This window comes from Ostrinia nubilalis, chromosome Z (genome assembly GCF_963855985.1).
Source record: "Ostrinia nubilalis chromosome Z, ilOstNubi1.1, whole genome shotgun sequence".
NCBI classification, from domain to species: Eukaryota; Metazoa; Arthropoda; class Insecta; order Lepidoptera; family Crambidae; genus Ostrinia; species Ostrinia nubilalis.
This window is the reverse complement of record NC_087119.1, coordinates 8585338-8657426: the sequence shown is the minus strand read 5'-3', so window position 1 is coordinate 8657426 and position 72089 is coordinate 8585338. Positions and strand designations below refer to the sequence as shown.

Sequence of the window (72089 nt, the reverse complement as noted above, 5' to 3'; positions counted from 1 at the left end):
GTAAATCATTTGACAATACACACTTACCTCCTACACTTCTCCACGTTTACTTTAACATCCACTTTAGTGGATTTCCAGTACTTCGTCTTAAAACTTATTTTCTCAATATTGTTATAAAGGTAAATAACACTCAGTCTAGGAACTCTACAAGTGATCATTCATTCTACAGTTCCCTGAAAACTTTTATAAAGGCTAACAACTTCAGTTTCAATGAAATAGGTACCTAGGCAATATTTTATTACAACGCTTATTATCATAATAACTGACAAAGAAGTTAAACTGCACTCTCCGAAATATGAGTTGCATAAACAGAAACGATTTTCCACATTTTATTGTATTTGTATACTTGAATAAATTTGCTTCAGTAAGCACACGTACGGTGAGGGATAATAAGCGCCTCGCGACAGGCACACATCTCAAGTACCAGTCATTCGCATCGTTGCACTACGAGCTCCTATTAGAGAGTGCTTTGAGAAAAATTGTTTTGCAACTTATTTTAATGTCATCTGCAACGTGGAATATTAAATTTCCTTTATATACGTAATGGCAAATTTGTAACGCCACTTCAGCTCAGTTTTACGAGAGCAGAAGTTTTAAAAAGCCACGGCTTTTTAATTTGTCAGTACGAATCAGCTCTACAAAAATTACACTGCGGTTTACTGTAAAGTTGTTCTCTCAGAGGTTTCCCACTCGACAACTTAGGTGTATAGTTGCCTAGATACTAAGCACTTTAAGTAATGTCTCTGCTAAATATTATATCCAATTTGTTGGATACGCCTGATCCACAAAGGAGATTAGTTTCTAAGTACCCTTGACCCAACTCGAGATTTAAGAGCGCCTTTGTTACATTGTCTGTTGTCCTAATACAGTTTCGGTCTAGACCTGAACTTCAGACACACGATGACGTTAGCGTGGCGTGGCTTTTCCATGCAAATTGACAGCTGTGTGTAGTAACGAGGGTCAGTCAATGCGAGACAACCTGAAATCATTTACAAAGCAAAGGCAATGACAGTGATAACTTTGAGATATAAGTTCGCGGTAATAATTACTGGTTTTAAAATTATGCTTGTTCATTACATTTTATTAATAGTCATAACTAGCTAGCTTATCTATACATTTATCTTCAAAATAACTATCAGGGGGTGATTAGTGATCGATACTAATGCCAAAAATGCAATCAGTAAAATTTTTGTCTGTCTGTCTGTCTGTCTGTCCGTCTGTATGTTCCTCATAGAAACAAAAACTACTCGACGGATTTTAACGAAACTTGGTACAATTATTCTTCATACTCCTGGGCAGGTTATAGTATACTTAGGAATTCCCACGGGAACGGGAATGAGCGGGAAAATCCTTTTGTATGAAAAATCTAAACGCTTAAGTTAGACGCTTGAAATTTGGCATGCAGGTATCTTTGGCATGCAGGTACCTTAGTAAACTTAAAGCTTAGTTACAACAGGGTATTGCAAAATTCCCACGTCAACGGGAGTTAGCGGGAAAAAACATTTGTATGAAAAAATCTAAACCGCGTAATATAGATGAAGAGGGTAAAACGGGATCCACGCGTACGAAGTCGCGGGCGGCCGCTAGTGATGAAATAAGAATTAAAAAAATATTTTCATAAAAAGCTTTAGGCTGGGTTGCACCATTTTACTTTGACTGTAACAAACGTCATAAATCTGTCAAACTCCATACAAAATCCACCGGTTATCGTTATAGTTACGGTTAAAGTTTGGTGGTGCAACTCAGCCTTAGAAAGCAGAGAGAACAGACAGAGTTGTTGATAAAATAATGATATCGGTTTAACATTTAAATCAGGTAAAAACTATGTAATTCACAATAATCCCCAGATCAAAAGCTAAATTCGCGCCATTATTTCGACGGATAGCGGTTATTATCATATTTAAATTTCATATGAACAGCCCCGAAATAATTATTCTCCGTTGCTAAATTATTTTGGCATTACTTCGGGCGTCCACTTAAAGAGCTGTGGGAGCTTTGCAGCATGGCATTGGTATTTTATGAATGTGGCAACTCGATATGAAGCCTTAAAATTGTGCATTTGACACGTGGTGCCCGCGACACGCCATATGCGCAATGGCGCGTATGACAAGTGTCCTGTTACCTCCTTGAAACCGATCTAGTGAAATAATGCAGCCTTAGTGCTTAAGAAATGTCGTCACATTTCTTGTCCCATAATACCTAATTATAGCTATAAAAAAGCCTTATAGTAGGGAATTTAGTGCAATGATTTGTATGGAGACCCCTCCACTTTGGTATAGAAGGCTCATTTTTACACCAGTTGTTCTTTGGGTGCTCCTGAGTAGATTTCCGTCGGTAGACATCGGGAGCCCCCCCTGTGGTAGCAGGGGAAGGGGGGGCAAGTTTCCTTCTGCCGCGCTTCACTTTAAGGCCCATATCTTCAAAACTATGGGTATTAGGGCAAGTGTGGTGTCATTTTCGGATAATTAAAGGATGGCGAATTCATTTCTAGAACAAACTTTTTGCCTTTTCGTACAAAAAAATAGAAATATTGGGTAAAATTCACAAAAACCAAAAAGTATTTTTTTAAATAAACGTCGTTTACTTTTAAACCATTGGAGATAATCTAATAAAAAAATATGTCCTGAAAGCTACATTTATCAGGATTATGGGCATTTCTACGGGGACGACCGATCGACCTACTGGGGCGAAAAAAGTACTTTTAAAATTGAAGTACGGACTTGAAAAAATTCACACGTATTTATAGGACTCTTGACTTGATGGAGAGCATATTTAAAAGACCGCCAGGTTTTACATTTCGCCTTGAAAAAATCCGAAAGTTCAAAAACGGGCGAAATTTGGCCTAAAATAGAGTGTCCGGTTTCCAGAATTTACTCGTTTTTGCTTCATAACTTTTGAAATAATAACTTCCCCATTATGATACCTACATTCACAGAACAAGGGATAGTTAATAAAGCCATATAAATGAGTTTCTTTATTGTAAGTCTTTGGGTTTTAATACAGTAGGTAACACATTTAAATTTTGTCCGACGTGTGTGTCTCAATTCCGTGATTTTTACTTTTGTGCTCCTATATCACTAACTACACACAGTAAGAACACCCACGACTGATTCCCATAAACTAGCAGTTGCACTCGAGTGGTCAAGTAGTATAAAAGTGGGATCTGTCGTTTTGAGGAGCATTTTTCAGAGGTTTGAAATCACTCAGAATTTTTGGTCACTGGTCATTTCTCAAACCGGTGTGCGACATTAATAATGTTCATGAAGTATTTAATAAGATTACTGCTAAATTAATTAAGTATTTAACTGATATCTGCCATTACGTTTGGTAGAAATTGTTGTAATTTATAATATTTTCGAGTAATTTGATGAAATGACATTTTTCCTCAATTCCGTGGATCTCAATTCCGCGGAATATGGGGCATCGAATTGAGAAAACACGTACACCGAATTGATATTAAATGAAAATAGATACTTTTATTGTGCTATAAATTGTTTGAGTATCTTAAAATAATAATGAAATCAATAGAGCATAATAATAGGGTGAACTACCAACCAATCATTGGACCGTACCAGTCATTGGACAGAAGACAATAAAACTTATTTTTTTGAGGTTTCATTAAAAATAATACACTGCTGTTGCTCCCTTATCAAAATAATTCTTCCAGGTTCTTCCCTCGACCTTCACCAGATCGTCGGTCTACCTAGTGGGGGGGCCTGCTCACTGGTCCGTGGTTTCCACTCGACAGCTTTTCAGTCCCAACAGCCATTATCTGTACGAGCTATGTGCCCCGCCCACTGCTACTTGATTTATGCAATTCTGCGGGCTATGCCGGTCACTTTGGTTCTTTTGCCGATATTTTCATTTCTGATTCTTATTAGGCTCATAGTAACGGACCACGTTTCACATCCATACACCATCACTGGCAACACACACTGGTCGAAGACTTTTGTCTTAAGACACTGCGGTATTTCAGACGTAATAGCGAAGCTTCCCGATCGATGCTTAGCTATGTTAAATTCAGCGATAGACCTCTTTCTCAAAGATGGACCTAACTATCTGGACTCTTGTCCCAGGTATACACAATTGTCAAAAACTTCGAGTGTAGTCTCCAACCTTCAGAGGAGTGGGTGCAACACGGACATTTGACATGATTTTTGTCTTGTCCATGTTCATTTTGTGATGAGACCCAGGTGATCAGACCCACCCACTTGTTGAGAGGCTCTGCGGAGGCCATCGAGCATTGTGCTTAGATCTTCCAAGGTTTCAGCCATGACTCCGATATCGTCCGCGATATCGCGACTCCTTGGTCTTCTGTATAATCTGCCGAAGCGTACCTGTGTGTGTACCATAATACTAAAGCCTTTTCGGAAACAAGCTTGTTCGGAAGACTGGAAGTCGTCGAATCTGCGAGCGAGATGATTCGTAAGGACTCTCGAAAACAGCTTGTAAACACGCCTCATAAGTGAGATGAGTCTATAATGCTATCACTACACTTCTGTGCCATACCGAAGGCGTTTTTTCTTTGAGAATGACGGAATTGAACTGCTTCTGTAGAGCCTTTAGTACCGGCGAAGCTCAGCCATGATGCCGTAACACCCGGTGCCTTGTTGTATTTCAGCTATTTGAGAGCCATTTTAATCGTGTACAAACTGACGTTCGATATAATCTTCGGTTATAGTGTCAGGTCAATCTAGCTCTTGGGTCTTGCAATATTTGTTTTATGTTTAAGGTTAAGAATAAATAAACAATGAGACCCTGTGTTATGTATTTATTTGTTTTATTTAAATAAATTAAAATAATATATAAATATTAAGTATTAATTATAGTTCTTTATTAAAAAATTAAACATATTGATTAGGATTTTTGTTATATTCCATTGGTATTTCAGACACAAACCTAAAATGAACATTCTAACTAATAGACCAGCAGTCAGATATCAAAACGTTTTAAGTATTTATGATATTAATTATTGAAATACATTAGGTATTTCTTCATGATGTCATCAATTCTAAGTTTGTGGAGCGATTTTTATATTTGGAGATTCATTTCTCAATTCCGTGATTCATTTTCTCAATTCGGTGCTCTCTCAATTCGGTGCTTAACTTTTCTCATAAACCACTTCACAATATTTAGTGACAATGCTATTTTTACATTCAGAATGGAGTAAATTTATTTTTTTTGTATTGAAACTACTTAAAAAACTAAATATAAATTTTAACACCGAATTGAGAAAAAATACACCGTGCAGTAGAAATGCCCTTATAAATATATACCATTGTATGGTACTGCTACCACAGGGGGGGCTCCCGATGTCTACCGACGGAAATCTACTCAGGAGCACCCAAAGAACAACTGGTGCAAAAATGAGCCTTCTATACCAAAGTGGAGGGGTTCTTGCACTAAATTCCCTACTATACAGTGACCTTACTTGTTGGTTGTAGGTTTCCTATTATTTTGTGTCAGTTTCGCAAATTATGGCAATGAAATCAAAAGCCTAACTAGAAATCGTTAACTAACTCAGCTATAGGTCAGAAATGTAAAACTTGATTTGCTATTCTGTAGACACTCTCTCAAACTAATTTTAGGACTTGCTGTTTCAGCCACTCATCCAAGACATAGTTGGGTGATTCGATATTCTGACGCATACCTACAAATCTAGGCTAACGCAGGGAACATAGTTATTAGAAGTTTTATTGATAGTGAGAAAACTAAGATTTTTATATTAGTGATTATGATAAAAGTCCCCAATGATTTGAGACTTTGAATTGATAAGTAGGTACTAGAGAGTTAAAGTACCTACTTGTATAAAACAAAAGTGTATACCTACACAATTGTCTGCTGGTTCCGGCAATTCTCCGAAATGGGAACCGGATTTGACGAGTCTTTCACTGACAGATAGCAATGTTTTAAGGAGCACTTATGCTTCTTTTATTTTCCAAAAGCAATTGGGTTCCATAAAAATGAAAACTCATGAAACAAACTGCAGACAGCCGCGGCCGAAGCCAATAAATAAATGGAGATAAACCTGTGATTTTCTGAAGCAACTTAAGTGAATAACTCAATAAAATGTCGGCGTAAACCAGCAATAACAAATCGCATCAACGTCTGCCGCCTTGCGGAGAATGGGGGTAAGTAGTTATTGAAAGAGGAGCCTCCCTGGCCGGGTGAGATAGACTAGCAGAATCCAGAGACTCTATGTAGATCCAATTTGTTACATCCTGCTCTGAACAGTTTACAGTACAATAATATATGCATAACACGCCCGCAGGCATGCACAATACCACAGCTTGATTACAAATACAATAACATTACCACATCAGCTAGTTAGTTACCTACTCAGTAAATTGTGTTTCGTCCTAAACTAGACAATTCAGGCACACATGTTAGTAGCATGTAGCACCGCCTACTAAATATCTCTGTTTTGCTCAAGGTCAGCTGGTAGAGAATGACGTATGGCATTAAGCTCGCCTTTTTGTACAGAACATTGTTGTGTGTGCAATAAAGTCTTTAAATAAAAATAAAATGTTAACTGCAATAGCTCATTTGGAATATAACTTTGAAGTCCTAATATTCCTGTTAAGTAAATGCAAGTAGTAACTAACTCTTATTTTTTCGGACCTAGCTATAGCTAAAGTTTGTCACTAAAAGCATTTATGGTCTGCGCGATTGAAACACACTTTATTTAATTACATTTAACCTGACTAAGAAAATGTGGCAAATGTCATACAAATGTAAATAAGTATTAATAAGTTTTAGCATCACCAACATGAGCAATGATTGATGTCTCGTACTCCAGGTTTACCTATTACATAGGTATTCGCATCACATCCGACACACCGCCCATGAATGTGGGGGATTTAAGTTTCAAGCTATCTGAGAGTGTTGGCGGTTTTAAACTTTCGCGGATAGACGTACCTAAACTACTTATTTCTTTTAAAATTGAACGTTACCAATAGTTGAGCTTTTCATGACATTCACAAAAACACAAAATCGCACTCAATATTCTATTTCAGTCCAGCAACATTTTATGCTGTTTCGCTGTTTGTATCTTCAAAAAGGTGTGTGAAAAGGGTAAGAATGTATTTATTTATTTCCAAAAAATGTCACAAAAGTACATAGTAAATTTTAAATAGCGGTTTCTACACTAAGTTATCGCAGTGGGCAGAAACAATAACCATATGGATATGTCAGCGGAAAACAACAAGAACCGCATACCTTAAATATCCTAGGAACTTCACAAGGTTTCGCAGGACTCTAAACTTAAGACAAACTGCACTGGAAGGAAGGTGAATGTAAAATGTTGGATGTTGCTCTTTCAACAGTCCAAAAGTCAAATGATATAAAGCCTTTGTATGTGCTTAAGGCGGGTGTGAGATATGAGGACGTTTTCTTATAACCATTTAGGGTGCCTCGCAGTTTTTGTCTCCGTTACATTGTTTTCACGTGCACTATGGAGATGAGTTCGCGTCTCCGCTACATGGCACCGTCACGCGAATATAGAGCTGAAAGTGTATTAGAAGTGACATGTGATTGAATAGTACTCGGAACATAAACAGAAGCGAGATATAAAATTATGTCGATTCATATTTTGGATACTAAAATCTCAGAAATCTTACTTTAACAAACGTCAAAAATCTGCCAAATTGTTATGTTATTACAACCCTTGGGTTACTTAGTTACTTACGGTGAAAGTAAATCAAGACATGACAAGTGCGAAAATTGATGTAGGTAGGTAAGCAACTCTTATAAAACTTATCCTCAGTTGATAACTTCGAGCTAATTTTACAATGGATCTCATCCCTATACCGTTATAGTAAGGTTCAAATTCTAGCGACCATTTTGTAGGATGTTCAAATTCCTGGATGAATCCTAATTTTGTAGTTGGTGTGTAGTTAAATGATGCAATGTCCAATCAAATGTGTGATTTTTCGAAGTGCAGTTAGAAGAGTTTTGTTTGCAAAATACACGTAATTTATGCAGCTCACAATCTAAGTTTACTTATCTCTTATTTTGAAGCTTTGATTTGATGGTAGAGCCAGTGAAATGTTTTTGGTGGCTACGTAAGTAGGTAATTTTCCTATATTAAAGATAATAAAGATAGTTAAAGGAGTTAATTATTAATCTCAAAATAATTATAATGTACCTAATTGAATACCTAATTAATTTTTTGCAGTTAAGCATACAAAATGTTTTATTTCAACACTCATAAAACGTGGTACGAGTGCCTACATTAACAGGAAAATATCTCATGGAATAAAACATTGAACATTAATTAAAGCAAACTAACTAAAAAAGTTAACTTTTGTTTTTTGCAATTCACAAAAAGCACACAACTTGTGAAAATGTGTTTAAATGTAGGTTTACACCCTGATCTTGCCGTTGATCGACAATGGCAATAAAAATATGATAAATTTAAATTTTACTGTACTTGAGACCACCTAAAACGTTTTTAATTACGTAGACCCATTAACCGTAGGTACATGCAAGCATATTTGCATGATGCATTCCAGTTATTTTAAACGGCAGTCTATCTTGTGATATTATGTTAATAAGTAATTATGCCATTTTCAGAATACTTAATTGTTAAAATTATTATAGGCCTAGTAAGGAATTTCTCGCATACGGTTATATTTCGGTTAGGTAGGTACTTGCTTAGTATTCAAGTTCTTCAATCGAGTTGGTGTTTGGGTCACTTCTAGATCACATTCTGGTGTCAGTCTTATGGAGTACGTTAAATGCGTCTGACATTTACTATTGAACTTTAATATGTATTTAATATTAATTATACTTACAAAGATAAAGAATGTAGAAAGATAAAGAAGTCTTTTATTAAAATTAATGAATTTCGTTAATTTGCCTTTTGTCATGTTTTTGGAGTATTTTTTAAGTAGAGCTCTACCTTTGTTTCGTTCAAACGTGCATATTATTAATCAATTATTAATATGGAAATCTCTCAGAATCTGACTCTGTAATTAATTCGTAAAGCAAAAACCATCGAAAATCGCAATTAATTAAAGGTTGAATATTATGCTACTTACACATTGAAGTACCTTGCATTATGCGCAAGCATTTAATTAATACAACCTATCATAGCCACCAAGAATCGCTCTACAATCCCTAAATAACCACAGAATTCTCGATATAGTATTTCAGCTACAATACTCGCATCGGCACTTCGACTAAGTGCGGCGAAGTGCGTCACTAAACGATGGTGACCCTGCTAATATAACTTCGATAGTAGTGTATATCACTCGAAAAATACAGGGTGTCCTGAGCTTTCTACAGATGCGCAAGTCTGCCCTAATCTTCGAAAACTCACGCGGCGCATCGTCGCGCCTTCTTCATCAAGCCTTTGAGAGAGCCTCGCCACCAATCAGTTTGGATTCGTTGTTTTATAGACAACTAGCTTTCCGCCCGCGGCTTCGCGCGCGTGGACTACATTATCTACATATTTTACGGAACCATATTTTTTTCCAAAATAAAATTTAGCCTATGTTTCTCGTGGATAATGTAGTTTTCGAATGGTGAAAGAATTTTTGAAAACGGTCCAGTAGTTTTTGAGCCTATTCATTACAACCAAACAAACAATTTTTCCTCAAAAGTTTTCCTCTTTATAATATTAGTGTAGACGAGTAGTAAAGGAATGAGCGGTTTTGATACACATTTTTATACAAGTAGATAATTTTGAAAAATGTTAGGCATGAATTTCTTTCAATTATGAATAACGAGAGTCAGAAGTAGGTAGATGTCGTGATGCTTGCTCGTCGTAGATTCTCACGATGCGACGTGTCGTAGCATGATGAGCCCTAATTTCGTACTTAAATACTTAGTACCCAATTCAACAAAACCTTTGTCCGAATATTACTAATTAGGTACTTAGCGCTTCAGTGCAATACAGATGCTCTGCGCCAGGTTCGATATGAACCCATTTGTCAATTAGTCTCATTAGAGTTTCACCCAAATAGAGGATCCTAACACAAGCAGCTTAATTTTGACGTTTCCAGGTATTTTGGGCACGCCTAACGGGCGATCGGTGTTATGTAACCTATTTCGCGGTTGCATGAAATTCAATGCGTTTATCGTTTATTTCCACTAATGAAATGTTAGTTTTGGAAATCCTCACTTAAAAAAATATGTCAAAATCACGAACTAATTTTCAAGTAGGCTTTGAATCAAATTAAACTTTAACCCCATTGGTGCTTCTGTTCTCATGCACCTTAATTCGGCTCTGTCGCAAAATTCGTAACAATAAACCTTTATAAAGGTCAAGCAGTTTTCGAGATTTTGCAAGTTATTAAGATTTATTATGCGTAAGTACTTACTTAGATAAAATATGTAGATACGAGATGAGCATAAGTTATTGTTTTCTTTTTCTTTTTGTGAATTATTTTTATAACCATCTACTATTCAATTAAAACTCTGCTTTATTTAAACATTGTTATTTACCGTACCAAGTAACTTTTTCCAAATACCTAGTGACAGATTTTCACGAAAAATCACAAAGCTTGAGTTTACAGCCACTTTCTATGTAAGTTAAAAGTTAACTGTGATGCTGCTTGAGGCAAATGCCCTAAGTTTAACCCCTTTTGAGTAAGTTTCATACTTCAGCATCTTTTTTAATAATACGAGGTTCCGTTTATAGATGAAAATCAGCATCTTTATTTATTATTTGCATATAACATATTTAGGTACAACCATGCACATAGAAAGCATTTATTCTGAGAATAAAGTTGTTGTATGTCTACATATGTGTCAAATTATGTACCTTTAATTATATTTCACTAATAAATATATGTAGGTACAAGACGGCGGCACAGACACTTAAGTCGTACTAATATTCACAGTCATTTTTCGCAGTGTCCTCAAGCGAAGTGTGGGTACAATAATAACACTGCACAACAGCATTTCTGATGATTGGGTTATGTTACATGATATTAGTATAATTTTTAATGACGATTTCAAATCTGTGATTGAAATATATCTGTATCAGCTCTGGTTAAAAAAATATGACACTTGGGTCTTTTTGTAAAAAAACACTCTTTTTTTAGAGATGATCCTATTTTATGAAGTTGTTAAGTTGAAAAAACTTCCTTTTATTTGACTTCCTTGCTGATGCTAAAGGCAGACAGCTCTTCTGAATGATTCAACAGCAGTCAGCCATCATGTGTGCATTCCAGTGGCCCTGATAGCGTCCCTCTATCGTACGAAGGCCCTGGTGGATTTGCTCGCCATGTTCTTCACTTAGATCCTTAAGAGTTGTGATAAAATTGTTCAGGTGATTGCGAAGAGAGTGTAATTCGATGTTTATGTTACGGCTAAAGATAGGTGTGAATATAAACTTAAGATTAGCCGGCTAAACTTAAGTTTATCTTCGACGAGGTGTTAATGTTAGTTTCTTCTATCTTTAGCCGGCTAATCTTAAGTGTAACCGCAGACCCTTGGCTAAAAATGTAGAAGGAAATGGAAAAAGAAACAATGTATATGTACTATTTTGACACGAAAACTTTACTAAAAAATAATCACTTTCATTACACATACTTTTATGTACCTATGTAGGTATTCAAAATTACAATTATTACAATAACAAAATATTATTTACCTACTTAAAAACAATATAGTCTACCTAATCATTGAAATAAAATAATGAACCATTTGGTCATTACAGAATCTTCTTTAGGTATTTAAAATTACAAAATAAAACTTCTTCAGTGTTAATTACTTAAAACAATATCTAAATGGCCGGCCTGGCGCGCCCATCGAATACATTTTTAGCCGTTTCGTTTTGGCTAATGTGCACATTAGCTGGCTAAAGATGGAATATCACGACGCAAACTAACATGTTATCGAACTTTAGCTGCTTCTCGAAGATAAACTTAAGTTTAGCCGGCTAATCTTAAGTTTATGTTCATACCTATCTTTAGCCGTAACATTTATATTACGTCCAACCAAAAAAACATGTTTGTAAGTGACTCATACGTTGTTCGATGTGTAAGAATAGTAAGATTTTTTCGGATTTTCCAAAAAAAAAAATTAAAATGCCAAAATAACTCATTCCATGTCTTTTCGGAAGACTTGAAGATCCTAAATCTCTAAAACGATCGTTTAAACCATCTTGGCTACATGGTTTTGAAAATTTCGGGTCACATTCAAAGTCTCTACCACACTGACAGTTTTCGCTTCAAAATCCTCATGTGAAGTATCAACATGAGGTTCAGGTGACTTCTTAGGGTTGAAAAGACGTCTACATGCCAAACGTATGCAAGGAATTACTATTTAGTTCAATATTTTTTGGTTAATACCATTTTTGTTCAAAAATAAAAATAACAGTCGTCGCGATGGTTCAAGGGTTCCTTTCATATCATAGCGGTTTCGTACCTAAATCTACACATATTCTTATTTGTTTATAAACGTAAAAACTCAACGCATCTTTTCCATGCCTTTTGCGGAATTCAAGGCTTATCTTTCATTTCCACTGGGTCCCCAAACTAATTTTTTTAAGACAATTTTACGAACTTTGTCACATTTAAACGGATTATTTAAACATATCCTCTCCGCAAATGAAACAAAATTGATATAGATAATTCACACAAACACTTCTTAATGCTACCATATTAAATTATACAAAGAAAACATAGTATTTTTTGAACTGTCGGCGAATTAAGACTGAAATTTAGCAATTTTTGAGTGAAAGCTATAACACGTAAACAAGAGCTGCTACGAAAAAATGGACGGCAGATTCAGAATCAGCGACGTTAAATTAGTAAACATCATGTAATGAAAGTCAATCATCAGCCAAAAGTTGCAATTTTGTTGTGCAGTGTAATAATTAAGAACAGATGGCATACTTTATGCATTTTACTCTCATGTGCCGTCACTTAATGGCAGCCATTAATATGCCTCTTCCTTCTCCACGAGCAGGTTTCAGATCGGGTTGTCCTTGACCTCCAACGACACTTTTGAAATGCCTACGCAAAACAGTGCAATTTGCTTCTGAAGTATTTTACACCTTAAAATAATACCTTACCAGTAGTACTAAAATAAATAAAAGCTTTGTAAATTATCATCGGATATTTACAGTTAAGTACCTACTAGGGAATGCAGAATCGGTTCTGATTTGAGGAACCGGGTTTTTCGGGTCTGGTGGTTATAAGAACCGGGAGCCCCGGTTTTTTCGGTTCTTTCGGTTCAAAAAAAAACATTTTGATTATGATTTTTCTATGAAAATAACACTTCTTTGAATAGACTAGGAATAATCAACAAACATGATTTACAATATTTCTCTATTTTTACTAAATTTTACTCCCAAAAATAAAATAAAACACTTAAAAAATCAAATTCTAAAATCTTCTTAAAAAGTGAAATAATTAGTTTTCAATTGAGGTACAACAATCAGTCTTTTTCATCCAACTTAACGATATATATTTTTCTGGAAAACAGTAAATTATCAGTTATTTAAAAAATCAACTTCTAAAAAGTTAAACTAAAATCCGGTACGCGGCCTCCATTCCAGGACATTGGCCGTCAGTTCTGCGTACTGTGTGCCCTGCCCATTGCCACTTCAGCTTGCTAATCCGTCGGGCTATGTCAGCGACTTTAGTTCGTTTACGGATCTCCTCATTTCTGATTCGATCTTGTAAAGAAACACCGAGCATAGTCCTCTTCATAGCACGCTGTGCAACTTTGAGCTTCTGTAAAGGCCTATAGTGAGAGGCCACGTGTCCGAGCCATAAGTAACTGGTAACACACATTGGTTGTAGACTTTCGTCTTCAGGCACTGAGGTATTTTGGATGAAAAGATGTTGCGTAGTTTCCCGAACGCTGCCCAGCCGAGTTGGATTTGACGATTGACCCCCTTCTCGAAATTGGACCTACCTAGCTGGATCGTTTATCCGAGGTAGACATACTTGTCAACAATCTCGAGGATTGAGCTCCCAACCGAAACTGGGTAGGGCGCAACATGGACATTGGAAAGCTTTGTTTTGTCCATATTCATCCTCAGGCCTACCTGTTGGGAAACTCGATTAAGGTCTTCGAGCATTGTGCCAAGATCTTACAACGATTTTTCCATGACCACAATTATCGTCGGCAAACCGAAGGTGAGTGATGTACTCGCCATTAATGTCTATACCGAATCCTTTCCATTTCAGGAGTTTAAAAGCGTCTTCCAATGCAGCGGTGAACAGTTTCGGAGATATAACATCTCCCTGCCTAACGCCTCGCTGCAGAGGAATCGCCCTCGTCCTGTTCTCGGACCGACATGGTGGCGTTTTTGTACAAGCACTTTAGCACCTCATACCGATAGTCAATACGGCACCGCTGAAGAGACTGTACCTAAGCACTGCCCAAGCCTCGATCAAATCGAAGGTCCACGAACGCCAAGCATAGTGGCAAGTTATACTCCTCAGTCTTCTGTATAACCTGTCGCAGTGTAAGCGCACACAAAAAATTGGAAGAAAAATGCTTAAAATATTTACATATCTCACAAAAAAAAACAAAGTACAATAAGTAATCTTTATTAGTAGCTAATCTGATATCTTTAGGTTCTCTAAACGTTCGCAATTTTCTTGTTACGACTCATGCCTAATACTATAACAGATTTTTAGATAACTATGCAAAACCCGAAAGAGCCCCTTAAGCTGTCGAAAAAACCCGGGTTTTCCCGGTTCTTTCGGTTCCGGGACTACCCGGGTACAAACCCTAGTACCTACCTGCTTTATGAATTGACCGCCTGCCAGTCGTCGGTTTATGATCTAGATATTTCTTCTTGTGGCATTTCTCTAAGACGTTCTCAGTCATAATAATGATGGATGATTTTGTTAACACACTGATATAATAAAGGCGAAAGTGTGTGTGTATGTTTGTTACTTCTTCACGTCTAAACGGCTGGAGAGATTTTAATAATATTTGGTATGGAGTTATCGCGTACCGGAAAACGCAGCGTGGGACGTCCACCTACAAGGTGGACCGACGACATCGTAAAGGTAGCAGGGAAGCGCTGGACGCAAGCCGCTACCAATCGATCAACATGGAAAGCATTGGGGGAGGCCTATGTTCAGCAGTGGACGTCCTGTGGCTGAAATGATGATGATGATGATGATGGAGTTATCTGACACCACAGCTAGTTGTGATATTTGTATACGGATTAGGCCATCATTTCAGGCTAATGAAATCCACGCGGTTCCGAGAATACGTTACCTTCTATGAATATCCTTCAATTAAAGCCTAAGCAAGCGAGCCTATTATCTGTATCTACTAATTAGATCATTAGGCTAAAACCCTCATCCATAACCACAAACAATCGATCAACAATTAGTATATTTTCACAAAATGCAGAATCGCTGAGATTCAAGATTCAGTAATGAATTCATATCTAGATTTCAGCTGTATACCTACTTACCTGTAAACTTTGATGGAAAACTTATTTCCACGAAGCTTTAAAAAAACGTAATACACACTATCCATTTTTATATCACGCTACGTCTACTAATATTATTAAGTAAGTAAAAGCGGCAATATACGAGTAGGTATAACGAACAGTCAGGATGTCCTATCGTAGTGCCTTAAGTTTACCTACAGCTCTTTCCCTGATGCTAGGATTATAAATGGAAGGGAAACAAATGAAATCTGTAAATGGACGAAAATCTAGTCAACTCTAGTCACACCTAATGATGAATGTGCCTCGGTAACTTAGTGGTAAGAGCGCCCGATTGCAATGCAAGAGGTCAGAGGTCTCCTCATGCTCGTTTTGTTTTATATTCGGTAGGTGTTTCAAAAAACATAAGGTAACATTTCCAGAGAATTCAGCGCTACATGCAGCCAAACCTACGCAAAGACGCGGTCAGAAGCTAGTAAGTAAAAACCAAGGTGCTAAATCAAAGCCAGGCTGTATATTAGTGCAGAAACGAGGTTTCTACTTATAATAGTGCATGCATATTCAAGACAGACTGCGTTCCATGAAGCAGCGCATATCATTAGGCATTTAAAATGCAGCACCTCCAATCCACGCAGCTGTCATGGCGCCAGGTGCGCGCGCGCCGTGTAGATCCCGAACTGGTTCCAAGCACGGCACATGTTTTGTTTACTTTTGAATTAGTCTACGATCAATATTGTGGACATTGAAGAGTGTAAGGACTATTAAATAAAAGGAAGGCTTTACTTACCTAAAGAACAGGTTTGTTCGCGAATGTATTTGCGAGTTTCAGTTAAGATGTTATCATTTTTTAATGAATCAGGTGCTAAGTTGCTAACTAAGTATTGATTTTTATTTTTGAGCGATCTCAGTAGGTAGGTTCATTTGACTATACATTTCTGTTGATTAGATAGCATGCCAAAGTAATCAGCTAAATTCGAAAAATAGAGTAACTTACTTATCAGTATTTTGCATTAACTACCATGTCAAATATACAGGGTGTTAGATAAATGGGTATATGAGCTAACACTAGCCCATGTTAACATATGCATATAAATGGTATGGTGAAGTCAGAAAATTGATATTTTCATTTTAATTATTTTAATTTTCATACAAATCAAATTTTATAAAATTTATTTTGTATGAAAATAAAAAATTATAAAATGATGATATCAAATTTCTGACTTCACCATACCATTTATATGCCCATGTTAACATGGGCTAGTGTCGGCTCATATACCCATTTACCTAACACCCTGTATAATAGGCTTAGCATTTTTTGTGGTCAGTATTTAATTTTAAGTATGGTCCATCGATTACCGAGTTCAAGTTTTAAGTCCCGTAAACATAAAAATTAAAACGTTTAGGGATACCTGCGTTAGGCATTATCACTAAAATAAACTTATGTAGCGTAGGTACTCGTAAGTATGTAAGTAAAGCCTTAAAGAGGTGGCGTATATCGCCACATCGTGCCCGAAAACTGTTGATTTTTTTGAGCACGCCACAGCTGTCCGTAATTTGAAGGCAATAAGATTAGTGTGATAGGCGCCGCGTGCGCAGCGATACTTTCGGGAACACATTGTTATTACGACGGGCAGCTGCAAGACACACTCCTCTTTTTAAAGGACAGTTCCGAAGATGTATTTTGGGTTTAAGGTTCTGTTAAGACCAAAATCTCTCGATTTTGCCGTGTTAATAAGTAACTATTCATAACTACGAGTAAATGTATTTAAACCTCTCTTCTTCTACTTAACTAATAAAAAGCATATAGGCATACCTACGATTTTATATAGTAGCGTTTAACGAGCGTGTAAAGAGATTATAAAGAAACTGAAGTTTATAATTAAAAATTGTTAACCTGTTACCATCGGAGGCGGGTTTAGGACCTAATGTAAATCATAACCCAACATAAAACTACTTTAAGACTGCCTGGACCTTAAGTCCTACTTACCTAATTATCTTTTACAACGTTTACGAGTTAATGTTCTCATGCTTTGAATTAGGTATTAAAATTTTTCAATTATCTAAAAGCTTCTGATTTTCAAGAAGAACCCTAAAACATGTAATATCTGTTCCAAACGAAAGTTAACTGGAGTTTATTTTTTTGGCTACTACCTCGTAAATAATAATTTAAAACTTTAATGAGTGCTTCGTTCCAATCATTTGTCCTGCATGCAAAACATTCAGGTTTTATCCTTGAAAGCTAATTAAGGCTTTAAGTAGGTAAAACTAACAAGGTAGAGTGCTTGTTTTCGTTCTAGAGTTCTTTTAAAGGGCATGTATTGACAAAATAAGTAGTTAGTACATAAGAGTATTTCTCAAAAAAAATGTACGTAACGAAACGGTAGTAACGAAATAGTAAGGCCATAAGGCTTGTTATACATTGGCGAAATATTGTGAATGCTCTTCATTTATTCAATTCGAAATATTTGTAAGTATGCACCCAAATACGGGGTGATATTAAGGGGTTAGAAATAAAATAAGGGAGTAATCATTCATACTATTTTAATAAAATTATTTTTGTTCCATCATGTTTATCCATTTTGAGTCGTTCTCTGTAAGCTTTTTGCCTTTCGGCATTGGTTTTTGGCGGCATTCCTAAAAAACAAAAGAAGTAATCACATAAAAACGTAATCTAAATGATTTGATTATTTTTTGCTGGTGGCACTTCTGTAAAGCAGATAGTATCCAATCCTTTTGTTATTGACGCTCTATATTTTTTTTAAATAAATTAATTAGTGAATATTACTATGCTTAGTCAGGTAATAACAGTATACACTCAGCATTATGTTGTACTTTTTCGTAACGTAACGAAATTCGTAAAAAACGTAACGAAATATTAGGCAAAATGAGATCAGACACAAGTATTTTTTTGATAAAAGCTGTTACAGCAAATATAAAAGCTTACTAAATGTTCGTACCACACGTATTACAAAAAATGGTTAAATGAAGACTTATCGTTCTATATAAAATCACTGATTTTACTTCCTGTTACGAAAAAGTAATCCCACAAAACACACACGTTTTCACTAATTTTCGCGATAGATGTAATGGCGGAGACGTCAGGCCAACAGCCATTCAGAGTGCAGCTATTGTTGTCCGTGTAAAATAAATACGGAATTGTTCAGAAACCATGGGAAAGTAGAAATAAATCGTAACTAAAGAGTAAATAACGAAATAGTAAATGAGAGCGACTCATTTTGTTTTTTTGCTTTAAATTGCCAATTCATTATGACACCCCATAGAAAATCAATTTGATACAGAAACTGCGATTACTGTAGAACGATAATACAAAGAAATTTACAATAATTTAGTTACGTATCGCATTTTATGAAACAAAAATAGGTACATGAAAAAGCTAGGGTGGCAAACAGGTTTTTGTATGAAAGGTAAAAAAGGACTATTTTTAAAATATCTAAATATTTGGTAATAAGTAGGATTATAGCTATAATTCTTCGTTATCTTAAAGATTAATATTCATCCTTCAAAATTGTGTGTGTGTTTTTTTTGTGTGATGATTTATAAACATAAAACTTTTGAACTGTTTCAAAGCACACTTTTTTTTTTTCAAGATGTACAGTCACGGAATGAAAAGGTTCGTCAGTTTTCAAATTGATTCCTTCAACGAATCGCGAACACATATTACCTTTTGAAACTATGTTACAGAATAATCTCGAGTTAGAGAAAATAATCTTTAACTGTTCGTCAGTAAAGTTCAAAATTATTGATCAAAGTTGTTTGACGATTTATCTTGTCAAGAAGATTATTATGATTGATAAACTAAAACCTTCTTGTTGGTTCAACCTGCCATTATTATAGTCTATCCAATATAGCTTGATTAGAATGACAGCTGCCATCAAAAGTAACGACATAACTTTGTAGTAGCGATCAATGAGAGCTAAATATTGGCGGACAAGAAATAATTCACGTCTGACCTACAAACAATATTTTCGACGACAGTGCTTCCAATAAAAATGTTAATTTCGTGTTATATGCAGCGTTAAATTACACCAATAAGTAGTAATTCGAAATTACAAAAATCAAGCTAGAGTATTAACGACGTCTCTACAAGGTTATCTCGACTTACAAAAATGTTAGTGTTGGGACATATCGACAAATGTCATATTAAATTAAAACTATTTTTTTAACATATTTAACAAATTTTTTTTCTAACTAATTTTTTTACATATTTAAGTCAAGTTATACGTTTTTCTAAATGTTCACTATTAAAAACCAAAAAACATTTCATTCTTAAATAATCAAACATCGGAAATCAATCACCGGTAATTTTTTGGGTATTCATAGCACTGTTGCTCTAGAAGAGATACCCACCGCCCTCTAGCGAGAGGAAAAAACCACTGAAGAACACTGATGATAATGACTACGACTTAGGTTGTACACCCTTGACATGAATTTTAAATTTTACTGTCTTTAAATTTAAATCATAATTGTCATTTTTATGAATAAAGATATGAAGAAAAATTGGGTGCATTTTTTTATATCATTTTTTCGAAAACTTATCGATACATCTATGTGAACCGTACGAAACATACTCAGCACTAGTCACATTCGTTTGACAGCCGTCATTCTAATCAAGCTATATTGGATAGACTATATTATTTCTTTAAATAAAAAAAACTATTGTCAATTGGTCAATGTCATCATTGCATTGCACTGATGGGATAGAAAAATAAACAAGCAAAACCTTATTCGTTAGCAAACGTCATATTTATTTAAATGTTAGCAGCACTGTTTCTTGTACTGTTATGTTGGCAGGTTTGACTCTTACAGTACCTAGTGCAAGTGGTGCAAGCGAAAACCGACACTAAGGTGACGAACCTTTTCATTCTGCGACTGTACATTTTTTTTGAGAAATACTCATAATAAGTTAATCACTGGGTACACTTGTATTTCTTTTAATGATAAGAATTCAAGCACAGTTTTCATACTTTAGACTTTAGACGACTGTGTCCTACACAATTTGTTTCAAGCAGTTAGTCCAGGAAACGATTGTGAACACACGAGGCGCTTTGGTTTTAATAAATTAACAAATTAAATAGTAAACTAGCCGAAGTTTAAGAATGTCTACCTGAGCATAGGGGTGCGAGCCGGGGGCGGCGCGGACGCATGTGCCGGCGCATCTGTCTTTATCTCGAAGTCACCCACGATTACAAAGTAGCGCACGAGTCCAATCAGGGACAGGGTGCTCCTTTTTATTAAACTTCTAGCTTTAGGTAACTTCATTCTTCTACCCTATATTAATTTAGGTAACAAACGTGTTTTATTCTAGACGACGATTTTTTAATATTAAACATTTTTAATTTAGGTATGTACTTGTACCTACTTAGATATGGGTAATTTTATAATGATTGACGGTACTACGAGTTAGTTGGTAGGTACTCGATTGTTTTAAATTCATTTAATTTACTGTCGGTACTATCGGTTATATCTCTAGGCCTACGTTTTACAATCTACCTTTACTCTTTATACATCCGTGTGAACCTACTCTAACTTACTTAGTAATTTTTACCTCTATGCATGTTTTGATTGAAAAATATATTTTGTTTTTACTTACAGATGCTTTACCAAACCATTGCAAACAAAGAAGTGTGTAAAATGTTAATTAATAACTTGAATTCTTTTTACTACATATTGTTTGTTACACCAATCACATCAGGCTGTATACTGACATCGGCTGAGATCGCGGCGTCACCTGCACGCCACACCTGCCACCTCTGATTCGCCAAAAACGAACAGTCGGACAACGCACCTGCCGTATCGATACTCTGTTGTCAATACTTAATACCTATACAAATAAAATTGTTAGTATTTCCAAAGATTTTGTATCTCATTATTTTAACAAAATAATGAGATGTTCTAAATTCCCAAAAAACTTTTCACTTTATCAAGTCTTATTGAGCAGGAGAAATGTTGAATATCAGCTTTGTAAAACCATTTACCCTTTTCCTCGACAGACCGTTAATGTATGGTAATGTTATTTCATTGTAGGTAGGTCTTGGTACATCTGGCGTCGTTTCTTAATGACCTCAATCCTCTGGGTAAGTAAGAATAAATGACGTCTGTGAGTTTGTTAATAAATGTCGCTGAAAAATGTGATCCATCTTCGAAAAAAGCGATTAAAAATCAAAGGCTTTAATCTAGATTACCTATGTCTAGATTGATGTTGTATTCCAATGAAGTCTTGAAGTTGAATTAAAATACCGGTCTACTTAATTAGATACTTTAATTTCAAAGCAGCGCTCTTTTTTATAACACACGGCAGTTGTTGGACGCTCTATGCCATCTGGCGCCTAGAGCAACCCAACCAATTTTCTCGCTACGAAGACAGTGAGCTCGTGAGATAAAGTATGCACCTTTCGTAGATAGTGTGCTTATGGTAAGGTATAAGGTTAGATATTGGTTAAATACTGCCATTCTAGAGTAGAGTAAGGAGGTTGGTGTAGGTATCGGTATCGGTGCTATTTGATAGTCTTTTGCACATTTGGCTTTTAAACAAAGATCTTCTAAGCTGCGTAGCAATTTACGAGATGTATTTCTGTCAAACTCACGAAATCACTTTAAATTACCTACCCTACCTACCTACGATTAGATCAAGACCACAACAATGTTCGTCAGAGAAGTGACGTGTGAACAAATTGATATCAATTCTTCAAGGTTTAAACTGCAGTTTAGTGATGCACGGCCGGGGCTACGCAGTAGAGCCATTAAGGTAAACGGCTACTAGTTCGTGATAGTACGTAAGTTCGTAAGTTTTTTTTCTAGCTCAAATAATAAGCAAATGGAATATTATTTATTAAAATTGTTCATTAGTACAAAAACTCTATTATTTAAGCTCTCTAAAAAACCAAGTACCAACATTGTGGCTCCAAAAATGAGAGCAATACGAAGCTTCAAACTCTCAGAGAGCCAAAAACAGCCGTGCGGCGTGCAAAGGTTGCTCTCACCCTAAGGTTAGCGCTCCAACTTCTTAAGCTTATAGAAAGGCGAAGGAACGCCCATTTGAATAAAACTTGTAATAGTGGTTTCATGTGTTCCTTGACAATTGATTTGGCTTAGAAAAAAGTTATAAGAAAACGTAGAATTCCTTTAAAATTGCGATTAATTGACTCACGAAATAGCGTACATATTATTTTTCGGGTGTCCCCTATTTCGTGACACTACCGAATCAAGGGTATGATGGATAACATTTTGATGCTTGGTTTTTAAATAATTATTTATGATAATTTAAATGTAAGTTATGAAACAAATAATGCATTTATTTAAGTTTCTCATGACCTAAATTCGGTATATGTTTCGTTCACTAGAATTTATATGACACGAGTTTGAAATTCACATAAATGACCAATTTTAAGATAAATTAGCATAAGTACTACCAGTGCAATTTTGGTTTTAATTCGATTTGTTTTATTTATCTTTGTTTATTTGTGTAATATATGGGGTAGATAATAGTTAATTGACACAATTTGACAAAAATCCATGAATTTTACTTGGGGAATTTGAAATAATCAATATCACGAAACAAGAAACCGTATTAATGTTACTTTTTTCCAAGTTCGTGATATATAAATGTATAGTGTTCGGTACTTTTATGATACATACCATCAAAGAAATCGACATAAATTATTTTTTAGTTTTTTTAATACTGACCTACCTACCTAGATTAAAAATTTATTAATTACTTACTTTTTATTATGAATCATTGGCGTATCTGGGGTTATTTTCAGGGGGGGCTACCCTCACTTGAAGCAGCTCCAGAGATGGGATTAGGGGGAAGGGGGGGCGCCAGCCCGCCCCCCCCCCCCCCTCCACAATTCTAATGGCTTGTATAAATATTTTCACATACTTATCGTCAGAAATAACAAATCAAAATTTCATGGGTACGAAGGGGGGTGCAGCCCCCCCCCCCTCCATATTTCTGATGGTTATATAAATATTTTCACATATATTGTTAGAATTAACAAATCAAAATTTTATACGTAGGTACGTACCTAGCTAGACTCACATTATTTCTCATAAATATTTCAGGTAAGTAATATCGTCAATTTCACACTATTAATTTATTCTAAATGTATATTTTCGTTTTTAAATTTATTAAACCCTTAATCATTATTAAAATATCCTAACTCGATCCATAAAACCTTATCCCGAAATAGGGGACATGAGTTCACGAACTTAGAATCAGAGCAAAATTTTATCACGAAACAGGATCCAAACAAGAGGTCCACAGAACAATTAATATTAAAAAAAGTTCAAACTATATAACTATAATTTATGTATTCAGTTACTGTCAAAAGACCAAAGTTTAGCATACAAAAGCTTTCATACTGATATCATGCTTGGTTATTTTTAAATAAAATGTTAAAGTCGTAAGTGCCTTAATATACCGAAGTAGGGGGCACTTACCTTACGTTGCTATGCAGTTGCAACGGAAGATCCAATATTCGCACAATGCTCGGTGCAACAATGTTGCCTCGCAGCATTGGTGACAGAATACGCACCAAGGGCATCAATCATTGGATAAACGTCTACTGACTTGATTGCTGGCTTGACGATGTTAGATACGAGTACAATGCTGATAGAGGAATAAGCAACTTATTTACATCATCTCATTGGTGCCATCTTCCTTAGAGATAGGTACCTACGCTTGCCTTGGTTGTATTATTTATTTATATTAGGAAGACCAGGGTTTACATAATTGATTATTTAAGAGCCTTCAGAAAGCTATCAGGTATAGATGTACCGTTTAGTTGGTGGTAGGGCTTGTTCTAAGTCCGCCTGGCTAGCTACGGTGGTAGATGGTGATCTTACCTAAGTCTGCGGCATAACAACAATGTTAACAGCATTGTTGTTTCGGCAGTTATAATAAGAGGTAAGATAGCCAGTTCCTTTGTGCCACACAGGAACTGAGTCATCCAGAATCCTCAACCACAGAGTACAGACAGACTGTGGTTGACGATTCCGGGTGAAGCTCGCTTCCACCTTCGGCCTGATCATCACTTAATCAAGTGAGATATAATGCCAGGAGCTTCCTCGTCCTGGTTAAAAAAATCATCAGGTCAATAGTCTGCACTGCAGGTACAAGATACTCGCCAATTTCCCAGAGGCAAACGAAGGACTGAATTTTTGCGATTGGTACTTTTTACAGCTGGAGGCAGACTCCGAAATATACGAGGGCGGCACTGAAAATTTCGGGAATCAAGGAAGTGAAACAACATTACTATTTAAAAATGTATTTATTGCTTTTTAAAGTATTCTCCGCGAACTTTGACACATTTTTCCATACACGAAACCAATCATTGAAGCAACCATTGCATTCGGAAGTTTGGGTCTCCAAAATGGCCGTTTTGTAGGCTTCCACAGCTTCTTCAGGTGATGAAAATCTCTGACCACGCAATTTATTCTTTATTTTAGGGAAAGTATAGAAATCATTAGGGCTTTGGTCGGGGCTGTACGGCGGATGGACTAATAATTCTATGTTTTCTTGCTCTAAAAACTCTTTTGTTCTGTGCGCGGTGTGAGAACTCGCATTGTCGTGATGGAGGATGATGCGGCGGTTGCAGTTCTCTTTACGGAGTTCAGAAACGACCTGTGGCAAACAAATGCTAGCATACTAATCTGCATTAACCGTTCTTTGTCTCCCAAGAGGAATAGTCGCAACATGGCTGGTTTTGGAGACAAACGTGGCCACCATTTTTTTTGCAACACTCCGTGAACGAACAATTTTTGTTGGCTTTAATTCATTTTCGAACACCCAAACTCGTGACTGGTTTTTTGTTTCGGGTTCGTACGCGTATATCCATGATTCGTCACCTGATACGATGTTGTATACAGCATTTGAGGATCCTGCATGTAATCTCCCGAGAGTTCTGACGCACCAAGTAACGCGAGCCGCTTTTTGCTCTTCACAGAGCGAATGCGGTATCCATCGGGAAAACAACTTTTTTACACCTAATTGTTCATGCAAGATTATTTGTATTTGACTCATGCCAATGTCTAAAGTTGCCTGAATTTCGCGGTATATCACATGTCGATCTTCTTCAATCAGCTTACGCACAGCATCAACGTTTTCTTAGGTGACTGCAGTTTTTGGACGACCTTGACGGGGATCATCACTGAGCTTGACACGTCCACGTTGAAATTCAGGAAACCAGCGATAAATTGTGGTTTTGGATGGGGCTTCATTACCAAATGCCGAAATCATCCGGTCAACACACTGTTTTTGTGTTAAACCACTTCAAAAGTCATAATAAATCATCGCTCTTGAATTTTCTCGAGTCAATTCCATTTTCTCAACGACTAAACAAGTTTGACAAGACCTTGTGATACGACCGAGAATCTTTTTTTAAATAAATAAATGGTATACGATTTTTAAAACCCTGGAGTTTGCAATTAAATAGATTTTAATATGACTGGAACAGTGGAAATATTCCATTCCCGATACTTTTAGTGCAGCCCTCGTAATAGCGTGGCTACATGTTTCTCTGCGTTCCTGTGCTACATTGAAGGCAATTTCAAGTCAAGTGCTTTTGTTTACATATCTGCCTACGGCTTGGAAGGGCACCGTTTAAGTGAAATTGTACTCATTATGGTTGCTATAGCACAGAACCACTCGGAACATTGGCACGCGAGCAAAAGGTGCATTGTGTTTTACTTTATTGAAGCAAAATGCAAAATAACACGCCGTTTTTATAATATACAATTTATTTAAACTTTTACAGGACGGTGGTATTTATCACATGTTTTACAAAGTCGTTATTTATTACAAAAACATTATTCAGAGATCAACTTCTTACATACTAAATGAAATAAAATTGGAGTACTGAATTTACAGCCCGTTGTATTGACCCCAGAAAGTAATGATAGTTTGAAAAATATATTGTCAAGGGTAGTATAAAAACATGTATAAGTATTCTACAGATAGACGAACCATACGTAATTGTATGCAGGCACAAAAGGCTTTGTTTATTCAAACTATTATTGGCTATTTACACAAATCTCCATCACGGATAATTGGATAAAATATTATTTCAAATGTTTTAAAGCTTCCAGGCACATTGAGTACAATTCTACTCAGGCTTTGATAACACTGAACTCCTTTCTCGAATTCTTTGTAAACACTACCATCCAAAGAATTTTCAGACCTCACTATATTTGGGCTTTCGTAGATACATTAAATAATAGGTCTGCTTAATCCATTTGAGACATCACATCCTTATAACAAGAAATGCATGGTGGGATTTTATAAGCCCAAAAAAATCAGCATTGTCCATATTTTTAGGTGTCAGTTAGCACTATAAAGAGCTAAAACCCTAAAACTATTTATTGGAAACTCTTCGTACAATGTGGTACAGTCAGCGTCAAATAAATAAATAGTTCGTGACACAGCAATACGTTCACAACTGTTGTTGATTGTTGCCTGACAGTAGCCAATAATTTGAAAATTATAAATAACTTGAAAAATCGAACTGCCTAAGGCGGGAATTGAACCCACGACCTTCCGCTTGCCGGGCGACTGCTCTTCCAACTGAGCTACTTAGACACTGGATGAACCCGTCGAAATTTTCAAGTGTAATACGCTGTTACAGCCAGCGTTTAGTAGCCAATAAGTTCACAATCACAACACCTATTTGTTAGTCGGAATAAGGTTGTATTGTCAACTTTTTGGCCACTTTGAGTGTCACGAACTATTTGATGCTGAGTGTACTAGCAGTACACAGAAATACAGATCTTATTTAATAAATATAGTACATTCTAATTTAAAATATAAATAAGTTCATAAATATACAGGGTGACTGGAACTGAACCCGCCATAGCTAATATGCGTATAGAGGAGGTCATTTGCTAATTATTGAACCTTACTTTCTATGACTAAAGTTTTATAGTTTAGGAGATATGACAATTTTTATACTTTTTTCAGATTTTACCGAAATTTGACTTAAAACTGCTTTAATTTTTTTCTCGCGTGATTTCAACAGTGTTTTTTTATTTGATAATAATATCGAATATGTCTTTATTCAAATAAAATAAATTTCTGATCCAGATAATGATTGAATAGCTAGTTACGAGCCGCCAAAGTCTAACAAAAGTACAAACCACGATAAAAATTTCTACTTCGAAATCGATTTAAAAATAATTGATGGTGATAATGGATTGCCAATAATCTTAAAAATATCTCTAGCTTCTCTTCTTTCCAATGACATATTACACGTTGTAATTAGATATTGAAATTTGTCAAAAATTCAAAGTTTATGGAAGAAAATGGAGTAATAATACAAAAATTATCCATACAAAGTTGATTTTGAATTGTTTTATTCTCTTTTCTTCATAATGTGATTATTATTTTTAAATCCATTTTTCAAAAAACACACAAAAATAGTTATGAAAAGGAGTCTAGCAGAAAATATGAGATGTTTCAAGAAACTTTGTATGGATAATTTTTCTCCATTTTCTTCCATAAGCTTTGAATTTTTAATAAATTTCAATATCTAATTACTACGTGTGATATATCATTGGAAAGAAGAGAAAGTAGAGATTTTTTTAAGGTTATTGGCAATCCATTATCAGTATTAGTTTTTTTTTTAAATCGAATTCGAACTTGAATTTTTTATCGTTGTTTGTACTTTTGTTGAACTTTGGCGGCTCGTAACTAGTTATTTAATCATTATCTGGATCTGAAATTTATTTTATTTGACTAAAGGTTTATTCGATATTAGTATCAAATAAAAATATCGGTTAAAATCATGCGAGAAAAAAAAATTAAGCAGATTTTAGGTCAAATTTCGGAAAAATCTGAAAAATTTATAAAAATTGACATATCTTCTAAACTATAAAACTTTTGCCATAGAAAGTAAGGTTCAATAAGTAGCAAATGACCTCCTCTATACGTGTATTAGCTATGGCGGGTTCAGTTCCAGTCACCCTGTATGTATGTATAAGTAGGACGGATTGAAATCATCACAATATTTACTTTCAGCTAAATATTAAATGCACTATTTTTTATCAAATCAAATTTCTTTATCAGGTTGTCGAGCACATGAATCCATTTTGAAATTTACCTATTTCGAATTGTTGTTCTCATTATCATTGTCATTCAGTTTTACTGTATTTGTATTCCTATTCTTAATAATAATTTAAGTAACTAAGCCACTCAAGGTTTTAAAACACTAAAGTTTAATTCACATTTGTTTATTAAATATAATTAAAATTGTACGTCGAGGTTTGTACGGTATTTACTATTATGACACATTTTACAACCTCTCTCTAGCTTATCTAGGTATATTTCAAGTAAATTATTGGTCATTCATTCTTTGTTCATGTTATAAAAAATATTGACTTACCGAATAATTATTTGTTTTGATTGTTATGCCGGTTACAAACACGTGTCAAGATGTTTGTGAAGATGCATAAAAACTGTGTGTGAAAGGCCATTGGCACATATTTGTGCAAATATTTGAACTGCGTGGAAAGTTGTTGAAGCATTCTGTCACGAAACTGATGATAGATTAGGTATGCTATTTATGTATTTGTAAAAACTGTTTCGAAAATATTGGAAATCGTATTTGCGAAAAATACTAACTTACCAAAAACGAAAGATACGTACAAACATGTTGACAAACATCTTGACAAATATCTGTGATACGTACAAATATGTTGACAAACATCTTGACAAATATCAGTTCCAAGAGCCATGGCCGTTGCCGGGACTAGCCGGAGAGGAGGTTATGGATCCGTTGAGCATGGAGTCGTCAGTGCCGTCCTCTGTGGCCTCATCCTTAGGATGCCGGCAGAAGGGGCAGTGTCCTTTCGTCACTAGTTGTATCTCGTAGTCCTCCATGTAGAACAGCTGTCAAGAGAAAACGCCTTACAGAAAAATCGCAGGTGGAAAAACACTAACTACTTTCTTTTTAACAGTGCTTATTTCAATGTGTTATGATATTTTGCAAAACATAGCAAATTTGACTGTTCTATACGAATAATGGAAAGGAGATTAACTTTGAACAATGTTGTAAAAGGTTGTTAGCATTTATTTGGTTTAATTAGTCGCACTTTTAATTTTTCTGTCACAAGGGCAGGACCATCTTGTCACAGTCGATTCAGTTGAAGATCGAGCCCTATATTCGTATAACATTCTAAACGGATCTTTGCTAACGCAGTCCCATCACTATCTCAGTTTCGTTATACATCTTCGCACCACTAATCTTGCTCATACATATGACATTGTAATGTTAAAATGACTTAAAGCTAACTTATAAGTATATGCCTTGCATTAGGTTGGTACTAAGAAGAGGTGTGTCATACACTACAACATATCTGACACAAATGCCCATAACTTTTCAGTTTTGCTACACATACTCCATAGCTCATTATCCTCGCACATCTCAGTTAAAAAGGCAGTCTAAAGTCCTTATTGCGGGTAATGCGGGTACATAACTGACGCAGTTTTCCATAGTTGTGTGCAAACTGCAAACTACAAACACTATGGAAAACTGCGTCAGCTATGCGAGCTAAGCTAAACTAACATAGCTTAGCTCTTGGTCTACAACCTGCAAGCTACTCATTGACCTCTCTGGACAGGCTTTCTCATACAAATGACAGCTAATTTTGTGTGCCAATTTGAAGCGCCATTACAAGTGTCGCGAGAACTAATTTTGACGTACAATAAATGGAGTAACCATGGGAGTAAGCGAGAAAGAAAATCACTAATTTTAGTTTCATGGACACTCGTATCTGCCTACAGTATGGCCTACAGCGCCAAAGTGGCGAAAATCAAGTAGGCACAAAAATATTATGACCGCAGCCAGTCCATTGTGTATAGAGGCAGGCCTGTTCATCTCCGCGAGTTTGCATCGAAAACAAAACACGCGCGACTACACCTCCTGAGATATCTAATCGACAGGACAACCATGAGCGAGCATTGAGGCACGCACGTGTATTCTTCACCCATTTGCATTGTAAAGACAATATAAACTATGTATGTAAAAACGGTGGTGTAATTACTAATTAATACTGTGCAGTATTTTAACTGCCTGAATAATAATAAACACAAAATATAATTCAAATTCAAATTCAAATTCAAATTTTTTATTGCATATTAACGGTCTTATTCATAATCATTTTTCACATTTTATCAAATGCTTATTAGAGGTTTATAAAACGTTTGATAAAAATTGTTATTCATAATCGTCATTTAGCGCTAAAATCCTCTTATAACTGTGTGATAAGTTATCGAGAGCTCGGGCCTTGTTTAAAGCTCTAATAAACCTATTTTAACCTAACTTTTATAAATGTCATTTCATATGAATGTCACTTCGTTGGTTTATTTATTCAAAATATCCTTGCTGTGATCCTTGCTTGTGAAAATGAATGCTATAAATGCAATTGTGCATTTAGCCAATAATGCCGACCCAGCGCGACGTAGAAAGCTCTACCGCCAACGAAGCAACCCATTCGATTTGCGGGACCTAAATTTTAAAATAAAATATAGGTTCAATAAGGACACAGTGCGCACCATCATAGATTTGGTGGAAGATGATCTGGTTCAGAGCGCTAGAGGTGGTGGCACGTGTCCTGAACTGCAAGTTTTAGTGGCCATAAGATGTTGGGGACGTCGTGAGGTAAGCACAAAAAAGTGTTTTATTTTATCCCTTTGTCGTGGCTGCTATAATTATTTTCATACATTTTCAGGTACAAGATGATGCTGGTGACCTCCATGGCCTAAGTCAGCCGACAGTGAGCCGGATATGCGCCAGAGTCGCGCATGCAATCGCGAATAAGGCAAATTCCTTCATCAAAATGCCTATCACTATAGGAGAGCAGGAAAGAATTAGTGCCAAATTTAGAGCAATTAAAAATTTTCCTGGGGTGATAGGAGCCATAGATTGCACCCACATTAAAATTAAAAAAACCGGAGGTGACATGGCCCAGTACTATATTAATAGAAAAGGCTATTATTCCCTGAATGTTCAGGTAAAATATATTTTGATTTTATACAGTTTACAACAGAGAAAGATTTGTTTTAATAATGTCTATAATTTTTACTTTGTATGATCTAAATTTTAGCAACATTCAACACTATATTATTGGATGGATTACCTACAGGATACTGTTTTTTTTATTTTAGGTTGTCTGTGATGCTGACCTCAAAATAATGGATATAGTGGCTAGATGGCGAGGCAGTACACATGACAGTCGAATTTTTATGGAGAGCAATATAAAACAACGATTTGAGGATAGGCAGTTTAGAGGACGCCTTATTGGCGATTCGGGCTACCCTCTTCTGCCATATCTATTTACACCTATTTTAAGGCCTAGTCGTCCAGAAGAAGAAGCATACAATAATGCTCACATCTCAACTAGGAACACTGTTGAAAGGTGTTTTGGGGTGTGGAAGCAGCGGTTCCAATGCCTACTCCATGGCTTACCAGTAAGCCTCCAAAATGGAAAAGCTGTGATCATAGCATTGGCTGTATTACATAATATAGCCATTGATATGAATGACACATTGTTAGGTAAATGTTATCAATTTGACTGTACATAAGGAATACAAATCTTTATGACAAAATGTTGACAAATTCATAATATTTTTCAGAACAACATATGGAGCAGGTCCCTGTAACTCCGCAACTTTCGACGGAGAACAGTGTTCACGACAACCGACCTTCATTGTTGAGGCGTAGGTCGCAGTTGATACTACAAAATTTTATAAATCAACATTTTTGAATGGTACTAAAATACATTTTGATAAATTCCAACGATTTACTTTTATGTAATGTCATTTGAGTTCATGAAAATGTTGTATTTTAATTTTTCAGATACTGTTCCTGGCATCTTAATGAAAATAAAAAGAATATTTGATTGAAAAATACCTGTATTTCAATTTTCAGTCCAATTTGTTACTATCACAAAAACAAAACCTGTAGTTCTCTTTAAAAAAGCAATTATTCTGCAAAAATTCAAAACAAATTACTTTATATCACTAATTTAAGTACAATTAGTTTCAACAAACTTACTTATTAAAAATCACAGTTCAATTCTTTAAAACAAAGAAATTGCTTAAGTATAAACGTTTCTATTCGGAGGTTATCAACCTTCTACATTTAAAACAAAATAACCATAATTTACACTATTATTATAAAGGCGAATGTTTGTGACTAGGCATATGTGTATTTACTTTATATCACTAATTTAAGTACAATTATTAAACTTACTTACTAAAAATCACAGTTCAATTCTTATAAACAAATAAATTGCTAAAACAGATAGATTATATAGTCTCGAATAACATATAGGCTTCTTTTTATCCTGGAAAAATGCACAGATCCTGTAGGTTACAGAAATAGTAGTCTACGCAGGCGGAGTCGTGGGCAACAGCTAGTTAATAGTAATCTCAAACTCTTATTAAGTTATGACTAGTAAACATATTCATAGCCGTCTAAATATATTGCAGAAACACAATCAAAATGCGGATTGGAACTGCATAAAATACAAATTAAAAACAAACAGAAGTAAGGGAGGAACTAACTTATTATTTAGAATCTGTTAGTACTTGAAAAACTTTAACATCAAAAGACTTATTATTCTTTATTAATGTGAGTGTAATATTTAAGTTTTTCCTGTAATAATTGATGCTCAAGATCCAAGTTTCTCCCTTTCTTCCGTTCGTTTTCCATTTGAACTTCATGCAGTTCAATCCGGCATTTTGATTCTGTTTCTGCAATTTCGGAAATCCTAACTTTGCTTAAATCAATTAAGCCTTCTTTGTTTAACAGTTTCCTTTTTTTTTTGATTGCTGGTGCTTTAAAATTAGGTTTTGCTTTATTTTCTTTTGCCTCTACTTTTTTATTTTCTTTATCTTCCAATATGCCTCTAGTAGTACAAGCATGTGTATCTTCTATTTCTTCATCAAGTACCACCAATTCATATTGGATTTCTTCATTATTTATCAATTCCTGATCTTGCGTATTTTGAGTTGATTCCTCCTCTTGAATGTTAATTAATTCACTTTTATTTGAGTCCGAGTCAAATCTGTTAACATCGACTACAAATTCATTGGGCAACCAAGATGCTATATCATCAGCCCTATCGTCAGGCACTGATAATGGTGGACCACCGCCAGTTTTAATTTGAGCCTGCCTAGCAATGGTCTTGTCTTTCTTCGCACTGATTTTTATGAGGCTCCATTGCGATTTTAACTGGGTAATGGAGCGGTTCATACCAGCGCACATTGAATTAAACCTGAAAAAGAAATGACAGGATTTTGAATTACAGGTAAAGGCAAAATTTTATATTGAAGGCAGAAATCAAAAGATGTACCAACGTTGTTTGTAAATCAGCCCAAGCCGCAACCTTCCGTTTATTCGTGTTAGTGTCTGTATTTTTATTTTCGATTGCATTTACTCTTTCTTTCACCAACTCTTTCAGCAAATACTGAAAAGCAAACACTAGGCGTCAAACATAAATAAAACCATGCTACAAAAATTAGTAGGCACTTTATCAGGCTAAAAATAAGTACTACCTTATCTTCCTCCAACCAGTGGGTCTAGTCAAAACGCACTTTAAAATCGCAAACCCATCGCAAACCAGTCGCAAACAAATAAACAAATCGCAAAAGAGGTCGATAACAAAAAAGGCTTAGTCAAACGGCAAAAAATCGAATCGCAAAGCCCTACCTATCGATAATCGAAAGACTGGATTGAAATTTCCCATACAAAGGCTTAGCCAACATGCATTTAAGACTCAATCAAAATCGAATCGAATCGCAACACCCGCCATTTTCATTGCGATTACTAAAACCCCGGTGATAAGCTTCGATTAGATCGAAAACCAATAGGGTGAGTTGCACCACCTAACTTTGACCGTAACTATGACGTTAACCGGTGTTTTTTGTATGGAGTTTGACAGATTTTAGACGTTTGTCAAAGTTAAACTAAGATGGTGCAACCCACCCTAAGGCTGTTTTTTGACAAATCCGTATCGCGATGTCGTTTTGACAGTTAGTTTGACGGCAATGCATAGACGTAAACAGAGAGCAGAAAGAAGGAAGAAACTAATTAAAAAAAAAAAAGCTAGAAAAAGTAAAAACAATCGCAAAGTCATAGACATTTTTTAACTTTTATTCGATTTTGAATGAACTTTTATATCGCCGCGTCGTTGGTGGTTCAATGTGCATTTTGGCTGCCATTTTCCGATCGAATCGAATCACTGGTGACGCGGCGACTGACATTAGTGAAAACTTCCCATTGGTTTGCGATGGCATTTTGACTAGACCCACAGTTTTCTGATCGTTGCCTTTTAGGCGGTCTGTTCTCCTTCGTCATGGACATAATTAGTATCCGATGTAACTAGCCGGGTCGTCGTAAGAGCTTATTGCAGAGTACAGGGTAAGAGGTACAGAATCCAGAACATACAATCCCAAGTTTTATAAAAGTTTGATAAAACTTGGGAGTTGATCGAAAAAACCGAAAACTTTATTAAATTTTCGTGCCAAATGTCAATGTCAGTAAGTAAAACGTCACAGCTGCCAATTTTTTGTTTTTTTTTTCTGCGATTTGTCTATGATTTTACATGGTCCATCAAGTTAAATCACCAAAAAAGCTGTTTTCGTTCATTCTTTTTGTATAGTCTGTGGAAAGAAAATATTAAACTCTGTTTTAGCTATCAAAGGTTTGTAAACGATTATGAATAACGTTTTTTATCAGAGGTTTATAAGAGTGTTTTAAGCCTATCAAACGTTTTAGCTAATGTAGGTTTTAAACCTATATTAGCATTTTATTATGAATAAGACCGTAAGTGTTTACAATTGGGTCTTAATCTAAACAATGAGCTTATAACTTAATAACCCGTTAATGGGTATTGCAATATTAGTGGTGAGAGAGGACTAGTCTAAACTTAGGTCTAGCAACTTACATTATGAGATGCCTTATCTTAAAAGAGTTTGTTTACTATTAAAGAATTCATCTAATGTATAAAAGCAGTTGGTAATTAAATATTTTTTTAATTGGTTCTTGAAAATTTTGAATTTAGTTTGGTTTTTTATCTCTATAGGTATTTTATTATAAATTTTTACTGACATAAATAGTGGGCTGCAGTTAAGTTTTTTAATTCTAGATTGTGGCAGAAAGAGTTTATCTTTATGTCGGGTGTTTAAATTATGAGTGTCTTTCCTCTTTAAGAAGAAGTACATATTTTTAAAGACGAATGTGCATATTTCCAGAATGTATATCGATGTGAGCGTGAGGATATTAAATTTTTTAAAAAATGGTCTGCAACTTTGGGTATTTTTAATTTGGGCCATAATTCGTATACATTTCTTTTGTTGTAAGAACAGATCATTAACATTGACGCTATTCCCCCATAGGATTATGCCATATTTGAGCCATGAGAAAGCATACGCGTAATAAGCTGAAAGGGCTGTCTTCATATTGGTACTTTGGTTAATTTGGAAAAGGGCATAAGTAAAACGAGATAGCTTGGTTTGAATTTTCTCTATGTGAGATTTCCAATTTAAGTGACTGTCAATATTTATTCCTAGTAGGTTTAACGTGTCTACGGTTTCTATTTTTTCATTGTGGTATTTGATAGATATGTTTAATGGTGATTTATTATAAGATCGATATTCCATTATTTTAGTTTTTTTTAAGTTTATTCTGAGATTGTGATTTTCAAGCCATGCAATTACGTTTTTTAATGTATCGTTAATTAGGGTTTCATGGTTGGTTTTATCATCAGATTTAATAAGTATTGATATATCGTCTGCGAACAGTACCGGTAGTGTTAATTCTTTGTTTAAGCATTTCGGGAGGTCGTTAATGTACAGAAGAAAAAGTACGCAGCCTAACACGCTTCCTTGAGGGATAGATCCATTTAGGTGTTTCACCGCTGACTGTACTTTTTCTAGCTCGTTGGTTTCTCTATTGTAATAATCGATCTGAACAATTTGTTTTCGGTTGTGTAAATATGATTTAAACCAGCTGTATGCTGGGCCGCGTATGCCCGAGCCATTTAGTTTCTGGAGTAGACGGTCATACGGTACTCGATCGTATGCCTTGCTCATATCGAGCAGAAGACCTATAGCATGTTTTTTGTCATTAATGAGTTGAAGGGCTGTTTGAGTGTATTTGAATACTGCAAGGGTAGTAGATCTGGATTTTCTAAAGCCGTTTTGACTGTCATCTAGAATGTTGTATTTTTCTAAAAAGGAGTAAAGTCTTACACACATAGCTTTTTCAAAGATTTTCGAGAAGGTGGGTAATAGTGCTATTGGCCTGTAATTGGAGGGGTCGTTTGGGTCGTCTTTCTTATGTAATGGCTTTATCAATGCTATTTTGAGCAGATCCGGAAAACGCCCATCTTGAAAGCTTTGGTTTACTAATAATGTAAGAGGGGTACATAGTTCGATAGCACATTTTTTAAGGAGGATAGGAGGCACATCGTCTAATCCAGAGCTGTATTTATTTTTTAGTTGTTTTATTATGGCAAGAATTTCGTTTTTATTTACAGGGCTCAGGTACATTGAACAAGTTGGAGAGTTAATTACGGTCTGATTATTATTAATAATGTTTCTATTGCTGTTATCCCGGGGTGTTTCGCTTGTCGAAGCAAAGTAATCATTGAAGGTCTGTGATATTTCGGTTGGGCACTTTATTTTCTTATTTTCAATTGTAAGTTCGATGTTTTTATGGTGTTTTACTTTTGTTTTACCGGTTTTAGTGTTAATAATATTCCACATAGTTTTTATTTTATTATCCGAGGTATCCATTTGTTTTATGTATTGCAATCTTTTTGATATTTTTATACTACGCTTCAAGATTTTGCTGAACAATTTGTAATGCTCTTTAATAACATCGCTTTTTGTTTCATTTATAATCGTTTTAAGGATACGCTTATGCTTGCAGGATTTTTTTAAACCAGTTGTTAGCCAGGTTTTAGTAGTATTCATTTTTATTTTTATTTTAGTTATTGGGATGAATTTATTTAAATTATCTGTTATTACCTTAAGAAATGAGTTGTAATTTTGGTTTATGTTTTGATTTTTATTTATTATATTTTCCCAGTTTATATCTTTTAATGAATTTTGAAATAAGTCTATTTGTTTTTTTGTAAATAATCTCTTTCGTATGTGGTATAGGACTTTTTGAGCGTGCAAGTTTAGTGAGTTTAGTTGTATACAAGTAGCTTTATGATCAGATAGTCCGTAGTCATTTACATTGACCGTTTTAATCAACTGTGCGTAGTTAGTGAAAATCAGATCGATGCAAGTCGCAGATTTGTTAGTCACTCTTGTAGGTTCTTTTACTATTTGGAGTAGGTTAAAAGATCTCATGTAATTAAGAAATTCTCGTGATTGTTGAGAGTTTTCTTTAACATTTATATTAAAATCTCCTCCCAAGATTATATTTTTATTTTTGTCTTTAGATCTTAGTTTAATTAGTAGTTGGTTCATTTGTTTATAAAATATATCTATATGGCGATCGGCTCTATATAATCCTACTAAAACAATGTTGAGTCATGCTTTATCATGTATTTCTCCGCCATTTTCCGCAGTTTAGCACCTCACGTGACACATCATTTTACCGAAGTCAGCCCTATGACTTCGGCGCAGTACCGATCACTGACGTTTTCAACAAAATGGTGCTCGATTGTTGAGACAAGCTAAATTACGCCATATAGTTAATGACATTGAGCATACATTTTTTTAAATACCTTCGCTAAGATAACCTTATGTACGTAGTACTTATTATTATTCTGTGATAGAGGTCAGTGAAGCTACTGTACTCACGTGGCGGCAATGGCGGCAAGCCACACACGGCAGCTCGGGCAGCATATTGCGGTACAGTTTCGGCGGCAGCGGCGGTCGCGTCACGCACACCACGCAGCCCGGACTTAGCTGCAACAGTGCCTGTCGACTGCACATCACCACGCCGCTCTCGTCATCCTGGAGGTAGGGAAACGATGTTATAATAAATATCTTTTTGAACCATTTCAAACAGCGCCATCTAGCCCCAAAGTAAGCAACTAATATGCTTGTGTTATGGGTGCTAGCTTAACGGATAATTTAACTACATATTTTTTTTTAAATAACTAAATAATATACATAGTCAAACCCAATATAGATGTCCAATACTGAACCGTCCCAGCTATAACATCGTCAGGACGGCGCTACAATCAATACTGGATTATTAGTTCCGACTCTTGCCACGCTGGACAACCATATAATTATGACATTTACAGGAGAGCATTACCATCTATCAATACGGGTTGTTTGTTTTTAATTTTGCCACATGACGTTCCAAAGTCGCTTGAATATTAATTTATCGATTATTTCATTGATTCAGGCTTTGCGTCGTCCTACTAAATAGCACAGTTGCGGTAAACACGCGTATTCTTCAACCATTGTAAATAAATTTTTCACTATGAAAATAAGAAAAAATACGGGTGTGGTGCGCTAGATGGCGAAACAGTAGCTTCTTGTAACAGTCAGCCCTATCGCATCGGCAAACATATTTCCAGCTTTGTCTAGGTCTATCCGCAGCACCTCAGCACCACCTGTGTCCTCGAAATCCTGCATCTCTGCGAGAGGAGAGCGCTGGATCAGCTCCATCGCTTCCCCGAACGAGATGCCTTCTAAAATGAAGCAAGTCTGACCTCATCAGCTTTGTCCAGGAAGGGGTCTGAGGCATCAGGATCACGGTCTATCCGCAGCACCTCAGCACCACCTGTGTCCACGAAATCCTGCGTCTCTGCGAGAAGAGATCGCTGGATCAGCTCCATCGCTTCCCCGAACGAGATGCCTTCTAAAATGAAGCAAGTCTGACCTCGTCAGCTTTGTCCAGGAAGGGGTCTGAGGCATCAGGATTACGGTCTATCCGCAGCACCTCAGCGCCGCCTGTGTCCTCGCGATCTTGTGTCTCCGGGAGAGGAGAGCGTTCGATCAGCTCCATCGCTTCTTCGAACGTGATGCCCTCTTCTGGCTCGAACTGCACTAGCGGCAACACCTCTGTGAACAAACAATGTTTTACTGAAATATTTACTACACATAAATAGACCAACGGCTGACTTGGTCGCTTCTTATAATATGTTTTGGCTGAGTGCTTAGGTATCCAACCAAGACGTGATCTGTAGCCTTATTCAGGTAACAAAACTTCAACGACAACAAATCGCTGAGTTGCTAATGTTTGAGTGTTTTCGGTACACGCTATCCATGAGTGCACACTGCACATGCACACTACAATAATGACGCTCGGATCAAACTCCCTGCACCCCGCGCTTCCCTCGACCAAAAATTGGTGGGGCGCGTCTTCGTGTTTGAAACGATCTATAGACGTTGATCGAGTAGTTACCATGTTACTCACTGTGCATATTCTATCGCATGTATCACGGGGAGTGCTCCGAAGAATTATCCGGACTTATTCCTGCCGCCACTTTTCGCCACCGATCTACCCGACAGCACTTCCACCCCCATCACTTAGATGGTTGGCAGTCCACAACAGTACGTTTCTCTAGAAACTTTCTGCCCCGTACAACCAAACTGTGGAATGGACTGTCGTCTGCGGTGTTTCCGGACGGATACGACCTGCAAGCTTTCAAGAGGAGAGCGTATCTTTACCTTAAAGGCCGGCAACGCACCTGTAACGCCCCTGGGTCTGCGGGTGTCTATGGGCGACGGTAATCACTTACCATCAGGTGATCCGTTTGCTCGTTTGCCTCCTATCACATAAAAAAAAAAAAAAAAAAAAAGAGTGGCCAGAGAGTGCGCTAGTGCGTGGCGGCAGTGCGGGCAGCGCGTGGCGCACAGCGACGGCGCGTGGCGGCGGCAGCGCCAGCACAGCGGCGCCACTTCTTCATCTCGCGTCTCGCCGCCGCGGCTCGCTCGGATCGTCAGTTAGACGCTGCTAGTCAGTTACCATGAGTGGCCAGGGAGTGCGCTAGTGCGTGGCGGCAGTGCGGGCAGTGCGTGGCGCACAGCGGCGGCGCGTGGCGGCGGCAGCGCCAGCACAGCGGCGCCACTTCTTCATCTCGCGTCTCGCCGCCGCGGCTCGCTCGGATCGTCAGTTAGACGCTGCTAGTCAGTTACCATGAGTGGCCAGGGAGTGCGCTAGTGCGTGGCGGCAGTGCGGGCAGTGCGTGGCGCACAGCGGCGGCGCGTGGCGGCGGCAGCGCCAGCACAGCGGCGCCACTTCTTCATCTCGCGTCTCGCCGCCGCGGCTCGCTCGGATCGTCAGTTAGACGCTGCTAGTCAGTTACCATGAGTGGCCAGGGAGTGCGCTAGTGCGTGGCGGCAGTGCGGGCAGTGCGTGGCGCACAGCGGCGGCGCGTGGCGGCGGCAGCGCCAGCACAGCGGCGCCACTTCTTCATCTCGCGTCTCGCCGCCGCAGCTCGCTCGAATCTTCAGTATCATTAGTTCGACGCTTTCCTATGGAACACAATAAAAAGACAGTTTCAGGACCTCCAGAACTATTACAGATTTACAATTTGATTTGATAAAAATTAAGATGGAACACATCCTGTATATTTGGTCCTTTTCATTTCTTACTCATATGACAAATATTTTTTTGAAAAATGAAATACATACGGTTATTCAATACATTTTTATTAAAATTTGTCTGTAATTGAAAAATAAAGACAAAAACACATTAAGCTATACATTTTTGTTGCAAAGTCGCCCTTATTACAACTGTATAAGATGCTGCAATGTTTAGCTTGACGTGCTGTCGTCTGTACATTAGTTTATAAAAATTTTGAATATACCTGAAACTTCTGTGGTATTTGCAGCGCTAAGATCTTGTCCAGCATCTGCCGGGCGAGCGTGTGCGCGTTCAGAGCCTTCGCTTGCTTCGCCAGGCACAAGTACAAACAGCTGGGTGGTGTTGAGGAAAATATTTCAAATATTCTAAAGTCTGTTCGCCGAGAGTTGATAAATATTATGAAATGTCTTGCAATAGCGACTGTCGCTTAATTATCGCATTCTGTATGGCGGGCGTCGTTTGTCACAACGCGCACTGAGTACCATGGTATGAGCCACGCAGCTGTCGTCAAGCGCCGGCCGGCGGGCGGCGGCGGCCACAGCGTGACCACTTTTAGTAGATTTCTACTTTTTTGGTAGATTTGAGGCAAAGAGAACGATGATTTAGTAGTGCGAAATCGTTTAGTAGGTTTTGGTAGATAATTGGTATTTTTAGAACATTTTTATAAATAGTAGTCCAAAATTAAATTGTAACCGAGCCGAGAATCCAGGCCAAAAAAAAAGGCCAGGCCAAATAATCTACCAACTTTTTCATTATATCGACAAAAATAATTAGCGGGCCGCAATTTATAAGGAGTTTAGAACCTCTGATATTTAATTTTTTTATCAACTCTCGGCGAACAGACTTTAGTGAATTTGATAAATTGATGGACGCTTTCCCACTCACACACAGGGTGGCCCGTAGGTGGATGATCAAACAAAAACGATTAATTCTACTGCTCTAATGCAAACACCTTTCCTATAGAAACAACAATATCCTAAATCTAAAAAATAAGTGACGTCCCCACGCTGTATAATTGGCTGATTACTGATGATAATTTGTATGAAAAGGTAGTTTTTTTTTTTTCATTTGAGCGTTAAAATCCCCAACCAATGGGTTAACCAGTCACTCTGTATGGTTCGTTTCAGCCAAATGACGTCCACTGACAAAGCTACTGACCAGTCCTGCGCTGCCCGCATCCAGGTTCTTCCCGCGACCTTCAGCAGATCGTCAGTCCACCTAATAGGAGGCCTACCCGCTACGACGCTACGTCTTTCGGCCCGTGGTTGCAACTCGAGAATAAAATATTTTTTAATATGTTTAAAGGATACAATTTAGAGACCCCAGGCGGCGGGCCCGAGTCAATCAGCGCTAGTACGTAACGCGCCGCGTTCAGCAACGCGTCGGGTTGGCTGAGCGAAAACGGCTCGTGCACGCAGCGGTGCACCGCCTCGTACGCGTGGTACACGCGCGCGAGACGCTCGTTGTGCGCGTACTGGCGGAGGCTGGACTCGCGCTCTCTGGAAACATGTTTGAATTTGGAACGGTAACAAAAGAATTTTACTAGCGTTCCATTAGAAGCAGAGTAAATTATGTACAAATGAGTAGGTTATCTTCATAGAAACGCACCGAGCGGTTTGTATGCGAGCGCGTCAATATACGTATGCGGCGCGCACGCACACACTGATAAAATTCGGCGCAACCACGACTGGCTCCCCGATAATCCACGCTAAACCCCTACTCATTTGTATTTCTCTGTTAGAGGCATGAGGAAGCGCTGTAGTGGCGCGACTATGGTGAGCTTGCCGCGTCACTACTTGTTTTACTACAATTTCTAGTAGCGCAACGCAGGTTTTTCACGGTAGTGGACTGCGATTGCGCTTCTAGGAATTGTATGAAAACTAGTAGTAGTAACGCTACAGTGGCGCCACTGCACTTGTTTGGCCGGCGTGGGAAGTATAAAAACTCATAAAAATCTTTTTTTTTTTGCAAATAGTCCGTATCCTCCATTTGCCTCTGGATTATATTTTGTGTTTCTACTATTATTTAGGCAGTTAAAGAATACTGCACAGTATTAATTACACTAACGTTTTTACATATAGTTTATTGTCTTTACAATGCAAATGGGTGAAGAATACACGTGCGTGCGTCAATACTTGCTCGTGATTGGGTACCGCGGTCCTGTCGATTAGGTACCGCAGGAGGGGTAGTCGCGCGTGTTTTGTTTTCGATGCAAGCTCGCGGAGATGAACAGGCCTGGTTGTACGTACTTGACGTCATGAGTGTGTAATGCAGAGGTTATACGTACTTGACGTCATGAGTGTGTAATGCAGAGGTTATACGTACTTGACGTCATGAGTGTGTAATGCAGAGATTATACGTACTTGACGTCATGAGTGTGTAATGCAGAGGTTATACGTACTTGACGTCATGAGTGTGTAATGCAGAGGTTATACGTACTTGACGTCATGAGTGTGTAATGCAGAGGTTATACGTACTTGACGTCATGAGTGTGTAATGCAGAGGTTATACGTACTTGACGTCATGAGTGTGTAATGCAGAGGTTATACGTACTTGACGTCATGAGTGTCAGCCCGCTCTAGACACTGCATGGCGAGGAGATGGTGCAAGTAGCCGGCGTCGCTGAACCTTTCCTCTGCCACCGCATTGCCTACCAGAATCGTGAATACGTGGACCGCTGTCTCAATCTCCCCAGCCATGTGGTAAGCTGCAGACAGTACAATACAGATACAGATTTAGAGTGGAGCGGTAAATTGAACCTATTTTTTTAAACGACGATGATGACTTTCTTCTTCTTCTTCAGTGAAACAGCCAATAATACAATAGGGTATTTGCCACCACCAATCAATGAGGGTTTTCGCGATTGAAAAATCCGCCAACCATGCAGCATTTGGACCTCCCGTCTACGTATTGCCATCTGGCGGATTTTTCAATCGCGAAAACCCTCATTGACGCACTTTTTAAAACTGTTAAACCCGGACTCTCCCATAGATTTTGTATGGCAATACTAACCAGTGACGTCACTATTTTGTACTTTTTTCAATTACAATGCAACCAAAAATCTTAATTTACAGCTAATTTAAAATTAAATTAAGTTTTTAAGACCAGAATGAAGTGCCCTTTTAAAAAAGTTGTGCTTTAGAATTATTGGGGAGTGGTGGCGAATACCCAATTATTTTCAGTTCTCCATAAAACATAGCATCAAAGCACAATGTGAATGTATGTAATAGGACGTCTAATTTTGATTTTAAAAATGTTTTGATCAATGTCACGACGTGTTTGTAACCTACATCTGAATAACCGTATCTTTCAAACATAATTACCAGGCCATAACTTACAAACTTCAAATTCCTTATGATATTAAACTGGACCATAGTCATTCAATAGCAACTTATCGATCTACAAGTTGTGTATGTCACCAAGTTATTGCCAAATCTTTAAATAAATAAAAAATTAAGTCAGACAAACCTTTCTGAGCTTCGACGAATTTGTTCTCGCGCGCCATGTGATGTGCGTAGGGCAGATACACGTCCCGTTTACATTCGGAGTGCTCGTGAGCGAGCGTGAATGCTCGTGACCATTCGCCCGCGGATATTGCCAGTTGTGCTACTTTCCTGGAGAGAAATTGTTGCATTTATGTATTTTTTATAAGTACAAAATTGGGGTCCAAACTGAATCTGTCACCACGATCACGTGATCAAAGGCGATATAAAGACACGCCTTGTAGTCCCAAATTAATGCGGCATGATGGAATGTAGTAAGACGTACACTCGACGTCACTTCAGAAGTTCAGACTATAAAATGATTGTTAGTTACTTTGCTTAGTTTGGGGCTAGCGGCACAGTGTAAAATGTCCAAGGATATTTATTTATTTTATTTTATTGTTGAAAGATACACATCAGATCTGTCATTTTTGTTGTAAAATAGCACCTAGTACAACCACATAAGGACGTGCTGCCATCTACCTGTCGTCGCCAAACCGCTGATACACGTCGGCTACGATAACGAGCTTGCTAGTAGAGACGTCCGCTGGTAGACGTCACATCATTGTTGTTGCAAAATAGCACCTACCACACCCACATAAGGACGTGTTGGCATCTACCAGTCGCCAGCTCACTAGTAGTTGACATAGCATTGGCATTGTTGTTGGAAAATGGCACCTACTACACTCAACATAAGTACGTGCTGTCATCTACCTATAGTCGCCGAGCCGCTGATACACGTCGGCGGCGGTGACGTCCACTGGTGCGTCATATCATTGTTGTTGCAAAATGGCACCTATTGCACTCACCATAAGGATGTGCTGCCATCTCCCTGCAGTCGCTGGCCCTACTCTGGTAGACGTCACAACATTATTGTTGAAAAATAGCAACTACTACAACCACATAAGGGCGTGCTGCCATCTACCTGTAGTCGCCGAGCCGCTGATACACGTCGGCGGCGGTGGCGTGCTCGCCGGCGGTCACTAGGGCTTCTGCGACGTATCGCAAAGACTCGCTGGAGCCTTTGTCCAGCTTGCGGGCTAGCTCGATCAACCTGCGGACACAATAACAATAAATATTAACCAGTAACTGCTGGATATAATTACGATCCCTCCGAAGACTCGTTGCCAGTGTGTTGTGCCAGGCGTTCTATAGAAACTAACTTGTACTGGGTGGCGCAAAAGTACTGGCACTAAAGAAAATACTTTTTTTTTTTTATATGACATTTTCTGTCATTTTGTTGTTGAAAATCGTGTAGTGAACAAATGTAAAATACACTGAAAATAAACATGGACCGTTTTACTCCCCAAGAACGTGGAATAATTGTGTCAATGTTCTTACGGAATAATTCATCAGTGATAAGAACACAACGTGAATTTCGTCGACGATTTCCCCACCGTCCGGCACCGATTGGTCGCACAATTCGACGCTTTGCCACACGCCTTGAAGCAACTGGCTCAACATTGGATAGACCTAAGTCTGGGAGACCAAGAACAGGCCGTTCAGCTGAAAATATCGATGCTGTGCGCGAAGATGTGGAAGAGTGTCCAGAAACATCAACGAGGCGACGTGCCACGCAATTGGGCATTTCCAGACGGACCCTGCAGCGTATTTTGGTGAAAGACTTAAAGATGTTCCCGTATAAAACTCAAATGACTCATCAGCTGCTGCCTGCTGACCACCGAGCTCGTCTAGATTACTGCCAGCGCGTCATAAACCTCAACCTTGAAGAGGATGATTTTCCTTCAAAATTGGTTATGAGTGACGAAGCGCATTTCCATCTCTCAGGGCATGTCAATAAGCAGAATACTCGGTTCTGGGGCACTGAAAATCCGCGCATTATTCAAGAAACACCTCTACACCCACTAAAAGTTACTGTATGGTGTGGCATCTGTGTTGACAGAGTGATCGGACCCTATTTTTTCGAAGACGCTGGAGGCAATGCGATAACTGTCACTGGAGAACGCTACAGAACCATGTTACGTGAGTTTTTGATACCCAGTTTGGACGAATTGGGGCTGGAGCACATCTGGTTTCAACAAGACGGCGCTACGGCACACACAGCGCGCGACACTATGGACTTAGTGAGGGACGCTTTTCCAGGCCGAGTTATCTCTCGTTTTGGCGATTTGCCTTGGCCTGCAAGATCACCCGATCTGACCAGTCCAGACTTCTTTCTTTGGGGTTTTTTGAAATCTCGGGTGTATGTGAACAAGCCACAGACTCTCGCAGCTCTAAAAGAAAACATTCGTCAAGAAATAACGAACATATCGCAGGAAGTGTTACGGCAAGTTATGCAAAATGTCATAAATAGGGCTCAAATGTGTATCAACTCTGGAGGTCACCATTTAAAAGACATCATCTTTAAATCCTAATGGTACGAAATTTAATGGCACAAATATACATTTAAAAAAACCTAAATCTAGTTTTCTAATTTAGAAAAAATGTTATAGCTGAACCAAATAGGGTCTTTACTTTTGCGCCACCAGTATAATCGTGACTTTCTTTCTCACTTAGCAAGACGGCAACAATAGATGGCACAGCAGACAACATTTTTGTTGCTATTTGCTCTTTCGCCTGAACATGCTTGTGGATACAAGTCTTAAGATACGAGGCACGAACTACAATAATATTACACTCACATGTCCCGACGACCGCTTTCGGCCATGAGCTGTGCCGCCTTCTGCACGTCGCCAGCAGCCAGATACATCTCTGCATCTGCTCGCGGCTCGTTCACGTGGCGCGCCCACTCCGCAAGAAGTTGCAAAATAGCACCTACTACACCCACATAAGAGTCAGCCTATAGCTACACTCACATGTCCCGACGACCGCTTTCGGCCATGAGCTGTGCCGCCTTCTGCACGTCGCCAGCCGCCAGATACATCTCAGTGGCGGCTCGCGGCTCGTTCACGTGGCGCACCTACTTCGCGAGAAGTTGAAAAATAGCATCTACTACACCCACATAAGAGACAGCCTATAGCTACACTCACATGTCCCGACGACCGCTTTCGGCCATGAGCTGTGCCGCCTTCTGCACGTCGCCAGCCGCCAGATACATCTCAGCGGCGGCTCGCGGCTCATTCACGTGGCGCACCTACTTCGCGAGAAGTTACAAAATAGCATCTACTACACCCACATAAGACACAGCCTATAGCTACACTCACATGTCCCGGCGGCCGCTCTCGGCCATAAGTTGTGCCGCCTTCGGCACGTCGCCAGCCGCCAGATACATCTCTGCATCTGCTCGCGGCTCATTCACGTGGCGCACCTACTCCGCAAGAAGTTGCAAAATAGCACCTACTACACCCACATAAGAGACAGCCTATAGCTACACAGCTACACTCACATGTCCCGACGACCGCTCTCGGCCATAAGCTGTGAGGCCTTCTGTACGTCGCCAGCCGCCAGATACATCTCAGCGGCGGCTCGCGGCTCGTTCACGTGGCGCACCTACTTCGCGAGAAGTTGCAAAAAAGCATCTACTACACCCACAGAAGAGACAACCTATAGCTACACTCACATGTCCCGACGACCGCTTTCGGCCATGAGCTGGGCCGCCTTCTGCACGTCGCCAGCCGCCAGATACATCTCAGCGGCGGCTCGCGGCTCTTTCACGTGGCGCGCCCACTTCGCAAGAAGTACAATTGATGACACAGCAGACTACACTTTTTTGCAAATAGCACCTACTACACCCTCATAAAACTGTTGCACCACACAAAAATAATAATGTTCTTACGGCGCAACGTTGCCAGTGTGTTGTGATAGGCGTTCTATAGAATAATGATTTGTATCTTCTTATCTTTTACGACGAAGACTCGCTTATCGCCTTAGTTACTCACATGTCCCGACGACCGCTCTCGGCCATAAGTTGTGCCGCCTTCTGTACGTCGCCAGCCGCCAGATACATCTCAGCGGCGCACGGTGGATCGAAATGGCATTAAAGTGGACATAGGGATTTTTTCCGGAAAATCGAATTTTAAAAATTGCCAATCGATAGTCCTTTGCTCACTCATTACGACATGTCATATCACATTTTTCTCTAAACCTGATACTTTAGCTTAAAAAAAATAATTTGTGTTTTTTTTGTATGAAACGAGACATAAAGTGCTAATTTTCTCCGAAGACCTGCTAGATCGTGACTTGAAACAACCTAGGTCGGTATAACTGCATTATTTATTAATATTCTAAGCTATTTCCAGCTGCTCCAAACCGCAACTTAGCCTGTTAAACGATTCCGAAAAAAATTAAAAATTGACTCTTCTTGTAATTGTATTTTAGTTCTTTTTTTTAGAAAAAGCTTCGATTACGGTACTAGAAAGTGATTTTATCGTTAGGTGACATTGTTATCTATTCTCAAAACCTGTTAAACCCTTTCTTTCCTATCAGCACATGACTTTAAAACAACAATGAAGTTACTCATACCTCGTAAATAACGTGTTTTGCGAATAAGCAGATAATGGTCAGGGGTGGGGGTAAAAAACAGATAAGGATTGTTTATTTTTTTTAAATTTAGTTTGGGCTGTGTAACGTCCCCAATAACATTCAACTTTAAATGCGGTTTTTAACATGTAATTACAATGGAAGCTATTGTGAATAATATAGATTTGTTCGTAGTCTTAAGAAATACCTTAAAACCTTTCATGGACAGTGAGGAACTTTATAATCACCTTTAGCAGAAAATGGTACATTTGTCAGAAGAAAACAGTGTTAAGTTAAAAAAAGTTTGCCGGAATTTTTGTACTAATCTTAATGGACGATGGACAACCTGTCATCTATCTCTTCCCCAATTTTTAAGAAGAAACAGTGATTGCCTTGAATCTCCAATTAACTGGGTCTGGCAACTAGTTTTTGATGAAGACAAAATTGAGGAAAATGTTGGTTCAATTACTGAACCTAGTGAAAAAACAACGTCAAATATAGATGCTATTACAGAAAACAATTTCTACACTACATGCTTCGACTACTTCCTTTATCCCGAGGAAACCGTTACATAAATTAACTCAGAAACAGAAAAAAAGATGAATTACACGTTACATAAATTAACTCAGAAACAGAACATTTTCCTCAATTTTGTCTTCATCAAAAACTAGTTGCCAGACCCAGTTAATTGGAGATTCAAGCCAATCACTGTTTCTTCTTAAAAATTGGGGAAGAGATAGATGACAGTTTGTCCATCATCAAGAAGAATAATGGTGTAAAAATCACTTTGATTTTTGGGTATTTCACGTTCTTTGAATTTGTGATTTCTTATTGTAAAATGCTTAAATCTAAGAATTTTCTCAACTAACTATTTGCCTAAAGACCTATGCTATAGGATATAAATGTTTGTTATATCGTTTTCACAGTATTTTTATAAAAAAAATCAGCTTGTAAACTGACGCTAAAATGGAAATTTGAAAACCTGTGAGGACTTATCTTGATAGAATTCTTAAATTAATACTATACTAATCGAAATATTATCTCAACTAACTATTTAGACGACGAAATTGCCTAATTATTTATGCCTATAACATATTTGTAATGTAACTGGTTAATGATTGTAACGGGTTAAAAAAGTACTTATCGGGTTAAAAAAGTACTTATCGGGTTAAAAAAGTAATATGTCGGCCGTTTGGTGTAGTGGTTCGGAACGGACTACTATTCCGGAGGTAGCGGGTTCGATACCCGCACAGTACAAACATTTGTGTGCATGAACATATTTGTTTGTATTGGACTGGGTGTTTTCTATGTATAATAAGTATGTATTTACAACAAAAAAAAGTATTTAAGTATGTTTATATCCGTTGTCTAGTACCCATAGTACAAGCTTTGCTTAGTTTGGGACTAGAAGCGCAGTGTAAAATGTCTAAGGATATTTATCATTTATTTATTTTATTATTTACTGTTTTTGCGCCAAACGGCGTAAACGCTCTTAACACTGTTTTCTTCTGACAAATGTACCATTTTCTGCTAAAGGTGATTATAAAGTTCCTCACTGTCCATGAAAGGTTTTAAGGTATTTCTTAAGACTACGAACAAATCTATATTATTCACAATAGCTTCCATTGTAATTACATGTTAAAAACCGCATTTAAAGTTGAATGTTATTGGGGACGTTACACAGCCCAAACTAAATTTAAAAAAAATAAACAATCCTTATCTGTTTTTTACCCCCACCCCTGACCATTATCTGCTTATTCGCAAAACACGTTATTTACGAGGTATGAGTAACTTCATTGTTGTTTTAAAGTCATGTGCTGATAGGAAAGAAAGGGTTTAACAGGTTTTGAGAATAGATAACAATGTCACCTAACGATAAAATAACTTTCTAGTACCGTAATCGAAGCTTTTTCTAAAAAAAAGAACTAAAATACAATTACAAGAAGAGTCAATTTTTAATTTTTTTCGGAATCGTTTAACAGGCTAAGTTGCGGTTTGGAGCAGCTGGAAATAGCTTAGAATATTAATAAATAATGCAGTTATACCGACCTAGGTTGTTTCAAGTCACGATCTAGCAGGTCTTCGGAGAAAATTAGCACTTTATGTCTCGTTTCATACAAAAAAAACACAAATTATTTTTTTTAAGCTAAAGTATCAGGTTTAGAGAAAAATGTGATATGACATGTCGTGATGAGTGAGCAAAGGACTATCGATTGGCAATTTTTAAAATTCGATTTTCCGGAAAAAATCCCTATGTCCACTTTAATGCCATTTCGATTAGGGTTTCTGATTTCTCGACCTATTTTTTTTCTCGAGTTTCGGGAATTCTCGAGGCGAAAGTCTCGAGTTTTCTCGGGTCTCGAGTCTTTAAATTAAAACTGTTGAAATCGGTTGAAATTTAATAAAAACACAGGTTTTTTAATCTAATATACCTACTTTAATGCACAACAATCAATATTAGAATTTAGTACCACTTATTTTGGTAAGAAAACAAACAAAAAATGAAATTTTCTTTCATAATTATTATTAACTAATAATCATAACTTAGTTATTAACTAAAGGAACAAAAGTCATAAAGTCGCGTGTACTTTAAGGATAAATAACAATAAAAATCTGGAGCTACAATTGAATCACTTGTTTTTCAAAGGACACAAGTCCAAATAGCAAAATTACGATAAATAGTTTTTTTTTTATAAACAAATAAACACTTTTTAATATTTTTTTTTAATTTCTTTAGGATAACGATTTGAATAAACTTTACGAGGAGGCACGAGTACCTAACCTAACAGACAGTTAACAAATTTTTCGGTCTTTAAATCAGTCAGAGTTAAACATACATAATGAATAGGTATAGCATACTCGTAGATAAACATTATTACTTAGTTTCGATTGAGATCATTAATTGCAAATCAAATCAGTTAAAAAAAGGAAGACTAGGCCAGTCTAAAAGCAACGTTAACCTATTAAATAATTAAAAACTTACTTTTGTCTACGAAAACAGGCTTTCAAGACTATTAAAGCTTCAAAATCGAAACTCGAGAATTCTCGAGCTCCGGTAATTTTTTTCTCGTCTCGAGTGAAGCCAAATTTCTCGAGTTTTCTCGAGTTCGAGAAGGCTCGAGCAGAAACCCTAATTTCGATCCACCGTGCGGCGGCTCGCGGCTCGTTCACGAGGCGAGCTCACTTCGCAAGAAGTACAAATGACGACAAAGCAGACTACACTTTTTTGCAAATAGCACCTACTACACCCTCATAAAACTGTTGCACCACAGAAAAATAATAATGTTCTTACGGCGCAACGTTGCCAGTGTGTTGTGATAGGCGTTCTATAGAATAATTATTTGTATCTTCTTATCTTTTACGACGAAGACTTGCTTATCGCCTTAGTTACTCACATGTCCCGACGACCGCTCTCGGCCATAAGTTGTGCCGCCTTCTGTACGTCGCCAGCCGCCAGATACATCTCAGCGGCGGCTCGCGGCTCGTTCACGTGGCGAGCCCACTCCGCGAGAAGTTGCAAAATAGCACCTACTACACCCTCATAAGACACAGCCTATAGCTACACTCACATGTCCCGACGGCCGCTCTCGGCCATAAGTTGTGCCGCCTTCTGTACGTCGCCAGCCGCCAGATACATCTCAGCGGCGGCTCGCGGCTCGTTCACGTGGCGAGCCCACTCCGCGAGAAGTTGCAAAATAGCACCTACTACACCCTCATAAGACACAGCCTATAGCTACACTCACATGTCCCGACGGCCGCTCTCGGCCATAAGCTGTGCCGCCTTCTGTACGTCACCAGCCGCCAGATACATCTTAGCGGCGGCTCGCGGCTCGTTCACGTGGCGCGCCCACTCCGCGCGGCGCCGCGCCAGCGCCGCCAGGCCTTCGCCCTCGCCCACGTACTCCTGGAATAAATATACTTGGAAATGTGTACACACTGCAGGACCCATGCTAGATTGCTTTGCTTAAAAGCCAATGTCGCAAACAATTGTATATTGGTCCGAACACGATTTGTCTTTTTGTAAAGGCTGATTTACACGTATTATGGGCAAGGCTTGTCACTTGACACGTTTTGACAAGCAGTTTCATAGGACACAAGAGCTTGACTACTTAAATACGCTTGGTCATACTTAGACCTAAAATTAAGTCATAATTTAGTTATCTACTTAACTACTTACTGAATGCGCTGTGAATATACTACGTTTACTTGCACGAGTTAAGTCAGCGCAGCGTGTTGAGTGTTTATAAGTAATGTATGTGCAAGAGTGTTTATAAGTAACTAGCTGACCCGGCGAACTTTGTTCCGCCTTAATGGCAATAAATAAGCAGACTTTTTTTTATTTCGAACGGGATAAAAAGTATCCTATGTCCTTCTCCTGGCTCTAAACTACCTCCCTGACAATTTTCAGCTAAATCGGTTCAGCCGTTCTTGAGTTATAAGTGGAGTAACTAACACGACTTTCTTTTATATATATAGATGTATGTGCAAGAGTGTTTATAAGTAATGTATGTATGCCTACCATCTATTGGTAGGCATACATACATTACTTATAAACACTCTTACACTATGCCTAGTCCCAAACTTAGAGCTTGTAGTTAGATCAGTATCCATAGTCCACAACGGATCGGATACTTTTGTCATATTTTTTTAAATACTAGGTGTAACTTTAAAACAATTTGCTGCCTAAAAACTACCGTGCCCTATTTACCTATCTTCCGACCACAATGTGTATTTATTTTATTTTATTTGTTTAACAGTGTTTCAACAGCATTCAAATGTACATACATGTGCAGGAAGACACAACTTGAACTTGTTGTGTAGCTTACCTGTGCCTTGCAAACTAAACAAACACAAATCAAACATGAACATGACCGAGGAAACTCTGTGCAGATTCTGCCACACAGAAGAAGAAACGGCCATGCATGTTCTTTGCTCATGCGGCCCGCTTATGAGCAAAATAAGTATCCATCTCGGGCGACACATCATGCACCCGGATGAGATAGCAGATATCACGCTCCAAAAAATCTGGAAATTTATAGACTCAACGGGACTAAGCAGTGAACTCTAAACACAAGGACTGCCACAATAGATCAAACCTGGTCGAGCTGGCGCAAATGAAGGCCCAAGAAACCAATAATAATAATAATAAGCCCCGCAGGGCAGCTTTGTGGCGAGCTGTTGGTGAGTAGCGACACCACGGGGCCAGTTGTTAACCCGAGTGCTCCCGAGAGTCGGTCAAGACCCTCGTCTTCGGCTTGCCGAAGTGGAATCCGAGAGGGTCTGCAGGACTTTCACCTCTGGCTTGCCTTAACCGGCCGGCCAGAGTGGAGCCGCTAGAGCTATATGCTCCAGGGGTGGAAGTGTTAAAGGGCATAACGCCGCGAGTAACCTCGGAGAAAGCGCAGCACACCTCTCTACACCCCTGAGCTGGCAGACGCCAATGTTGCCCCTCAGTCCGGTCTATACGACCCATGACGCCAGGGGGGGGCCCATTTAGTCGCTGGCTAGTCACCGCCTGCCATTTTTTCAGTCCGAGACTATGAACCAGGCAGGTGACCCGTAGTCTCCATCCATAGCCCAGTAACCAGTCCATCCATCCTTCATCCATAACCCTAGTCCATTCTCCAATAACTGCAATAGCTCCTGTGCACAGGCTGGGGCTGGTCTCTGGCTACATCCCATGATATAGTCAGAGACTAGATCCAGCATGTGCACCACTTTCACTTTTGTCGATTATTTTGCGCTTAAAACGGCCTCTACGTGTTGGATCTGTATCCCCACGCAAGCCTTATAAAGGACCGGGCCACTTTTGACCCGTGAGCTCCAAAGCGTACAAACATAATAATAATAATACCTGTGCCTTGTTGAACATTCGCAGGTCGACGTACAGGTTCAGAGCGCGCTCGTCTCGGCCCACGCTGTGGAAGGAGCGCGCGGCGTCGGCATACCGCCCGCGGTACGCTAGGACCTCGCCCACGATCACCGCTCGCTTCTCGCCGGCTTCCAGGCGCTCCTACAAATAATAACTTTATGCCAATATTCATAAATAGGCTAGTTTCCTAAAAAAACTTTGTTTCCATTTTAATATTAAAAAATATTGGACACGTATATTTTTAATTGTCAATCAAACAAATAATTACAAAGTTATGGTGCGTTGAAGTTCCGCGCGACGTCACAAAGTGCTGCACTTTTAAGCACTCATTGACGTCACGGCCCTCTTCTTTTGAACTTTGGTGCGCTTTTTCTCTTTAAATTTTCATTAGTTTGAAAAAGTGAAAAATACGTGTCGAGTATTTTTTGATAAGTTAACTGACGGACTAATTAAAACTCTTGCTTTTTTTACCCAGGAAACATCCAAACAACAACATACAAGTTAAGAATATCCTTATGAAAAAAGGATACTATAAAGTAAACGACTATTTAAATGACAAGAGTGCGTGGATTTTACCTGCCTAGCTCGCACTTATTGCGTGTCATGTAAGCAATTTACAATTACTGCATTTTATTGAAAATTAGCCTGACAAAGGTGACCGAGTTTATTCCGCCACTTCCTCTCAGCACCAGCCCATATGTTGTCCCGAAGTGGTGGTAGGGCAAGCTATATTTGGGACGTGTATAAGTGCCCTACAAAGGGCCTATGTACTGAATAAACTATTTGAATTTGAATAAATAAGAGCGCTTTCACATATAGGCGTTTTTGTCGCGCGACTGAAGCGCTGCACAGCGAATCCCTTCATACTACAGCGGCTGTAGATGCCGTTGCTAGCGACAGCGTTATAATGTACATTTTGTTATTAACAATATTGTTGTTACGCTGGATGCAGGCCGCTACCAACCGTGCGATGTGGAAGTCATTGGGGGAGGCCTATGTTCAGCAGTGGACGTCCTGTGGCTGAAATGATGATAAATATTGTTGTTTAAAATATTTTCATTTGTTTGCAAGACACAGTAAATATATTATATCGAATTCACTTGTTTTCCCACTTACGCAAGTTTTTAGTCCTTCCTATTCCTATTTTATTGTTATAATCACAAAAGCGCCTTTGCTATTTTAGTAACAATTACACAAACACTTGATTTTGATTTTTGATTTTTTGCGTAAATATCAGCTCAAGACAGTCTTTCGCGTCACATAGCCGTAGCTTACTAGATTCAATCCCGAGTATCGACTAGTTAAATCTTGTGTTTACGGTCTAAAATATGCATTCAATGAACGCAGTCACGCGAGGCAAAGTTGCAATAAAAATGCCCTGTCTAATGATAACGCATTAGTACTAAAATGAGGAGTTTATATAGGGAGTTGACAAAATCACTGTTAGGGTCCTAACGATTATTAGTAAAAATGAAATAGCGGACTGTTTAAAAAATAGGTTGCTGTATTCTCGCCAGCCTAATTTACATGAAATTATCAGAGTACGCGACGGTGGTGTCCTAAGGCGAGTGTGTGAGCCGAGCGCAGCCGATGATGACGCTGTCGGCCCGAGGTGACGTTAGTCATTGTACGCCGCACGCACGTCTCCTTGTTGGGCGTTGTTGGGTTCCCAACAATCACATTGTTTTTACTTGAGGGTTAGAGCACAGACTTTTTATCGGCCGATATCGGTTTGTTAATCAATATAAACGTGCACGTTACACCAATTTGGAATCGGCCGATTCCTCATACAAATTACACGTTCATCAAACTATCAGCCAACTGAAAATCTGTAGTCTGCGAACTTCAGTACGTACAGTGCGTCCTTCCATACATATTCTTACTGAATTGTAGCTCGATCAAAATATCTACAGACTTTAAAAGTCAGTAATCTGTGGGTTGTCTTAAGAATTTGCTATACTATACTAGATTGGCTTTCAGTAGACAGCGTCAAAGTGAAAGCAACCCGAATCATGCATGAACAACATTTTTAATCTCTATACATTTTGTATTGATACGATCTGACAGTACGGGCACGAGCATAGAACGCAAACTGACAGGTGCGGGCTGCGTTCATTTGACCCGTGGGTCTAGTCAAAACGCACTTTAAAATCGCAAACCCATCGCCAACATGCATTTAAGACTCAATCAAAATCTAATCGAATCGCAACACCCGCCATTTTCATTGCGATTACTTATACCCCGGTGATAAGCTTCGATTATATCGAAAACCAATAGGGTGAATTGCACCACCTAACCTTGACCGTAACTATGACGTTAACCGGTGTTTTTTGTATGGAGTTTGACAGATTTTACGAAGTTAAACTAAGATGGTGCAACCCACCCTAAGGCTGTTTTGACAAATCCGTATCGCGATGTCGTTTTGACAGCTAGTTTGACAGCGAAGCATAGACGTAAACAGAGAGCAGAAAGAAGGAAGAAACTAATTTAAAAAAAAAAAGCTAAAAAAAGTAAAAACAATCGCAAAGTCATAGACATTTTTTAACTTTTATTCGATTTCGAATGAACTTTTATATCGCCGCGTCGTTGGTGGTTCAATGTGCATTTTGGCTGCCATTTTTCGATCGAATCGAATTACTGGTGACGCGGCGACTGACATTAGCGAAATCTTCCCATTGGTTTGCGATGGCATTTTGACTAGACCCACTGACTTCAGGAGACGTAGTGTGACTACGTCAAACGCATTAGATATCGACTGCGTAAAAAATGTCATTTAGAGACAGCGCACACTGGGCGAGAAATCGCGGCGACAGACGCGGACACAAAACGTGTGTCATTTCATATTATTAGCTTGTCGTCGCGACATGTCGCGGAGTCGCTAAATGTATGACGGATTGTACAGCGCCCCTAGCCGAAACTTTGAAGAACTAAAAACTGCATATATATTTTTTAACGTGCTCGTTAGTGACGACGTTTGATGTAAATTCACACTAAGCCCCCAGAACTCATCCAGTGTGGCAAATGCTTCAAGGTCACTTACCTGCAGATGGTCTATAAGAGTGAGGTAGACAATGTTCTCGCTCCGCTGAAAGGCTTTCCTCGCGACCTCGAAGGAAAGCTCTTCAAGCGCCGCCATCCCAAGCCGCTCCCAATCTGAAGGCGTCACGCCTAGACACGCCACGGCGTACGCCTCGCTGGAATCACATTGAATTCGATGCTTTGCGTGTAAGTTGTTAAGGTTTAAACCTCAATAACAAGATATTGATATTGTTTATTACTTCATTCTTATTGTTTATTTCTTCATTGTGTATCGTTGTTTTTTACTTAATTTTTTTTTATTCAAATATATTGCCACTACTACTATAGTCTTTTTCACCTAAGATGATCCGTATGACGTTTCGAGTTTGAAAGATTTAGAGATGTCACATAACTAAACCATAGCGATTTATCTATCGATTTTATTCGAAGAGTTAGTAAAACCTACTTTTAGAGAAATATTTTGTATAGGTGTTATTTAACAAAAAAAAAGTTTTTTTTAATTACATATATTATTGTAACAATTTTTTATTGATAATATTCAAATTTCATGGTTCGTGTTCAAAAAAACGATTCCTAAAAAGTACTGGTTCTGTTTCTTTAAATTAAAAACGATTAATTTATTTTCAATGCGTTTATTAAAGTCAATAAACGAAAAATATAGTTGATTTTTGTGATGTTTTTAATAACTAAGTATTTACTGCAATCGATTAATGAACCGCGGAAATAATCGATTTTATTATACAAGAAATACCCCAGCACTAAATCTATTCCGTTTCACACATTGCGTACATTAAATAAAAAATATTTTTACATCGTATTTAATTAAAATATAATCAATAGACTCAGATTTTACTATATATTTCAAGACAAGTAGTTAATTTTTTTTTATTATATTGCTAATAAAATACAAATATTTTTTCAAATATATTCTGCATATGTAGTATGCGTAATATGGATAACCTTGAAGTGTCATACGGATCATCTTACGTGAAAAAGACTATAGTTGCCAGTAACACACCTCCGCCGCGAAATAATGACAGCTAAACAAATGCAGTCAGCATTACGTCACTCAGCACGAAGTCAACAAGGTACAAAGTCAACAAGGTTATACAGTGTGTTTGGGATAGGGCTAGCGATAATTTAAGGCGATGTTGTGATGTCAATTTTATCGACAAAAATGCCCCCATATGTGGGCCCATCTCCCTCCTCTTGGACTGGGGAGGGGGTGAGGCTTAATTTTTTATGTGACTCTACAGAAAAATTGTTTGTATTTCTTATGTGCCCGTCTTACAGATAAATAAAAAATTGCATTTGTAAGTCAATAATATGTCATTAAAAAAAGACACAAATATAAAAAATAATGGCCAAAAAACTAAAAAAAAAATATTGAATTTAAGTTTTTGTCAAAAAATTTAGTTTTTACGGGCACATTTTTGGGGGCATTTTTGTCGATAAAATTGACATAAAAACATCGCCTTAAATTATCGCTAGCCCTATCCCAAAAACACTGTATAAACAGATTTTTTATTAGCATATCTAGATATTTAGATAATTTTCAGTCGAAATTTACTAATTTGCTTCCTATTTATTTTATTTAAATGAGAAAAAAAATGATAAAAAATCTGATAGGATTGTGTGACGATGACGTGAACATTGAAGACTCGTTCTAACTCCCAACGTACAGAGAAGATAATTAAATTGCGACTTAGTCGCTTGAAATAAAGAAATAAAGTTAATCTCACTTGAAAAGCTTTTGTTGCGTGTATTGATGAACAGCGTGAGATAAGGGAACGTTTATCGTCTGCATCGAATTGGCTTGCAAACAAAATACTCGACCACCCTGAAAACACATCACAAATAAACTATTTAAATTGATATCTACTATAAATACAGGGTGAATTTGCAATCAGTGTCCAAATTTTTAAGAGTGATTTAGAAACGGTAACTTAGTCGATTTACATAAAGAAAACATTTTTTTTTATATTTAATTATTCTTATCCGCTGCGCGCGGTTTCAAAATTGGCACACATGGATAATTTACTTCGTTCATAGAAAAATACGTACCCACAAGTAACTGCAAAGTTAATAGACATAATGGTGTGCGAAAATAAGCTTTAAACTTTAAAACTTAAGATATGGGCACCCGCGAATTAGATTTTCGATTTTTTTTGCGAAAAATACCACGATTAAAAATAATTAAGAAAGTAGTAATATTAAATTGTTCTACAGAGATTATTAAAAAAAATTGGATACTATTTACAAAATCATCTTGTATAGGGTCGCGCAACTAAAGTTGAGGCGAGCACGTACTGATGTTTCAATAAACAATATTATTACACATTGAAGTTCAAAATATCGGATACACTAGCTACCTCGCTCTTGCTAAGTCTGCAAGCGATACAGAAAGCACTTTTCACTCCGCCTACGCAAGACGTCCGCGCAGACAGCGTATTGGGACCGAACGCGACGACAGCGCCACGTACATGTGGCCATTACGGGCAATATTGTCACCGCTGTCAAGCAAGAAGTAAGTAAATAATGTGAATAAATTTATGAAATCTTGTGCTATTTTACTATATTTGACAATTTTGGACGATGGTAGTCAGTGACATTATTGCCAATACCATTAAAATTGTTGTTTTCAGAGAAAAATGAGCCTACTGGTGACTAAAACTTGTTTTCGTGCCATCATCATTATCATTTATTTCTTTGGTCTCGTTTCCACCACGGTCTTGGAAATTGGTAAAATTTACAGTCGCTATTCTTCTTGGTGTTATTACAATTCACAACAACACATTTTACTAGAACCATATTTTATCTCAAAAACGATTAGAAAATGTTTACTGCAATACGGATTTGACAGCTCAAGTCAGCGACTAAAATGTCAATTTTAGCCGCAGCGAGCACTGTGATCGTTTAGACTACTCCCTCCACCTGCTTTGCACCCTGCCAATACAGATACAAATCTTTTCTTGTGTTGATGGCCTCAACTCTCGTTGCGCGACCTATAAATACACGCGACGTAGCAATCTTGCTACTCTCTCGCTTGGCATTGAACTTGCTTTAAAATTCATACAAGACTGAGGGATTCAATACAAGCCTCACTACGACAAATCAAATTCTTCGAGCAGAGCAATGGACTGCATCTAAAAAATATGTAAACCTAATTTAGGTATGTCACATACCTGAAAACCGACTACAGAGCCAATAAGGGGCTGCGTGGCCGGTGGAAAGTTGCCTGCCTTGATGGACAGCAAGCCTCCACCGGAAAGACCCAGTAGTTCATCGCACCACGAGTTCCACGAAACCGACGATACGTTTTCTTCCTGTTAACATAAAATAATCTTATTTCACTTTAAATAATATGCTATTATATCTCTATAGAATAGAAATAAAATATTATATTCTTAAAATAGGTAACAGTCACCGCTCACTTCTGAGCGAGTCACTGAAAAGTAAAAATTGAGAATAGTCCATGTTTCTTTATTATTTGATCTATGTTGACCAAACATTGTTGGCATTCGTTCGCAGACATTTGCCTTTATTTCGTCCCGTGCGTCACGGCACACCGCGGCAAGGCGCACTCAAATACGTCTAAGTGGCGTACACTTGCAAGCGACGTACACAGTACAATCATGATAGAGCTATATCAACGAAGACTACTGACCGTGTACAACAGTTCCCCGATGGGCAGGCTATACACGCGACACACAGACGCCTCGTCTACGACTGCCAGGCGTCCGCGAGACGCGCTCACGTCTAAGCAACGTACGCTGGCCGGCGTCTGAAGAATCATTTTGGAGCTGCCATCGCTTGGTTCCACTTGCCATATCTAGGAAAAAACACACTTTAAATTGCCAGTACAAAAATTTTAGAAATCTAAATATCGCAATGTGTAGTTTCATTATGCCAAAAAGGATCAATATACATACTTGACCATTCAAGAGTCCCAGTAATAAAACTTCTTCAAAATACAATGTGGTTACTTTAACGTAACGTATTGCAGTGGGCACCGTCCAATATTTCGGCACACGTCTTCCAATCATCACTAATTTTGTATCCTGTGAAAAGAGGCATAGTATATTGCATAAACGTATTCACTGTAGTGAAATAATTTTAATAAAAAAACAAAAATAAACAATTTACGCCTCACAGGCGTATTTTCGGTAGTAAATGAAACTACTCTGAAACATATTACTTTCTGAATTTATTTTGCAACAAAATGTGCCAAAATCCACTAAAATAGCGATTGAGGCATCAAAACTAAATAAAACATAGACAGAACAAATCTTTTTCACATTATTAATAATACACACATATTATAAATAATATAATAATAATGATGATAGGTTTTAAATTTACCTGACAAAGCAACAGGGCATCGCTAGTGGCGACCAACAGGGAGCAGTCAATCTTCTGCGACAGCTTTTCCTTGACTCTGTACAGCATACCGTCTACGTCACCTTGCTCGTACACCACGACCCGTTCAGGCAACTGGACCTGCGATGTTGAAAAAATGAAAATTAGACGATTTATTCAGCGACACAAAACTGCATCACAAAACCAACACAAAAGTAAATAAAATAACAAGTGTCACCGAAAGGGCACGCACTGCAGGCATGTTGCAGAACACGAGAGTATTTTATGGATTAGAAGAATGCATTGCATACTCTCGCAATTATTAAAAACAAAAAGCAGACTGACAAACATTGTACAGTTAAAAAAATCATGTTTTTCCTTATATTTTCTCAAACACGTTAAATGGCATACATCGTCTTAGGCCTTGCAATGTTGGGACACCCTGTATGGACAAAATACATGACGGTATATGTATGTATATACACGTACAGTCTACTGGAAATGATCTGTCTTGTTGCTTAAATGCTTACCGCCAACCGATGTTTGTAAATAGCGATCTTCTGTACTCTGTCATGGCACTTAATTCGGACTTTGCTGCCTGTAGTGAGGTGCTGTATGATGACGTCAGTCATGTTCTCCCGGTACGCGTACCGCTCCCGGTACAAGCCGTGCACCGTACTGAAAACCACTTGGTAGCACCAGAGGGTTCCGTCTTGACATGCCACTGCCTGAAAATTATGTATACTTAATAGCAATGAGGATAAAATTCAATTTAATTTTTGGATAAAGGAGCAAATAAAAGCCGATGCATACTGCATTAGTAACAAAAAGGATATAATATTAAGCGTTGAAACTTTGTAAATGTCTGAGACTCTGCATGTTGTTCCAACGTGTCGAGTGACGTCATGAGATTTGTAATGTCTATCTTAGGTCCGGTTTCCACCAAAGCGGAACGGAACAGAGCAGAGCGAAGAAGTGTCGGCCGTCTTCTGTAGAATTTTAGAGCGGCGGCGGTTCGACGCGGAGCGAAGAGGAGAATCTGATTGGTCATTCAAAATACTTCTCCGCTCCGCCTCGTTCTGCTTCATCATCATCTTCAGCCACGTACGTCCACTGCTGAACATAGGCCTCTCCCAATGACTTCCACATCGCACGGTTGGTAGCGGCCTGCATCCAGCGCCTTCCTGCTACTTTTATCAGGTCGTCGGTCCACCTTGTGGGTGGACATCTCACGCTGCGTTTTCCGGTACGCGGCCTCCATTCCAGAACCTTGCTGCCCCATCGGCCGTCAGTTCTGCGTACTATGTGCCCTGCCCACTGCCACTTCAGCTTGCTAATCCCGTTCTGCTTCACCTTAGCGGAAACGGGGCCTTAGGTATTTTTAAAAACAAAGCACTTACTAACAAACTCTGTCACAAAATATCTCACTAATCCTTTGAATATCCTCACCATAGTATTCAACGAGGGCGAAGGCGCTACCGCCCACACCCACTCCTGCTGAGTGGTGATGATTGAAACGCCTTCTGACGTCAACACAGCCCAGCCTCCCACACCGCCTACTAACACCAGAGATCCTAACGGTGTCATTGAGAGAGCAGCAATACCTGAAATGCGTGAGACGCAATGATGATTTTAAAAGCCTTACCACAGAATAATAATAAGTACTACGTACAGAAGTTTTACTTCGCGAAGATATTTAAAAAAATGTATGACAATTAACAATATGGTGTAATTTAGCCTGTCTCAAGAGTCGAGCACCATTTTGTTGACAAACGTCAGTGATCGGCACTGCGCCGAAGCTATAGGGCTGACTTCGGTAAAATGATGTGACGTGAGGTGCCAAACTGCGGAAAATGGCGGAGGAAATACATGATTTAGCATGAATTATCATGAATAATATTAACTACTTATTTACCTCTCAGTGTCTTGAGGCAACTTAAAAAAGTAAATTCTGTGTTTTTATTATTATTTAGACAGTTAAATACTGCACAGTATTTAGTACACCATTTTCTTTATTTTCTTCCATCATACACAAGAAAACGCGTGCGTGAGTCAATGTTCGCTCGTATGTGAGGCCTTGTCAAATAGTATCCTGTAGGTGGGTCATCGTGCGTGTTTTGTTTTCGATGTAAACTCGCGGAGATGAACAGGCCTGGCCTTACTAACTTTATAATATTGCTCGAGAGTAGTTGAACTTGAAATGTACCATACATTAATTAACCTCCACAAAGAGTAACTCCGTATAAATTTTATATCAAGCTCCTGAAATATACATAGTTTGTCCCCTCCGTTGGAGATCTATATCTATAAAAGCGAAAGATTACTGATTGACTAACTTACTCATCATGAAATCTCAGAAACTACAAGTGCTAGGAGTCTCAAATTTTGCATGGGGTTCCTTTTAGAACGTAGATGCTCACTAAGAACGGATTTTACAAAACTCCACCCCTAAGGGGGTAAAACGGAATCCACGCGTACGATGTAGCGGGCGGCCGCTAGTTTCCCATATAAATGAGAAGTAGCATTTGATTGGAACTTAAAATCCTCGCACACAATTAAGATGATGTCTTTTTACACAGTTATTATAATATGATAGCATAATACTGTGTCCTAAGAGAAAGAAAATAGAACTATTTGAAACAGGTTTCATTTAAATAGAGGTCAATATCTATATTACAGTCATAGCTACTGTTCTTAGTAAAAAAACTTACCTATGTTTCTTTCTTTGAAAACCACTTGACCCTGCATATCATAAAAAGATATCACATCACTCCAGTCTGCAATCATTAGCATAGATTTTGTAAAGGCAACTGCCCATACTGCAGATTCTCGTAATATTCTTTGGATTTCATCACCAACCTGAATAGAATTCAAGGATTAAAGTAAAAATCTTAAAATTAAAATAAAAAGATCTAATAAACATTTAAGTTTTAAAAATTTACATCTTCCATTTAGAAGATGTTGGTGGGTTTAAATTGATCCAGTAAAATACTCTTAACATCTGGAGTCTGAGGAATCGGAATCATGTAAATCATGATACTGATACATAATGCAATAATAATAATTTTAGATTTATATCTACAGCCATATCGTTCACAATTTATTTTCTCATTTAAGTACCTATTTATTTCTATTCAAAGTTATTTATTTATTATTTTTTTATTTACCTTATCTCTGATTGATACAGATCCTGAAGCCAATCCTATGGCCAAGTGTTGTCCATTGGGCGACCACGAACAAGAAGTTATGCGGCCAGAGAGCCGGAACTTCTGCACAGCTTTGACATCCGCCGACCAAAAGGCGAAATCAGAGATAGCACATGACGCCAAGTGCATCGTTACAGGATTGTAAGCTAGACATTGGATGGCATCGCCATGGCTGTGTTACGGGAAAGAACATTACAATGAATAATCACTCAGCAAACTTAATTATTCAAGAAAACCTAGAAAACACTGCACTGATAATGTTAAAGAATCATTTTTTATTAAAAAAATTTTGAACTTTCGCAGAGGCATTCATAACATAAAAAGCATAATATAATGCCAATTCTAGTAAATTTGACAAAATGTATAACGGACATCAACGTTTTTTAAACCACATAATTTAATAAATTAAACTTACGAGTATTTTAATACTCCTTCCATTTTAGAGGTCCAAATTATAACATTCTTGTCCGCACTCCCGCTAGCAAACTTTTTCCCATCGCTACAGTATGCAACGGCATGTACTGGGCCCTTGTGAGCCTGAAGTAGCTGAACCAAGGAACCATCTCGAGGATCGTACACCATCACCTTCTCACCCGCGCCAACAACTAATTGGGTCCCATCTGGGCTAAAGCATATTGTATGCACACTGAAAAATAGAATCAATTCATAAGATAAATAATAGAGACTATTATATTTCATTCTCATGCATTAATAATTATATTATAAACTGGCTATACCTGGAAAACTCAACCTTATCAGCTTCATGGATTTTATTCACCCACTTAGGAACTGTCCTCATTTTGTTCTTTTAGAATAGGCACTTCTTTACCAAATCAGACACAAACTATATGGCAGACAAAAAGATAGGGCTAAAACAAATACTTCTCATGGCATATTCACCGAAAAGCACTACCATCTCAGTGATAAACTCGGTTGCTAACGGGCTTCCAAACATGTAAACAAAGCAACTTTTAATGGTTGTAACTGGTTGCGTGCATAATTCATTTTACATGGTTTACAAATATATTATATCTCATGATTTTAAAGGGTTTTGATCTTTTGTTCCTTTTATTTTCAATTTGATTATTATTTTTTAATTAAAAATGCAAATTTGAACTTCCCGAAAAAGCGAAAATTAAAAGCTCAACATGACATTTGATGATGACATTCACTGTCAATGTCAAACTGCTTGTCATTTTTTTTTGGATGGACAGGAAATGGCAAAGCCACTTGGCTATACAGCCAAGTTTTCAGTTTTTGATTTAAAATGATACTAAATTTAATTAAAAGTCGCGCGAATAAAGTTGAGACCATCAACACAAGCAACGTTTGTATTTTTAAAAGCTGCCTGCACCATAGACCATAGTCTGCACTAACGACAAGTGCTTTCTGTCTTGCTTGCAGACGTACAAGTGCAAGGTGGTAGGCTAGAGTATTCGATAATTTGAAGTTCAATATATTTTATTTGTGGTCTCATCAAAACGCATTAAGTCACCATCATCTTCATTTCAGCCATAGGACGTCCACTGCTGAACATAGGCCTCCCCCAATAATTTCCCTAATGGCCGTTTGAAAGCGGCCTGCATCCAGCGCCTTCCTGCAACCTTTATGAGGTCGTTAGTTCACATTGTGGGTGGACATCCTATACTACATACGGTTTCCGGTACGTTGCCTCCACTCCAGAACCTTGTTACCTTGTTACTGTGCATTTGCCACTTTAGCTTGCTAATCCGTCAGGCTATATCAGCGTCTTTAGTTCGTATCTCCTCATTTCTGGTTCGACCTCCTCTCCTCTCGATAGCACGCTGTGCAACTTTGAGCCTATTTAAAAGGCCTTATAGTGAGAGGCCACGTTTTCTAGCCGTAACTGGTAAGTAAGACACACGTTACTGATTGAAGATTTTCGTCTTTAGGCATAAGGATTCGGCTTAAACATCAACGGCGAGTATATCACTCACCTTCGGTTTGCCGACATTATTGTGGTCATGTCATGGCATAATCGAGTCTTAACCATGTTGCGCCCTACCCAGTTTCGGTTGGGAGCTCGATTCACAGATGAGACAGTATGTGGCTCGATTCTCGAGATTGTCGTTTGTCCAAGGTAGGAGACATTACATAACATGTCTTTCGATTCAGCTAGATAGGTCCAATTTCGAGAAAGAGGTACCTAAATCATCGAATCGAACTCGGCTAGGCAGTATTCGGTATTTTGGGAAACTACATTTTACACAACACTAGCTTTTGCCCGCGGCTTAACCCGCGTGAAATTTAGTTTGTCACATTCATCACGTCATAAATTTTAACCTATAATATACAGGGTATCCCAAAAACAATAGATAACCCTGTAACCATCGATAGGCCTCGCCATGATCTCCCTAACGTCCATTTTTGACCCCAGTAAAAATATCACCGATTTCAAGATTTTTAAGTTTTTGTGCATTTTGAGAAAATTGCCACCTGCGATTACTTTTTCTCATGCCATTTCTACAAATGAGGATACTTTTCAATCTAGTTTTTTTCCTTATCACAAGGGATAGTTGGGCTGTCAAAAGAAAAGATCAAAGTTCAACAAACTAGTTTGAAAGTATGAAAATTTTAAGAAATTCCAGAAGAGAAGGAAAAATTAATTCATTGTCTTGCACTTTTGATCAGCCATCGTGTAAAAAAAATGTAGGAAGACCATCGTGCCCATTGCCTTGAAAACTTCCTTGGTTAATTGAGATTCTAAAAAGGTATCACAAACCTATGTATCCTGTATTATTTTTATCTTATGGCTACTTTAATAGCAACTAGTATGAAAACTGCAAAAAAGAGTTTTTCTCGTAATAGTTAAACTAGGACTGCATAGTGGCATTAAATACAAATAGATAATTTTTAGCGTAGGAATTTAAATAAAGCAACATTTTATCATCATCAACATCATCATTTCAGCCATAGGACGTCCTCTGCTGAACATAGGCCTGTACCCCAATGATTTTCATAATGACCGCTTGGTAGCGGCCTGCATCCAGCACCTTCCTGCTTACCTTTATGAGGTCGTCAGTCCACTTTGTAGGTGGACGTCCTACGATGCGCTTTCCAATACGTAGCCTCCACTTGAACCCTGTTGCACAATTGGCCGTCCGTTCTGCGTTTTTGTGATTACTTATTTTTTGTTTTACACCTTATAAATGTGCCTATAGACAGATGCCCGAGATGATACACGGCTCGGAAACGTGGATTTTTTGCACAGCGTGCTATGGAAGCCCGACGGATCAGCAAGCTGAAGTGGCAAAGGGCAAGGCACAGTAGTTCGCAGAACTGAGGCAGCAGGGTTCAAGTGGAGGCTACGTACCGGAGAGCGCATCGTAGGACGTCCACCTACAAAGTGGACCGACGACCTCATAAAGATAAGCAGGAAGGTACTGTATACAGGCCGCTACCAAGCGGTCATTATGAAAAGCATTAGGGTACAGGCCTATGTTCAGCAGTGGACGTCCTACGGCTGAAATGATGATGATGATGATGATAAAATGTTGCTTTATTTAAATTCCTACGCTAAAAATTATCTATTTGTATTTAATGCCACTATGCAGTCCTAGTTTAACTATTACGAGAAAAACTCATTTTTGCAATGTTCATACTAGTTGCTATTAAAGTAGCCATAAGATAAAAATAATACAGGATACATAGGTTTGTGATACCTTTTTAGAATCTCAATTAACCAAGGAAGTTTTCAAGGCAATGGGCACGATGGTCTTCCTACATTTTTTTTACACGATGGCTGATCAAAAGTGCAAGACAATGAATTAATTTTTCCTTCTCTTCTGGAATTTCTTGAAATTTTCATACTTTCAAACTAGTTTGTTGAACTTTGATCTTTTCTTTTGACAGCCCAACTATCCCTTGTGATAAGGAAAAAAACTAGATTGAAAAGTATCCTCATTTGTAGAAATGGCATGAGAAAAAGTAATCGCAGGTGGCAATTTTCTCAAAATGCACAAAAACTTAAAAATCTTGAAATCGGTGATATTTTTACTGGGGTCAAAAATGGAAGTTAGGGAGATCATGGCGAGGCCTATCGATGGTTACAGGGTTATCCATTGTTTTTGGGACACCCTGTATGTTATTCTAGACTATAAACAATAATACTGTAAAGTTTCATCAAAATCCGTTCAGTAGTTTTTGCGTGAAAGAGTAAGAAACATCCATCCAGACATCCAAACTTTCGCATTTATAAGTTAGGATACTTTTCGTCCAAAATACCTCGACGCAATAAATATTTTTTTAATTAAGGCAAAGGCAGCCAGACATATATTTTTATATATGTCTGTATTTTTTGTCATAGTATTTTTTTAAAGGACACATTTGTAAAATTTTACTGGCCAGTCCAAACTATGCAAAATAAAACTACTTAAGTGCTTGGCCAGGCTGCACACGCGGATGTGAGGCTGTAAAACCTGAGAAACACACGCGGGCGCCACTACTTAATTGAGACTCGAATAGGATTTCTTAAGTTTTAGTATCTACCTATGTAGGTACTCGTATGTGGCCAAGCACTAAAAGAGTAGGTAGGTGGAAGCTTCGTAATGATTTGGATTTTCTCTTGATCTTAATTGATACTTATTTATTAAAAATATCATACAGTGACAAACTATTAATTTGATAATCTTCGAGGGTCTTGTTCCTTTCACTTACTGGAAAATTTACTAAATTATTGAATAGACCAAATCTTTACACAACATACCTACTTAGAAGGCGTCGCGGCAATATCCCAAGATGTGTCGTCGTGTGTGTGATTGAAAATAAATGTAAAGAAGATGAGTTGAGCCTTTTAAGTGCGACACCAAGACCATCGTCGCCTGATAAAATGACAAGATCACATATTTCGCTAAGAAAATACCTACTTATGAACTATTTATTGAGTAGATACCTACTTAATAAATAATCGCGACGACTATTTTTTTTACATTTCATTTAAAGTCTGAAAGTAATATTTAAAGCAGAACCACTCAAGAAATTTTTTCATACCTACATTGTTGTTGGCGACAAGCAGTCTGCGTCAATGTTACGATAAAATTAAAACAGGAACTCCTGAACAACCATAAAAAACAGGAAAATGACACGTAGAGCAATAAAAATCTTGACTCTTATGCTATTATGACTTTGAACCTTATTTTCTAAGTGATAGGTGACAAAAATAGGACAAATTATCGACGCAAGATCATAATTTATTGTAACGACGGGTGAGGGGCGGCTAGTAGCGCTTTGGATGTCACACATCATTAATTAGTCTCTTCAGCAACATTTTTTCTGACCCATTGACAAAGTTAATATCATCTCCCGATTCCCAAAATGTTTCCACGATCCAAAGACTTATTCTCTGTGCAATAAGGTCCTGTTTTTAGATCCTAACAGCAATGACTTGATCGTCCTAAGCTTTGTCGTAGCAGCCATTTTCTTTGGTGATGATCCGTTCAAAGTTCGTGGGGTTCCGCTTTTTCTAATAGAGCTATGACCCAGGAAATGGAGGAAGACCATAAAAATCCTGCTCTAATTTATTCGTTGAGAATAAAAAATATAAAAAAGCAGGTAACATTATCTACGAGTATTCTTATACTGAATGGTCATCAACCACACATTTACTAGAAATACAAACCAACACGATCAAACAAGATTTCCAATACCAAACTCATTAAAACTCTAAATTTTAATGGGAAATTCACGCGGTGATAAAGGGTCTTTATCTAAATTTTCCCCTGTTTAATTTTCCGGTTGGACTTTCAATTTTCCTCTTCAAACGGTTTTAGCGGCATTACAATGGCGGCGATGGCATGCCCGTCACGTCACCGGCGAACACAATTATTACATTTGGAAATCGTCCGTGCAGGCCCCGAGGGCTCAATTAAAATGTAAATTGTGGCGGCCCTGGCTAAAGCGAGATAGGGCTCGCTATCACGCTCCCAGCACTTGCATGCGCGTTGTCGTATTCATAAATTTAAATTTGTCAATTAACTATTTCGGCCAAAGGATTTATTATTGCAAAGTTTTGAATAGGCAACCTTTGAATGGGTTCATTAATTGAATAATTTTCTTTTGTTTTATTATTATGTTTTAATTTGATTTGATTTTTTCTTACACGTTACAGTTAAAAAAGTTAGGTACTGCGAGTACGTATAGGTAGATAACGAAGTGTTATTTTGCATGTTTCTCAAACTATGAAGGTATTGTTGTACCAACAGCAGCTATTTTCATAAGGGTAAGTAATGGTAAACTAGCGACACTGTACATCCTAGAATTTCAGTCTGGAGAGCCAAGCTACCTGTACTCGTAGCTCTACAAACCATACTACGTCATATACTTACTACGAGTATATTACACCTGCAAAACGCAAATAATGCACTGTTCAACTATAAGTTCAGGGATCCATAGAGCCATGTGAAAATTACTCGTATGGCCACTGAATATCTACTTGACTCTATAATTTCAATTTTAGCTAACTTCTGCTCTAAACTACCAACTTTCAACGCTTTTTAAGACTTCAACGATTTCTGAACTTCTTAGCTTTACTTTTTTCAGATTCAAGAACTCTATGTTCCGGTGGTTCCGGTAGATACCTCTTCGAATTGTATTACTTATATTTTTTGCATAAATCATGTTTCTGTGTAAATTCCTAATAATTTATTTTCAATAGTTTTTCTATTCTAAAAAAATTACTTGTCCACAAAAAGCACTATACCCATGCGATATTAGCTAAAATAAAAATGCTTTTCAAAT

At 37.9% G+C, this 72089-nt stretch overlaps 2 protein-coding genes across 2 annotated transcripts; one reads left to right on the top strand and one right to left on the bottom strand.

Moving 5' to 3' along the window:
- Positions 1–28364: 28364 nt before the first annotated feature.
- On the bottom strand, positions 28365–66472 carry LOC135086930 (intraflagellar transport protein 122 homolog). Its single transcript, XM_063981754.1, has 28 exons — positions 66071–66472; positions 65749–65979; positions 65295–65505; positions 64839–64986; positions 63577–63731; positions 62658–62855; positions 62131–62268; positions 61701–61829; positions 61436–61600; positions 60954–61094; positions 59511–59608; positions 57770–57923; positions 54712–54870; positions 52648–52761; positions 47959–48065; positions 47603–47678; positions 47255–47358; positions 45364–45492; positions 44425–44570; positions 43510–43663; positions 42267–42455; positions 41180–41288; positions 40676–40844; positions 40336–40470; positions 39247–39428; positions 39077–39187; positions 38211–38366; positions 28365–29276 (listed from the first exon to the last, which is right to left on the bottom strand). Exons 1-28 carry the CDS (start codon positions 66130–66132, stop codon positions 29106–29108), a joined length of 4041 nt encoding a protein of 1346 aa, XP_063837824.1. The 5' UTR covers positions 66133–66472; the 3' UTR covers positions 28365–29105.
- Positions 30530–32258, top strand: LOC135086865 (putative nuclease HARBI1). Its single transcript, XM_063981687.1, has 5 exons — positions 30530–31047; positions 31118–31399; positions 31554–31941; positions 32022–32155; positions 32245–32258. The coding sequence occupies exons 1-4, from the start codon at positions 30793–30795 to the stop codon at positions 32150–32152; spliced, it is 1056 nt and encodes a 351-aa protein (XP_063837757.1). The 5' UTR covers positions 30530–30792; the 3' UTR covers positions 32153–32155; positions 32245–32258.
- Positions 66473–72089: the final 5617 nt, after the last annotated feature.

Excerpts from the sequence above, each read along its gene's own strand:
- LOC135086865 (XM_063981687.1), top strand. The coding sequence starts at position 30,793 with ATGAATGCTATAAATGCAATTGTGCATTTAGCCAATAATGCCGACCCA. Across the intron at positions 31,400-31,553 it reads ATTATTCCCTGAATGTTCAG|GTTGTCTGTGATGCTGACCT; the intron begins GTAAAATATATT and ends TTTTTATTTTAG. Across the intron at positions 31,942-32,021 it reads TATGAATGACACATTGTTAG|AACAACATATGGAGCAGGTC; the intron begins GTAAATGTTATC and ends AATATTTTTCAG.
- LOC135086930 (XM_063981754.1), bottom strand. The coding sequence starts at position 66,132 with ATGAGGACAGTTCCTAAGTGGGTGAATAAAATCCATGAAGCTGATAAG. Across the intron at positions 39,429-40,335 it reads GCACTCCCTGGCCACTCATG|AGGTGTTGCCGCTAGTGCAG; the intron begins GTAACTGACTAG and ends GTTTGTTCACAG. Across the intron at positions 29,277-38,210 it reads CTTGCCGCCATTGCCGCCAC|CTGTTCTACATGGAGGACTA; the intron begins GTGAGTACAGTA and ends TTCTCTTGACAG.